Raw genomic sequence first — 69,396 nt, 5'->3', positions numbered from 1 at the left:
GATTGGAACCCCCGAGCCTAGCCCTCAGAGTCAATCCTTTTCCCGAGGTTACGAATCTATTTTTCCAACTTCCTTGCTTACATCGTTCCATTGACCAAAGGTTATTCACCTTGAAGACCTGATGTGGTTATGATTACGATTGGGTATAGGAGGCACTCGATCCTCTGGATTTTCAAGGGCCATCAAGGGCGCATCGCACCACGCGACGTGCGATGCTCTTCCAACCGCCGGACCCGACCTCCAACTAAGTCATTTCTAGGGTGAGTGGGTTGTTAAACAGAAAATATAACTCCCTAACGATGTTGTCAGCCGTCATGTCCCAGTTGAAGAATTTTAACCTGATTCCCTTGCAAAACTCGCGCACAAAACGAGCTGTCAAACAGGTTTCCCCGTATCTTAAGATCTACTAGACCATGTGCAAGTGTCATTCGCATGTAACATTTTCCCTTTTTGACCTTCAAAGTTCTCATTTAAATATTTGTTACTACCACCAAGCTCCGCACTGATGGCTGGGTAAAAGTCGCGCGCTTCAGCGTCATCTATTTTTTTGGCTAGTTGATTTGATAGGTGAGTTGTTACACACTCGTTTTGAGTTGAGATAGTTCTTTGACAAGGTATTAGAGTTTGTTGATCAAGTGGTTATAAGTTCAAATCTCACTACCTTCATTCTAATTAATAAAAATTAAGTACAATATAAAGTGAGTCTGTACAAGTTTCAAGTTTAAAGAACTTTTATTTTAGAAGTGTATTAAGAGTAATATAAAATTATCATTAAAATCTTATTTAATAACTTAAGGTTAAGAATTTCTTTTTATAACAACAATATCCATTTCTCATATTACTGTTCATGCAGTGGAGGACCGGTGGAGGTTTATTTAACTATCACAATGATGACTTAGAAATAATATAAACTACGGGTGGATTAAGTAAGGATAAATTAGGTATTCAACTCAGGAAAAAAAAAAAAGAAGAAGGAAGAAGAAGAATGTCGTGCCAACAGACAGAGAGGATGCGGCAAAAGCAATCCCCTTTCGTTTTTGGTGATGATGGGCGTATTTTTATTTTTATTTTCATTACCAGATATCTTCAGAGTTGTAGAATCTCAAAAACTGATGTGTGGACGCATATTCGTAAATGGACAAATAACAAAAGACAGAGATAATTGTTAGTGGGTGATATAGGAACAGTTTTTGCAGATATTTATTTTCTTAGGACAGCACTTTTTTTATTTTTTCACTCTGTTAATGATCTCATATTGTAAAAATTATCAGTTTTTTTATGTTCATTTTCTAAGTGGCTAACATAATATTAATAATACTATCGATTACCATAAAAAAAAATTATAAATAAGCTAGCATCATGCATGATGCCATAATGCAAGACATGGAAAAAGGATAACAAAGAGCCACAGAAAAGCATCAGCAAACAAACAAAACAAGCTTAGTACCTAAACATGTTAGGTACAAAGATATGCCAAGAACCATATGCTAGAAAATACATCAATCCTTAATCAGATCCATGTAATTTAATTTTAAAATCATTTCTAATTAGTTTACTCCAAACAAAATCCTGCTCACAATGTGGATCAAAAACAGAAATGGTTAATTGTTCTCCAAGAAGATATTCAATGATCAAAATTTGAATTTTTACTTAGAAATTTTATAAAATTCGAACCCTGAAATGGAAATTCAAGTATAAAAAAAGGCTTTACTTATTGAACAGTTCAAAAGTCGTCCAACCTTTCCATATATCAAGAAAAAATGAAAAAAAAAAAAAAAAAACAGAAGAAGAAGAAGAAAATCACAATACCAAAGTGTGCGTCACTTCAATTGAGAAGATTTGAACATATGTTGAAGCAATCACCGAGCTTGGACATACATGCCATGAGCATCTTTTTTTCCTAAACATGGAGTATGCTCACACAAGATTAATTTCTCTTAATTAAAAGTACAAATAACGTAAGCAATATTGTCCTCTAGTGGGGAGAAATTCCACTGATAAGATTCCAATATGAATTCTCAATGTCTCTCCAACTTCGTATGTCCCTCAGTGTGTTACTATAAATACATGTCATTCTAGAGCTCTAGCTCTCTCAAGAATCATCTTACCACATTAAATCATTCACTCTCTTCATATTGGTTAACTAGTTAATTTCATGGCTTCCTTGGCATTTTCCGCTAGTATTGGTCGCTCTATTTCACCATCAAATGCAATGGTTTCTGATAAATTTGAGAGCAGAAGAGAAGGGTTTTCCCTAGGCAAGGGTACTTTTGCAAGAAAACGTGACCCTCGGGACTCAATGGTCCCGAAAGTTGCAACCCAAGCACCAACTGTGTTTCCATCACTGGAGAAGGAACTTGCTGGTGACCGGAATCATGTTGCATGGACAAGTGTCCAGCAAGAAAGATACGAAGGAGAGCTTGATGTTCAAGGAGAAATTCCACTGTGGTTGGTATGTAAAATATTGCACTTAATTTTCCATGCGCTAGTAGAGATTAACTACTTGATTTGTACACCGCCTTATGAATTAAGGGATATACGATATTCATGTGTGGTTAGAGTATTCATCCAAAAAATAATAAAATAAATAAATTTAAGGGTATTCTTATAGTTTTTTTTTTCTTACAATTATCTAGGTTTACACTTCTTTTTTCCATCCTAATTTGTTTAGGTATCTTTTTTATATATATAATCTTTGATTTTATTAAAAAAACGTGGCTATTTAGGCAATAGCCATAAAAAAAGACAAGAAAACTTGCATTGAGAATTTTTTAAAGGAAAACAACACACATCAATAAGTCCTATATGGTTTGTTTAGGTATCTTTATGAACTTGATTCAGATGCGGATTAATTTAATTATGTTTTGAAGTTGCAGCAAGTTTGAAAGTTGATGAAAGTGTACATTGAAAGATCCAACAGAATTTCCATTTACTTTTTTATCCTTTCTTATTATGTCTTACATGTTTGTACTTTCAATTACATGACACGAAAACATTGAATGCTTTTGTTAGGTTGTGATTATTTTGTTCATTTTTCCGCATAGTTTGAAGAGCTGCATATAGTTTTATCATGTCAGGGGTCCAGGATTTGGGAGGAAAGAACAAAGAATATTCCTTGTTTTATTCGTTTCATAATAATTGTTTTATTTATATAGTATGGTTCTGAAATATTCCTTGTGCCATAATCAGATGTAAGATCTGGCTAGTACGCATCCATATAGCATATTTCATACTACTGTTTTAGAAAAAAATAAATAAATAGATTTTTTTTAGTTTAACGTGGGTGTCCGGGCCAGCTTGCGCGCACCTCGACTAATCCCACGGGCCCTGAAGTTAACGACCATGTAAGCCTCCAGTGGCCATCATATGAGCAACCACAGAGGAAGCAAGCCTCTTGGTTCCAAGTTTTTACCACTGGGCACCACCTAGATCGTTTAAATAAATAAATAAATTTTTGATTTAATTGGTGTTGGTTAATCACCTGACTTTGATTTCATGCAGAGTGGAACGTATCTTAGAAATGGTCCGGGCATGTGGCACGTAGGGGACTACAACTTCCGGCACCTTTTCGATGGCTATGCCACATTAGTCAGACTCCACTTTGAAAATGGTCGATTAATCGCCGCCCACCGCCAAATCGAATCGGAGGCTTACAAGGCGGCAAAGACGAATAACAAACTATGTTACCGTGAATTTTCTGAGGTCCCAAAGCCTGACAATTTCCTGTCCTACGTAGGGGAACTAGTTAACCTATTCTCCGGAGCGTCATTGACCGATAACGCTAACACTGGCGTGGTCAAGCTCGGTGATGGACGTGTTGTTTGCCTAACTGAAACACAGAAAGGGTCAATAGTTGTTGATCCAAACACCTTGGACACGTTAGGGAAATTTGAATATAGCGATTCACTAGGGGGTCTAATACATTCGGCACATCCAATAGTGACAGACACTGAGTTCTTAACCTTGTTGCCTGATTTGTTCAGGCCCGGATACTTGGTGGTGAGGATGGAGCCTGGAAGTAACGAGAGGAAAGTAATCGGACGGGTGGATTGTCGTGGAGGTCCTGCTCCGGGATGGGTCCACTCGTTTCCGGTTACTGAACACTATGTGATAGTGCCAGAAATGCCGTTGAGATACTGTGCACAAAATTTGCTAAGAGCTGAGCCCACACCTTTGTACAAGTTTGAGTGGCACCCGGATTCCAAAGGGTTTATGCATGTTATGTGTAAAGCTAGTGGCAAGATTGTAAGTCCACTTACATCATCGATCATCATTATTAATTATTAGGATGAGGACTAATTACATTGTAATTTAATTTATGGGTGGATTTGGTTTTGTTTGTTTCGAATTTTTTAAGGTGGCAAGTGTGGAAGTGCCTCTATTTGTAACATTCCATTTCATCAATGCTTATGAAGAGAAAGATGAAGATGGGAGGGTGACTGCCGTCATTGCCGATTGTTGTGAGCATAATTCGGACACGACAATCTTAGAGAAGCTAAGTCTACAAAATCTACGGTCTTTCATGGGTGAAGATGTCCTACCAGATGCTAGGTACGTAATTAATTAATCTCCCTTTTTTATCATTAAGTTCTTTGTCAATGATGTTTATTATGCTTAATTATTCTACACAAGACATGTTCGTCAAAATCAAAAACAACAATATCTTCATTTAGTTTGTCCTCTTCTGGATCATCCACTTGTGAATCTGTGATAGCTAACCAAGCTTATGTTGCTCCACAATTATGCCTTTTTTCAATGCTCTCAATTTGGAAGATCATCTCATGCATGACGTTTAGGAACTATAAACATTGTTTAAAAATCAAAATGCTGTTTTTGAATACTATATATATATATACACGTAGGGTCGGGAGGTTCATAATTCCTTTGGACGGGAGTCCATATGGGAAATTGGAGGCAGCACTGGACCCAGAAGAGCATGGGAAAGGAATGGACATGTGCAGCATTAACCCTGCATATTTGGGCAAAAAATACAGATATGCTTATGCTTGTGGAGCACAACGCCCTTGTAACTTCCCCAACACCCTCACTAAGGTAAAAGTCTTGACCAGTACTGATATTAATTAATTACTATGCATGCGTACAGTTTAGTTACCCAGCATATATATTGCCTTTGACTTTTCAGTTTCTACCAAATGGTTATTAAAAAATGCTTTTCAATTTCTTGTAAATGGTTATAGGGGACAATTTCTTTCAAAGTTTTAACGTTAATCTTCGTCATATTGTAGATTGACTTGCTCGAGAAGAAGGCAAAGAATTGGTATGAAGAGGGTGCTGTGCCCTCGGAACCATTTTTTGTGGCTCGCCCAGGTGCTACAGAAGAGGATGATGGTGAGTAAATGTTATTTAATTCCTTTTTTTCTTGATTATCAATCGTTTTAGTTACTATGAGTATGTACGTACTCTTTCTCAAAAGAGAGAGAGAGAGAGAGAGAGAGAGAGATCTGAAATATGAGTTCCATAATTGGCTAAACTAAACCATTCAAAACCCTAACTGAAAACTTGTTTTCTTTATGCCATATTAAGAAATGTATTGATTTTACAAGGAGTTAGACTCTTCTTCAGTCAAGCTACTTGCAATTGTTTTTCCTATAACCCTAATTACAATATTATTTATCACTTCTGAATTTGCCTTTTTTAAGTTGATTTTTGTTAACATAACAATCATCGATTGATAATTAATTAACTTTCCAATTACTTCACAACCGTATCTTCTTTTTAGGGGTGTTTAGAGTGTTTAAGAATGTAATACTCATTATTTTTCAAATTATTTTTCGTTTAGAAATACATTAAAATAATTTTATTTTGTTTTTTTAAATTTATTTTTGATATCAGCACTTTAAATGATCTAAAAATATTAAAAACTTTAATTTGAAATAAAAAAAATCAATTTTTTATAAAAAACATGTTAAACCGCAACCCCAAACAAGCATTTAATTACGAAGTACATACTAATTATATGTAAATGGGTCGCAGGTGTGGTGATCTCCATGATCAGTGAGAAAAATGGAGATGGATATGCACTGTTATTAGATGGATCAACATTTGAAGAGATTGCAAGAGGAAAGTTCCCTTACGGTCTACCATATGGATTACATGGATGCTGGGTGCCAAAGAAATAAAATCATTAATCAATTGGGGTTGTGTGATTTATCATGCCTCATGATTTATCACCAGTTCAACGCTGCTTAAGATTTGCACCAGCAGAATGTTAATACACATGCAAGGATTAATAGATAACTAACCCATGATCGAATATCGCTGGTTTGTGTTGCATATGGTGCTCCTTGTCTCTTGTTGTTGCAGTTGTGTTGTTGTTGTTGGTATTCGGGTGTGATTTTTTGTTGGCTTGTCCATCTTTTATAAATAACATGTATCTTGATTTGTCTGTAAAATTAAAATTACATCCCATGTTGAAATGTTACCTTAGCATAGCCAACAGTTCTTTTGTACAAACATATGCATCAGAGAATGCTTTCTCCGTAAGGAAATCTAGGAGTGAAAACAGTTCCTTTAAACATACTGCCAAATAGGAAGGAAAAGAGCATAGAATCACATTTAAATGGAGCCGAATTGAACAATTAGATAGAAAAGGATGAGAAGGAAATGGTTCTCTCTCAAGAAAGGGATGTTTTGGTACAATCCAGTGACAGGAATATCTGAGTTCAGAGGATTCATGTCAGGAAGTTAAAACATGGAACTAGCAAATCATCATGTATGAAACTAGTAGACATGACAAAGTTTTCTTAGTTTAGCCCTGGCACAAGTTGCTCAGCTCAAGCGTAGAAGGAACGGGCCTGATTCTAGAAACTGGGGTTTGACAAAACAGCTGTTATTGCCGGGTTCCCAAAACCAGGCTTACGGTCACATCACAGAATATGCTTTACATTGTTGTTGCAGAAAGATTGAGCGTGGGGAAACAAATGTGGGGCTACTGTTCTAATCAATTTGGTAATCAAATAATCTATAAGATGGAAATCAATGTATAAAACCTGCCACTCTCCTGCAACAGCTACAACCTTTCCATGGAGTTGGTGGGCAAAATAAGCCTTGTATCATGTGAGTGGACCAGATCCATAAAGGCTGTCCTGCACTATTAAGACTTCAAATAAAAAACTGAGAAAACAACCCAGTGAGGGATTTCATTACTTCTGGTCCGTGTAAACAGCATCGACATCATCAAGTTCAAGTAATTTAGACATGAGTACTTTGTTCAACTCTACTGCCTCATCATCTACCTGAAACCCATTCAAACACTAATATCACTTATTTAATTAAAAAAATGCAAGTGAAGATTAGGCTTGCATTGAACAGGCACAAAAAACGTTAAAACACAAATAAAGATAAGAATTCCATCGCTATGCTGCTAGCATGTTTCGCAATCTTTGGCACTTTGTGTGTGAAAAACACCATAAAAATAATCAAATGCTCATTAGGCAATTCATTGAACCATAAAGTAATGAAACGATACCAAGAACGGAAAATCAGAGAGGTGAAGAGACAGAAAAAACATTTCAACACTGTGGACATACCTCAATAGGTGTTATGGGAAGTAGCTCAGAGCCATTATCAGTCTCAAAACTTATTCCTTCATTGCGTAATTTTGACAATATTGCTGCATAGTTCTCTGCTGGACTGACAACTTTATAGTAGCTATCAAAAAGGAAAAACAGAAAATGATTAGGGCTTTGCATATCCTGAGAAACATAGTTTATTAAAAGAACTCATTAGCCTGGTGAACACCATCACAATCAGATTTTGTGTATACCAGATAAATGTAAAAGCCATCGAATGGTTTAACTTAATTGTGGCTTTTTGCAATGCATCTTGTATCTATTACAAAGAAATAAATAATTATTGGGTTCTCCTCACATAATATTTTATTTTCTGCTTCTAGAACAGGAATTTTGAACACACATCAAGCAAAGCATTTGTTTTCTTCTCTCTTTTTTTCTGTTTTTTTGTTCATAGACTTTCCAAACTGAAAATTAGAGGTTCATTTTAATAAATATACAGTTGAGGATGGACTTTCCTTGGTAGATCTAGGAATCTAGAAGAACTGCCCCCTTATGAAATCTTGGATAAGGAAGACCTTGGCTGGTGCTAGTTTAGCTTACATACATTTTATGCCAAACTTTTCATAAAGCTTCCTGCATGATGTCTTAACAGTTCCTTTCATTGCTAGCCTACGGCTTTTTTTCACCCAGCCACACATCTGTGAAGTGCAAAAGATGGCTCATCATAAGCTCAAAGCCATCACCATGCAAATACTTATTTGTAACTTGCCTTACATGGTATGATTTCATAGGTAGTGCTAGGAATCAAGAGGAAGCAAACTTTGTTTCCCTTGAAAGTCCATGAGGAGGAGCTTGATTGGTGTTCACTTAATTTGCATGCAAGTTTATGAAAAAATTTATAAAGTTTCCAACATGATGTCATCGTGCAACTAGATGTCACCATGAGTGTGAAAGGCTACTTCATCATATCATACATATCAGATGCTCAAAAATCCATTTTACTTACACAAGGACTTCTTACAACTTGTCTACAATGCACCAAGTGATCATCTACAGAATTAATAACTTGTTTCTTCTTTTTGTTAAAGGCTTTGAAATCAACACGTCATAGAATATTTGTACATTTGTATCAATAATCTAGAAATTGAAAGATTTGTGAAACTTGTATGATTTTTTAACATTTAATCTAACTCTGAAGCAATCATCTTTAAAGCTCTACATCAGAAAAGGGTCAACTAAGAACCACTACCGGAACAAGTTCCAGCACGAAGTATCAAACATCAAAGTCATTGAGGATGGGACAAGAATTTGTGAAAATAGAATTGAAGCGTGGCATCTACAGATTCAAAAGCATCTTTATATGAAATTGGAGGATGGGAGCATTACCTTTCTGACCTATCCTCATCAGAATCATCTTCATATGTTGGAGGTTCAATAACATCCTCAGCACCAGCATCTAATGCAATGCCAAGGAGCTGATCTCTATCAGCATCTGTGACTTTAATATTCACAACCCTGGCACGTCTAAACTTGAACAATACAGATCCTGGATCTGCCATCTTTCCTCCATAGTCCTTGACCACCTCTCTGATAACTGCCACGGATCTTTTTATTTTATCTGTCGAGACCTCCACTACAATACTAACTCCACCGAGACCATATACCTAATGTGGAAGGAGCAGTTTATTTGAAGAAAATCAGATTGAAATAACTAATAGGACCGGCTTAAAAGAATCCTCCTGCATGTTTTGAATCTTAGCAGCCCCTGATAAAAGGATTGATGATAATCATACCAACCTCATAAATTTTCTCAATGAAAGCCTCTTGTCCCTTCTCAGAAGCCCTCTTGATATTGCGCTCCAAAATTTCCTTGGGTACATCAAGCTCCTTGAATTTATCAATTAAAGCAGCCAGAGCTGTATTTGATTCTGGATTTGGACCGCCTTTCTTTACACTGCATCACTCAATAGATTACAATCCATTTCAAGAAACAGAATTAAAACTTCTTATTTTTTCATCACCCTGAAAGCAAGAAATGCAGTGGCTATAATTATAAGAATTGGGTCAAATCCAGATGATCACAAACCACAGAAAATGTTCTGAAGTGAAGTTTTATTCACAGCCTATTTAGAAGCAACCAACTTACGCAGATACAACTTCCTTCCCAATCCTACAATACAATTTTGCCTTCTTTGCATCTTGAGCTCCCTGCATTTGAGGCACATTCATAAACTTAAAGGTAGAATACAACAAAAATCCCCTTGTAACTTTGCATTTTCACCGGTTAATGATCCTTCCTAATTGATATTGCCGCATCCAATGATGAAGGAACAAAAACTTTACTAGCATATATCATTCATAGTCATACAGTGAAATTGGATTTTCGGAGGTTTAAACTTTAAAGTAACAATTAAAAAGAAAAGGATTGAGAATTTACAGATCAAACTAATACTATTAGAATCTGTTTTAGGCTTTTCATCAAACATGTGATATTCAATCAATTTAATAAGGCACTTGCTTTTGAAACCCTCTAAAACCCAACACGGAGAGAAAAGGAGGGACCTTTCTGCCAGCAATTTTACAAGAACGCCTGCCCATACAAACAGGAGGGAAAGTCCATATCTTTCTAACATTCTTGACTTGATAGCCACTACTATCCCTGTGTTTCTCTTCATATAGCAATAACAAACTAGAGGAATTGCTACTATTTGATGATAATAATGCATCCATGCTTCCAAGAAAAACACTCCCTGAATCACGCCAATAACAACAACCCTTTATTTAGAATCACTTAAAACATGAAATATGATTGAAATAAATGAGAAATATACTTATTTATTTGTTTAAATGGACTTACTTTGAATTGAAAGTGAATGTGTTGGGCATTTTAAAGAGATCCCATTTGAGAACCTGTGGAGAATCGCACCTACTCCTCTCATTTGATTTTGTTTTTATTGAAATACTACTTAGGTTGCAGCAACAAAATCTTGTCTTTGCAAAGATGCAATGCCCATGTGTCCCTTGAAATCCCAGAATTGTTTTAGCGCTTTATCGGTCTGTCCATCCATTAGTAAAGTAATTGGACTGGACCTGTATCCCCTGCTCAGGCTATGAGGCCCAGATTCTTTTGGGTCTAATATACCTACAGATTTATTCTTTTTCAATTTTGATGATGGGGGATCTGAAGCTGAGCATTCCAATTTCTAAAGCTCCAGATTTTAGTCCTTAATAATCATTAAAAAGGTATCTGATTGGTTTTGATATTAATTTTAGGTCAAATTTATTGTTCTCAAATTACAAGAAACTTTAAAAGGAGTGGCATAACTATGTTAACTTTTGCATTACAAAGAAACATTTCATTGTGTAAAATTTTCCTCTCTTTTTTTTGTCATCAATTTTTCTTACGGTGATTTCTAGCATGTTTGGAAATGCAGTGCAAACCATGTTCTTTCAAAATTTATTTTTTTTGTATAAAATGGATTTTTTATATATTTTTTTAGATCGTTTTGATGTGCTGATGTTAAAAATAATTTTTAAAAAATAAAAAATATATATTATTTTGATGTATTTCTAAACAAAAAACACTTTAAACCGTCATCACTACTATCATCACAAACAAGCTGTGACTTAATTAAAGGTCAATTGATTTATATTTGCCTAGAAAGACCACGATTGAGATTGAGAGAAAGAGAACGAGTGAAAAAGGTAGAAAAAATGAATTGCAACTTTGAAATTAGATCAAAAGGTTCACTTTGGGCCTTTTATTTTTTAAATTATAAACTTTCAATTTCTCAATATTTTAAAATTTTAATTATAGCCTAAAACTTTATTTTTTTAATTTTTAGTTCTTAATTTGAGATGGAAGAGAGAGAATGGCTAAATTCTGGTGATAGAGATGCAAATTCTTAGTTGACACCGATTATAGCCACAAAAAAATATTAATTTTGATGTCAAATTATTTAATTTGATGAAAGGAGTTTATCTTGAGTATTATTTCACCTAAAAATTGATTGATAAGGTGGATCTTACATCAAGAAGTTTTTGGGTTTCGAGTTGAATTTTTTTATTTTAGATTGGTTTTTAGGTTGTTTGAAGGCATAAAGGGGTTTATGCGGGTCTCTAGGTTGTTTTGTAGGTGCTTTTTTTGTAAAAAAAAAGGTTGAAAAATAAATTTTTAAAGTTGAAAACTCTCAACCCTAATTTTCCAGTGACCAATGATCGTCGAAATCTAAACAAAGTTACCACAATTTCAAACAATCTCTTAATTACGTTAGAGTGGAGAGGTAGCCATTATCTTTTCCAATAACAACTTAAGAGTATGTTTGGCTATGCGGTTGGGTCACGCTTTAGCTAAAATTTGAAAAAAAAAATTCAATTTTTTTATGTGTTTTTTTATTGTTTTCATGCATTGATGTCAAAAAAAAATTTTAAAAAATAAAAAATATATATTATTTTAATATATTTTTAAATAAAAAAAACACTTAAAAAAACAATCATACTAAAAACATATTCTAATGTGTATCAAAACTGGGAAAAATATTGTTTGCGTGCTTCACAGTGCCACATATCATTAGAAATGAACTTCAGTAGGTGCATGTATCACTCTCTGGATTCGTCCCATGCCTAATTTTGCGACCATCTTGAGGAAAAAAATATTCTCACAAGCTCACATTATTACCTAAAAATCTAAAAAATTAAGTGGCGTCGGTGTAAAGGTGTTTTACTTATCTCAATCCATAGTAAATTATATGTTGGGTTAGGTAAAATTATCTTTGTGTCCTTTTGGTCCAAAAAAAATCAAACCTCTTAGGTGAGGTGTTGATGTTTTTTTTTTTCCATGGTAAAAATATTTTTTTACCTTAAAAATCAATAAAATATAAAATTATTCACAAAAAACTTTCTTGATTTTGTATAAGTTTCTTAATAGTAAAAATATGCGTTTGCCCTCATAGTAAAAAAAAAAACTATTATGTTACTGGGTAAGGGTGTTTTAGGATTTTGATTTTTAATACATAGTGCAATTACTTCTTTAATTTAGGAATAGAAAAAACATAAGCTTAGCATTTGAGGGTATTTTTGTATTTTCATATGAGTATCTTGTTTAATTACTAGTGTAGTAGGGGGTATTTTGGTATTTTTACTTTTTTTGAATTTTTTAATGCTTAAATTTGCTGAAACGTGCTCGGCATGTCCCAACACTTGGGTGATGTCCGCACCATTTAGGCGGCGCGTGTAATTGGCCTTTCGCCGACCCCATAGATATGTCATTGTGTCCTCTTTCATTTGGAGTAGCGCGTGATAGTTTACAGTGGTTGGAATGTCATCAGTGGTCATTTGGATTTTGTTTCCTTTTTTCTCTCTCCTGATAAGTAATATACATCATTTTTCTCTTTGTTTCTTACTTTTCAATTTCAGTCCCCATTCTATTAATTTTTTATTTCATTCCTTTTCTATTTATAGAAGTTTTTTTCTTTTCAATTTAGTTTTTCAATTGCAATTTCTCATATGTTTGGTTTTTTATTCTTGATCCTTGGAACTTTTGTTGAAGTTTTTTTTTTCTTTCAATCAAATTTTCTGTTGTTTTTTTTTTCAGTTTGACCCTTATTATTTTGATTTTTTTCCTTTTATTAAAGCTATTTTTCAATTCAATTAAAAAATTTTATCCCTCTAATTAATGTTTTTTTCTCACCCTCATTTTTTTCGATCCTTTTGTGTAATTAATGTTTTTCTTGGTTTTATCTTTTGACATTTAATTTGTTGGGAATTCAGCTTCGTACAATTTTATTGTTCAACATTAATTTTTTTTAATATTGATTTTGTGATTATCTTCAAGGTTTTTTTATAGGTTTATCCTAGTCTCGTGATCGAAGTCAAGATTTTTTATATACCTTTTTGAATATATGTTTTTTTTAGTTGTTATGTTTTTATTTTATTTTTCAAGATATTATTCTAATTCATTTATAACTTTTTTATACAAATAAAGTTTATTTTTTAAAATAAAAAATATATTTTTTAAAATTATATTATTGATGTGTTCGGCGTTGCATAATATTTTTTATGGCATGAATTTATTCAATCAGTTTCATTTATGTTTATCTTTTAAATCATGAATTTTTTAGAATGTGGATTTATCTTTTATTTATTTAAATAAATAAATTCAGTGGATACATATCTCATATACGTATCTCATTTTATGTTATGGAATATCTTGATCTTATTTGAATAGGCTTTTTAATTTACATTTTGAATTTTTTATATAAAAAATACAATGAAGTAACCGGCATACCTGGTATTTTTATAAAAATAAAATTTATAACTCGTGACAAACACGGGTTAAATGGCTTAGTTGCGCCTAAAAAGAAACAAAAAAACAACAAAATTTCCCTGTTTGAACAAGAGTTTTCAAATGTTACTTTTTTGTTGCAGGATTTGATTCCTGCACTTGCATCATAGACCAAATCGAATGGTTTTCAGAATCATTGACTCTCAATCTGAGACACTTGACTACCCTATGGAACACAAAAGCCGACACTAGAGCAATTGAAAAGAGTGATAAACAAACACAGATGTGTAATGACCATATTTACTGTCTGAAATTATCTAGCAAAGAAGTTCGTAAACTCAGTGCAGAAACTACGTATTCATTGCCCTTGGAGCTTCAGTTCAACTGTTGCTTAGCTTCTCCTTGGCGTATAGCTCTACACATGAAAGAAGTGGATGTTATATACAAGTAAACCTGTTCATGGTTTACTTAAAAGAAAAGAATACCCAGATAGTGAAAAGAATACCCGGATAGTGATCAGACTGTAAATTTGACAGCGAAGAAGTCTCTGATGTACATTATTCCATTATCTAGATCAATTACAAAGTTCACAACCCTTCTATCCATAATTTCGACAATCCTCCACGCATTCAATAAACAAACTTCACAATACATATGTATGAAGCTCTATTACTCTGTTGATGAGCTTCACATAGTAAATAGAGATCAGCTAATTCTTCTTGTCTTTGTAGAGTTGAATGGAGTCATCCCAAGCCTTAAAAGTAATGATGATTGTAAGAGAATCACTTTGCAGGAATGCCCATGAGTCACACAGCAAATAAATTGAATCACGAGCAGCAGGAACTACCTTGAGATTTTTTTCCGTCTCATCTAGAACAGTTCTAGTTTCATAGAAAATGACCTCATAGAGGGCTGATGCATTGTCTTCCTTAGGCAGCGTGGTGAGCCAAAATCCATATCAATGTACCCCCAAAATTTGGTAGTTTGAAAAGAATACAAGCAGCCATTAATTCAGTTACGACAAGGCAGCATTGGGAAGGACACCAGTTTTTATGCGGAGTGTAAAACAACAGATCTTCTGCCTCTGATGATAAAGGATAAAGAGGTCCTTAAACTTATGGGATAAAAACTTGACACGCCGACATTAGTTCTTATCTTCCCAGATAGAGTAATGACGATCATCAACGTCTTAGTACTACCATCTGTATGCCCTGGACAACTTTCTAGCTCAACCTTGATTTCGCCTGTCAAATTTGACTTCACGGATTAATAGGAAACCAACTATTAATAACTAATGAAGCAGGGATAAATTTCATCAATGTAAACAAGGTACTATAGAAGACGAAATAAACACACTCTTGCAGGTTAAAGAATCTTTCTACCTCTGGAAATACAGAAACTTTTTTTTTCCTTCTCTGGTCTCCACAGAAACTAACAAGCAAGGAAAATTTGTTAACATTCAAACATAGAAATGCCGAACATAATGAAAATCGTTCAGCAATCAAAAGGAGCATGAAATTTACTATTTCACTGACCTGTATAATCCCAGGTATCCAGCATAAACATTTTTTGCCCTCTTTTTATCCATCATCGTTATCTCCAATGCAACTGACAAAACCTGCTAATGTTTTCCTGCATCCTCATTGGTATCCACATCTTCAATCCTTTATCAAGCACAATAGACCTCAATGACTTGCATTTCAAAACCATATCCACGTCATCCCCACAAATGTTGTAACAGGAAGCCAACACTAATGATTCCAAACACTCATGATAACCAAGGGCACGAATGCCAGTTCCAGTAATCATCTCACACCCAGTTAAATCAAGAGCTACCAAATTCCTACAATTCCCAGCTATTGCAACAAGTGTAATATCTGACACATTGATCAACCATGAAAGATTCATTCTTTTAAGACTAGCAATCGAGGCAACTGCCATACCTCCATTATCCGTCACTTTTGGCCCACATTCAGCCAAATTCAACTCCTCCAAACAACACATTCCCTGCAACAATGACACCCCGAAATCAGTAAGTCTATCACATTCTGCAAGAACCAACCTCTTTAATGTCCTTGAAGAAGACCCGGTTGCCAAAAAGGTCAAACCTTTATCAGTAACCAAAGAACAACCTTCTAAATTCAAAGCCCGAATCGAATTCATACACCCAATTGCTTCAAGTGATGAATCGTTTATCAAGCTACACCACCCCAAATCTAAAACACTCAAACTTTGTGCACACTTGACAAGACTAATAACCCCAACATTCCCAACCCTCCCTCTCCTTCTAAACAATACTTTACACAATTTGCAACAGCCATTCGCAATAGCTAAAACACCAACATCATCAAAATCTAATAAGTCATCAAACCCGTCAAGTTTTTGGCTTTCAATTGATTGTTGCTTGAGATTGAGAAACTCAAGTTTAGGACATGTATTGGCTATGAATTCAAGGTGGTTGTTGGTGATTCGTTTTGAAGACTCAAAAGTTAACAAATTTGGGAATCTGGGCAAGAATTTATGGAGTAGTTCGGGTTCAAAAACGCGAATTGATAAACGGGTTTGGCCTTCTACATTAAGCCATTGCTTGCATACTAGAGAGAATGATTGTCTGTCATTCTGATCAATAACCCAGTTGATAATTAAGGCTAACTCATCATCACCTAGTTTTGACATGGTTTTATTGAATGAGTTGAGATTTTAGAAGCTTGCCTGTCTGATCTGGTGTTGATGTACACACTCACTATTCGGGGTACCACAGAGAGTTGAGATTTTAGAAGCTTGCCTGTCTGATCTGGTGTTGATGTACACACTCCTTCTGTTGTGCTACAATTCTTGCGCGAGGTCCCTCGAGTTTCTTAAAACTACTTAGATTAATCCCTAAGCTTTAATCTTGGGCTCGACAGCCCTCATGCTTTCAATTCGTAATCATATTAGTCCCTGCATACTACTCCTACTTAATAATTAACACCTACAATGATAAATTTAAGAATATATAGTTACATACAAGAGAATATCGCAAAATTAGCCCACTAGAATAGACAATAGAGTGGTCAATCTCGTGCGTGGCTCAAGATCGAAGGGCAATGGTAAATGCGGGCATTAGCTCGAAGACCTCTGTATTTTTATTTATTATCAAAAACTTAGAAGAATTCAGTTTTTTTATTTAGAAAAAGATCCTTGTCCATCATTTTGTTATTCCAAGAAAAATCATTCAACCTTTTTCTAGAGGAAATAGTCTTTTTTTTACAATCCCTTTTTTATTTTCAGATTGAATAGGATAAAGCTATTTTTTTATATTTTGTCAGCATTTCTAGCTGAAGCATACAATGTACTTGTACATGGAGTTTCTCTTTTTGAGACTATTTAAAAGAAAACACAATCATTTTATAAAAATATAGTTATGCTTTCATAAATATTTCATTTTTTTTCCTAGACTAAGATGCATATCGATGTGCCTTTAATTAAAGTGTTTGCCATTGTGGTGTGAGCAAGAATGAAAATAATTATAAAATTTTATTTGAATTTTAAGTTTGGGATTGATTCAGGTTGATTCCATCTATGGTGTCATGGTAAAAAAACAGTTTTATTTTACTGAATCAATCAAAGTCAAGCTATAATTTAATAACTCATCAAGTTAATTTATTAGGTTTAATAAGTCATCAAGTTAATTTATTAGGTTATGTCAGATCTTATAACTATTAAAATAAAAAGGGATCACATAGATAATGTGTTTATAAGCAAGTCAAACCCAAAGAAAAATTGTTTATAAATGAGATCGAACTTAAATATAATTTACCAAAAAAGAAAACAAAAGAGCTAAGCATTTTATTATTTCATCTACTGTAACCCACCATGTATTCATAAGGTGCAATTTGTTTTTTATATTTTTTATTTGATCATTCTATATTGATTTTATTCAAGATTAACCTTTATAGCTTGTTTCAATAGGCTTATTTTTTGGTTTCCTGCATGGAAAAAAAATTAATTTAGTCCATTAAGATTTGATTAATTAGAAAATTATTATTCTTCATGTGTTTTTTTTTGCTTTTCTTTTTACAGTGCACAAACTAACGGTCTTTAAATTTAATTCCTAGACTTTGAGCCCATTTGTTTTTTCATTTCAAAAATATTTTTGAAAAAAAATTAAAAATTTTATATTTTTTTCTTTGTTCCAGATTAATTTTTTTTTGTGTTTTCTAATCATTTTGATGTGTTAATATAAAAAAATATTTTGATGCATTTATAAGCGAAAAAATATTTTAAAAAACAATCGCTATTATAATTCTAAACGGGCTCTTCAAATCCACTGAAATCGTTAGTCTTTTAGTCTTGTTTAGCGGCCAATTTAGGAATATTCCTTTAAACATGCTTGAGATATTTGAAAAAAAAAAACAGAATAACAGATAATTTTTATAGAAAAAAATTAACAAAAAAAGTAAAACCTTTTTTAAAATAGAAATTAGAGACTGGGTTGTAATTACATGCCTTTTCGGGCCATCAAATCATCAGCTTAAAGATTAGATTGGGTCGGAATTTTGTCCAAACCAACTCCATCTATAACTTAGATTTCTTGGTACCACAGCGGAAAGCCTAATTTCTACAACCACCACCCATCCCTCTTGATGCCTATATTTTGATGAAGATATTAGAACACAATTGAGTTTTTTTTTATTTTTTATGACGATTCAATTTTGACCACACCTACAATTTTAGCAGCTAATAATCGATGTAAACACCTATTGTACAAGGATCCAATTGTGAGCACAGACAAAGTTTAGGGACACAAAATATAGTTTCCCCCACATCACAGACGCCTGGTGAAAAACAACGGGCCGCCCAAAAAAGAAATTAATAATTTTCTGAGTGAATTTAGCATATCCAGGAATGACAGAGCAATTTGGACTTTGCATTGGCATTATTGGATTAGCAGTTGGCAGTTGGCACATTGCATGATCAAAAGCATGTGATGTTGTCTATGGCCACCATTCTCTCTCTTTTAAAAACACCGAAGTCAGCATCATCGTCACAGAACAGATTTTTTTTCTCTTTTTTTTTCTAACATGGATTCAGTTCCGAGGGGAATGAAACATTTTCATTCACTGAAAAAAATCAGAACAAGAATTCCCATGACAGTACGTATGATATACAGAAAATCAATGGAGAAATAATTCACAGAAAATGGAATTATTATTATTTTTGTTACTATTAACAAAGATTTTCCTGGTTAAAAATGCTTAAGTACCACCACTAAACTGTTTTTGTTGAATACTTTTTCTTTCTTTCATTGTCTGAACAATGGCCACCATATCATCCGCTGGTCATAATAAGAGCAGGGGTAAATAAAAAAATCAAAAAATCAATTAAACCGAGAAAATAAAAAAATAACTAAAAAAATGAACCGTAAAAAAAAACTGATTAAAATTTTAAAAAAACCGACCAGTTCGGTTTCGGTTTTATAAATCTGAAATCGAAAAAACTGAACCGAACCGAACCCAAACAAAAAAAAAACCGAAACCGAACCGAAAAACAAAACCAAACTGGTTTGAACCGTTTTTCTTCTAAAAAACCGAACTGAAACCGGTCGGTTGAGTTTCGATTTTTTTTTAAAATAAAATTTGATTTGATTACTTTTTTTATATAGAAAATGAACCGAATCGAACCAAATCCAACCAATAGAAAATAATCACCCATAAAAAAGAGAAGCAGCTTTATCACTTTAGCTAATTAAGGGTCCCAGTCATAATCATAAATTTAGCACTTTAGCTATTTTTAATCCAACTGTTTAGAACCATCTGCAGCGAAGATTCCTTGTAATTGCGTCTAACTCTAGTTGGTGAGTAGATGTGAGAATTTTAGTGAAAATTTCTTAAAACTATTTTTCTTTTGGTATATTGATTTTTTTTCCTCCATTGATACATTTATAACCAATCAACGTAAAAGCCATAGTTGCCATACTTGAACTTGTCTCGGCTTGGCCAACTTAAGACATGGACTGGTATGAATGGGATAAAAAAAATATCTAGATTAAAATATATATTAACTCGCAATTTAGTTAAAACTCTATTACAAAATAAAAAAATCAAAATTATATCGTTCTAATCTTTTAAAAAATAAAAATAAAAGGTTAATTTGGGCAAATCCAAATCATGTTCTAAATCAGGTTTTACAACTATAATTTATATATGCGTTGATAATCTATTTCGATTGTTATGATATATTTTTTTATTTAATTTTGTAAACTTTAACCTTGATAAAAATTAGTTAATTATGGTAGTATGTATTTAATAAATTTAATTTTGAATTTTCTTGAGAAGCGAATGGGGAAGAAATGTTTTGTAACATCAACATTAATTAAGACTCAATAGCCTATGTTCGAACTTCCGACATCATATTTATATTTTGATTATGAGCCTATTTATTTTTACGTTTCAAAAATGTTTTTAAAAAAATTAATTTTTTTAATTTTAAATTAATTTTTTAAGTGTTTTTATATCGTTTCATTATATTGATATTAAAAATAATTTTTTTAAAAATATATTATTTTAATAAAAAAACAATCCTTAATACATTTCCACCCTCCCTTCATCATTGCGTATCCTTGTAAATAAATTTTGTCGTTCACCGCTTGTTCTTGGTCAATCTCAGTATTAGCTGGGGGAATAATTAAGTAACAACCACCAATTAAATCAATAGCAACTTATGGTTGAAAAAGTAAATAAAGGTGGTGTCATTACCTCTATTATTTTAACTTAATATAATAGAATTGGGGACCAGTCTTATAGGTTTAAGGTTTGGGACTACATTGAGAATCTATTGATAGATTGGGGACTAATCTGAGGTTTGACCCTTTTCTTTTATTAATTTTCTCTACCGAGATCATTTAATTATAGGGCCGTGCCAGTGCCATATCCATAATTTCTTCGAAGTTCGGGGATTCAGTCAAATTAACCGTGTGAATAAGCCCCTGCCAGAAGCCCTCCTCTGCAATTACTGGTCACTGTAACTATGCTAATTAATTAATTAGTGAATATGACTACAGCTATATTATTAAATTACATAATGTTTAATTAAAGTGTCTGCCAACCTTTTTCAATGAAGAAAGAGAAACCTCTTGCGTGATGATCCTCCCCACCCGCTGTCCCCACCAATCAAGGATTAAAACACTTTAAATCCAACCTGATGCCTTGATATCCCAGCTTGCCTTGTTTTCACATTCTTTTCCGTGTTTCTGAACAAAGTTTGATGGCATGGCAACACGGCTTATGCGACGTAGCCCCCGCGCTATGATGTGGGCAGATACCATTTTTTCCGAGGAAAAATAAATAAATTGAACGAGTTAATATGTCAGATTTATAATTTGATTATAATTATAAAAAGAATAAGAATTAAAATACAAATTATTTTAGAAGATGATGTTTGGATATAGAACAATGTCGCACACACTAATAACTTCTTTTAATTAATACATAAATACTCCTGGTATGAATTTTAGGACATGGAAGTCGTTCCTTAAAAATAGAAAAAACCAAATTAATCCCGTTAAACCTTTTTAAGTAAATCTACTTTTAAGAGTAATATAGTGTTGCCTTTAAAAGGCCAAGAAACGAAATTATCATCCATTAATTGCACAATGACAAACGACTCATGTTAAAAAAGACTAGACTACTTCTAGAGCAAGTTCCTTTTTTTTTAATTAAAAAAAAATAAAAAAATAGTAATATGTGTCCACGTACACTTATTTTCTCATGGCTTTCATTTAAAAAATAATAATAATTATAATATATACTCGATGTGAGCTGTAATTGTCACAACCACTGCCACCTTCACACCATCATCATCAATTCATCATCATCATCCAAACTTAACACATCCAACCCAACGCCAGCACTTTTCCATGTCAAAATAAGTTTTTAAAAAATTGGAGTTAAATGTGTGGTTAGTTGGATTTAAATATGTTTTTGATAGAAATTATGGTTGAGGTTTATATATAGTAAAAAACATGTATAAAATATTTAGTAACTGTGTTTGGAAATGTGGTTGCGGTTGCTTTTCAAAGTATCTTTTATATAGAAATGTATCAAAATAATTTTTTTTATTTTTTAAAAATTATTTTTGATATCGACGGATCAAAAAAATATTAATTTGAAGTAAAGAAACAAAATAAAAAAATTCAAATTTTTTCAAAAGCGCTTTTGAAATGCAAAAACAAACAGAATTTTACGAAACTCAATTAAAAAAGCATGTAAAAACTCCTTCTCAAAAATTACGTTTCAATCTTAATTTTTTAGTGGACCCCGCAATACAAAACGCAGTTTGGTTTGTTACCAAACGCCTTGCTGCGTTTTCAGATCGTTTTGATGTGCTGATATCAAAAATAATTTTTAAAAAATAAAAAAACTTTATTTTAATATATTTTTAAATAAAAAATACTTTAAACCACCGTCACTGCCACAATCTCATTCAAATTCATGCTCTAGTCTCAAAATTAATCAAAATGTTTTCCATGTCATTAAAATTAAGAGATGGGAATATCTAAGACAAGATGTACTAGCAGTCGATGGAGGAGTTGGAGATTAAGAGGGTATTTGGCAATGTGGTAGTAGTTGCTTTTCAAATAATTTTTTGTGCCGAAATGCATGCCAGTGATTTTTTTATTTTTTAAAAATTATTTTTAACATCAGCACATCAAAACGATCCAAAACGTACAAACCATATTAAATTTTTTTAAAAAAATTAAATTAAATTTTTTGAAAACACGGTTTGCACCGCGTTCCAAAATATGTTCTAATGCTTCTACATATTATCATTATCACACCACACAGCTACTACTCTTAAAGCATCATTCAATTTGCCTTCACAACTTTGAACATTACAAGAATGTATTCCCCTTGACCAACATGTCAACTCCCTCTTCTTCTTCTTTGTGTGTAATAGTGATTTAGTTGTTAGATTTTAGTATTTGTTCGTGCAATAAGTTAGTTATCAACGAGAGTAAAACTAAATCAATTTAAAATAATATTATTTTTTATTTTATTTATAAAACCGGGTCTTCATTAGACTAACAGGGTCGCAGGTTATCTCACAGACTGACCAGGTCATTTCAATTTTCAAGATTGATTTTGTTTTAAACCTTACCTGGAACAGGACCGGGTCGGTCGAGTCTTGAGCCAAACTGCAGGCTGCCGTGTAACATCAGTGTTTAAAATATAAATTATTTTTAAGCAAGGCAAATGGTCCCATGTAGGTGAGGCATACAGTAAAACACTGCACCATATCAGTCGCGCAACAGCACTTTTTTTTTTTTTTTTTTAAAAAAAACTAAAATAAAAAAAACCAAACAAATAAATGCTTTTTCCATTTCTTACTCTTTTTTTTTTTTAATTGTATACGCTATAATAGTGGTAGTTTGTATATGAAGGGTCTCTCTCTCTCCCTCTCTCGAGAAAAAAAAAAAAAGAAGAAAAAATGGCTTCTCTCTTTAGAGACCTCTCATTAGGCCACTCGAAGAGAGAGTCACCACCGCTAAAACCACCGCTAAAACTACAGCAATTATCCATAATGCCCTCTAAACCAACTATCACCACCACTGATCTCGACTCGCCACTGGGTCAACTCGACACACAACTCACCGATCCCGACCTCCGATCCACCGCTTACGAGATCTTCGTCGCCGCTTGCCGTACTTCCTCGGGAAAGCCCTTAACCTACACCCCCAACCCGTCCAATTCTGACTCAACCACGAACCACTCGAACCACTCCCCTAACTCGCCTGCTTTACAACGCTCACTCACCTCTGCTGCTGCTAGCAAGATGAAGAAAGCTTTAGGGCTGAAGTCTCCTGGTTCGGGCTCTAAGAAGAGTCCCGGGTCGGGTTCGAGTTCTGGGTCGGGTCAGGGGAAGGCGAGGAGAGCTTTGACTGTTGGTGAGTTGATGCGGGCTCAAATGCGGGTCAGTGAGACTGTGGATTCTAGGATTAGAAGGGCTTTACTGAGGATTGCTGCTGGTCAGGTTGGCTTTATTTTATTTTGTTCAATCTTGATTTTCCTTTGATGGGTTTTTTCTGTTGTTTTTTTTTTTTTTTAAGTTTGATTTGGTGAAGTTTGATGCTTTGTTGGATAAATAATGTGGATCATGATTGGTTTTATGGTAAAGGGAAAAACTCTAAGCTCAAAACTATGGTTAGTTAAAAAATGAGAATTAATAATGTAGTTTTATTGTGATTTTTTTTTAACTAAAAAGAAAGGTAAGTTTTTCCCTTTTCTTTTATATATTTCTGCTGTTAATTTTTGAAAGTTTGGAGCTGAAGAGTTCTAGAATGTTTCAGTTGTCAATGTGCTACAATGGGATTATATGTCTAGAACAATAAAGATATTTTCTTTTCTTTGTATTGTTTTTCTGAATTTAATACTTTGATCGATATGAATTATTATCCAAGCGTGGTTTCCTTTGCTCATGGTGTGTATTTTATCTTTATTATTGTTAAAGCTGAAATACCATTTTACTAATTGCTGTAAACTCTTGGATAGTTATGCATTTGATCGCCTCTTTCTTTTATGCTTGTCTGTTGAGTCTTTTTATAGTTTGCTCAGCTGAGGTAGCACTCTCACGTTCATGGCTGTTTTGGACCCCTATTAATGTGCCTGTTACAGGTTGGAAGGCGAATTGAGTCAGTTGTTCTTCCGCTGGAGCTACTGCAGCAGCTCAAGCTTTCGGATTTTACTGATCAACAAGAATATGAAGTGTGGCAGAAGAGAACCATGAAAGTTCTTGAGGCTGGACTACTTCTGCATCCTCATGTGCCACTTGATAAGTCAAATCCTACTTCACAGCGGCTGCGGCAAATTATTCAAGGAGCTATGGATAGGCCTATAGAGACTGGAAAGAACAATGAGTCTATGCAAGTGCTTCGCAGTGCTGTTATGTCCTTAGCTAGTAGATCTGACGGGTCACTCTCAGAGATATGCCACTGGGCTGATGGGATTCCATTGAACCTTCGACTCTATGAAATGCTTTTACAAGCCTGCTTTGATGTTAATGATGAAACATCTGTAATTGATGAAATTGATGAACTTATGGAACACATAAAGAAGACTTGGACAATCCTTGGAATGAATCAAATGCTCCACAATCTTTGCTTCACATGGGTTTTATTTCACCGCTTTGTTGCAACTGGTCAAGCAGAAACGGATCTGCTGGATGCAGCTGATGGTCAGCTAGCAGAAGTTGCGAGAGATGCAAAGACAACGAAGGATCCACAATACTCCAAGATTTTGAGTTCTACATTGAGTTCAATTTTGGGATGGGCTGAGAAAAGGCTTCTTGCATATCACGACACTTTTGACAGCGGGAATGTTGAGACCATGCAGGGAATTGTTTCTCTGGGGGTGTCGGCAGCCAAGATCTTGGTTGAGGATATATCTAATGAGTATCGCAGAAAGAGAAAAGGTGAAGTGGATGTGGTTCGTGCCAGGATTGACACATATATCAGATCCTCACTGCGCACTGCTTTTGCTCAAGTAAGTCTTTGCAACCTATTCGATAGATTCAAGAGCCATAATTCTTCTCGCTGTCGTTGCTCTTATTTATAGTATGAGAACACTTGTTATTTCTATGCTTCATGAACCTATAGGAATGGGATTCAGAATGCAGTACAAGCTAAAGTGTTGCATGCTTTTCCGAGATGAGTGGATGCAATATTTCTTATATGTTTTACATGTATATAAGCAATGGTTATTCAAATAGGGTTAAGATAGCTGTCAAGAGGTCAACATAGTGCTACCTGTGATTAGCTCAGTTCAAGCTCAGATTAAGTGCAACCTTATAAATAAAACCAAGCTTCTAGTAATTTTTTGACTTTTGGCAAGCTGCTTTATGAACATTCTAATTGTATTGAGAGAGAGAGAGAGAGACCATTTTTTTTTGGCTGATTAGATGACTGTTTGATTTGGCATAAAATAGAGAATGGAGAAAGCAGACTCAAGCCGGAGAGCATCCAAAAACCAGCCAAATCCTCTTCCTGTTCTTGCCATCCTTGCAAAGGATGTTGGTGAGTTGGCAGTTAACGAGAAGCAAGTATTTAGTCCGATACTGAAAAGATGGCATCCTTTCTCAGCTGGTGTTGCTGTGGCCACGCTTCATGCTTGCTATGGAAATGAGATAAAACAATTCATATCTGGTATAACAGAATTAACACCAGATGCCGTACAAGTGCTTAGAGCTGCAGATAAGCTGGAGAAAGATCTTGTGCAGATTGCTGTAGAAGATTCAGTGGACAGCGATGATGGTGGGAAGGCAATAATCCGTGAAATGCCTCCTTATGAAGCTGAAGCTGCAATTGCTGATCTGGTAAAAGCATGGATCAAAGCAAGACTAGACAGGCTCAAGGAATGGGTCGACAGGAATTTGCAACAAGAGGTACTTGCTCTTTATTTTTAACTTGTTTGTACTGCTGTTTCTGTCTGGATTTTGCTATCATTACATCCACCACTGCACAACTTGTCAGATTTATTCTATTGAATTTGGTAGCTATGGCAACATTGACATGTTTCAGTTACTATTGGCTATCACAATGTTACAAGACTTCTTAAAAGTTAAATCCGTTATGTGATTGCAATCTTGTTCTGTAAAAAGAGCTGACCTCTGAAGGAGACATACCTCGAGGAGGCTAGAGTTGAATGTTGGCTATACTGCAACCAGATAGTGTATGATTGGACAGTTTGGCCATTGATGTGGTTCTGTTATGACATTTATGATAGTTTGCAAACTTGAGATAGATTTTGCAAGCGTTTTCCTATCCATTCATGCTATCATATGCACTGATCTGTTGAATTTCTCAGTAACTGTCACAGTCTTGATTGTCCTTTCTTTTCTTGATGCATTTTCATTTGTTTTTACCTTACCCTGAGTTAACCAGCTTGCTGCAATGTGTAGGTCTGGAATCCGCAGGCAAATCAAGAAGGATATGCTCCCTCTGCTGTTGAAGTTTTGCGGATTATTGATGAAACTTTGGATGCATATTTTCAGCTGCCAATACCAATGCATCCCGTGCTGCTACCTGATTTGATGACTGGCCTTGACAGATGTCTTCAGTATTATGCAACTAAGGCAAAATCTGGCTGCGGTAAATGTTTGCAAAGCTCAAATAATGTGCATGGCTTCATGTTTTTGAGTTTCTAACAACTGAAATCATTCAATCTGATATGTAGGATCACGGAATACATATGTTCCAACTATGCCAGCATTGACCAGATGTACTATGGAATCAAAGTTTGCATGGAAGAAGAAAGAGAAGTCAGCAAACACTCAAAAGAGGAATTCTCAGGTTGCAACAATGAATGGGGACAATTCTTTTGGAGTTCCTCAGTTATGTGTTCGTATAAATACTTTGCACAGAATCCGATCAGAGTTGGATGTTTTAGAGAAGAGAATAATAACCCATTTGAGGAACTCAGAATCTGCACACGCAGAAGACTTTTCAAATGGTTTGGCAAAGAAGTTTGAATTGACACCAGCTGCTTGTATAGAAGGAGTTCAAGCACTCAGCGAGGCAGTTGCTTACAAACTCGTTTTCCATGACTTGAGTCATGTTTTCTGGGATGGTTTGTATGTTGGAGAGCCATCATCTTCTAGGATTGAACCTTTTATCCAGGAGGTTGAGCGGAATTTGCTGATCATTTCAAACATTATACATGAAAGAGTTCGTCCACGTGTTGTTACTGACATAATGAGAGCTTCCTTTGATGGATTTTTGCTTGTTCTGCTTGCGGGAGGCCCTTCTCGTGCTTTCATGCGTCAGGACTCTCAGATAATAGAGGATGATTTCAAATCCCTTAAAGATCTATTTTGGGCCAACGGGGATGGCCTGCCTACTGAGTTGATAGATAAGTTTTCAACTACAGTCAGAAGTATCCTTCCCCTTTTCCGAACAGATACAGAGAGTCTCATTGAGCGTTACAGACGCGTGACGTTGGAGACATATGGCTCTTCTGCCAGGTCTAAACTTCCGTTACCTCCAACTTCAGGACAGTGGAATCCTACTGACCCAAACACACTTCTTCGTATGTTGTGTTATCGGAACGATGAAGCAGCATCGAGGTATCTTAAGAAGACTTACAATTTGCCCAAGAAACTGTAATACACTGAAGTGCTGCACACGGTAACAAGGCTGGTTCTACTTGTCTGCAGCCAAGATGAACCAAGCAAAATACTGCCTATGGCATGCTTGGATAAGCTGGGCCACCTTAGGAAGCTGCAGTAAACTTGTATAGTACACTGAAAGTGCCTCTGGCTCTTTACCAGGACCAGCAATCCCGAGTGAAGAAAATTGATAGGGCATGAGTCTTGCCATTGCCAAGCTTGTTTGTTGACTAAAGTGGTAGAAGATCCAACATTATTTATTTGATTATATTCACAGCTCTCCAGATTTCTGTCTATTCCCTACTGCATATTTTTTGTACCTTTCCGAGGTTCTTTTTTCTTTTCTCGATAAATTCCATGCTAGTGAGATGTATTTGTTTATTAAATGGTGCAGGCCTGGTATAGCATCATCATGTTGATTGTAGTGCTTGTATTTTTTTTTTCTATTAGCTTTGTATTATAAAGGCAGCCTTCTCTTGATTATTTGATTTGTTTCCCTGTTTCTGTTTGTTCTCCCCCTCTGATTCTTTCCTTTATATGGGACTCGTCTATATGTCAACTCTAACTGCGCATCCCAGCCTCCTTGATCCTCCAATTGGCTGGCCCTCATGACCCCCACTTGTTTTCTGCAGTGTAAGCTTCAGAAGTCACTTAAAACGGTCCCAATTGAGCGCTCGCAAGTTTTTACACTTGAAAAAGGGAATGTGGTAATGCTGAGCATGTGACCGCATGCATTTGTTCAGACCGAGAAGGAACGCCAATATGTCGAGACGAGTAACACAAAAACTACAGCAGAATTGAATCCTTGAATAGTAGCAGGAAAAATTAGGTTTAAACATAAGGTCATTAACATTTCTTTGAATACACCAATATACAACAAAAGCTGAGAGTTTTCCATAACAGCCCATCATTGATACAACTCAGATGAAAATTTCAATAGCAAAATGTGTTATCATCTAGGCATGGTATATATTTTCTGCTAACCAGAGACTTGTGGTGTAGTTCTACAACAACGTCAAACATGATTGTAACAAGATGTGATTCGATAACTGCAGACTCCTCTAAGCAATACTTCTAGCAAGTAGAGGAGCAGTGGTTTCTCTTGTGAAACATTGGCTATGCAGAACTTTAAACAAACATGTACATGCATGTAGCGAATCCCAAATTCACCATCAACATTTCTTCAATATGATGGTGATCATGTGGCTTGAATGCCTGGTCACCAGGGAGTGCATTAATAGCTTCAAGAACGTAAAAAACAAAGCATCATTGTTCCTCTAAGATGGCACGCCCAAGAGTTGTGGCAAGAGCCAGCCTAACAGAGTTTAGTGCCTCAGCTGGCAACTCAGCGGCGACAAAGCTTGGACGAACACTTGCCATGGACAATTCTTGCAGTTTATTCAACAAAATATTCGTTTGAGAGACATTTTCCCAGCAGAGCAGTGTCAACTACAACAAAGAATCATCAACTAGCAATTAGACTGGCAAGCATGACTGCTTAAATAATCATGCACATTAAAGCTAGATATTTTGTTTATTCATGCATTAGTTGTCAAAACAATAGCTTCCGGGTCAAATTTGAGGGCTCCTCCCCAATATTTAGTTGTAAAACCTCCTAGCTGAATTGCAGCCCAATCCAACTATCGGATTGAATGTTATACCCACTATCATAATGCTGCGTTTTTTACCAAACTATCCTGCATCAAAATTGCTGAGGCAGGTTATAGAGTTATCTGGTCAATTGGCGGAGATTAAGGAGAAAACTTTGGAGGATCGTAAGAAGAGTGATCGTGGATCCATAATTAGTTTTAAGAACCCTTCAAAGGTATGATTACAGGAGACAACCTCTTGATCAGGATATACAAGAGAAATTCAACAGCAGGAAAATGATGTTGAAGCTGAATTTTTTTTATGATTCTAGATCCTTTATGGATGAGAATCAACCATCAAAATTCAATGAAGATGAGGAGGATGATGTTGAATGAGAATATTACGATACATAAATATCAGTATGTGACAACCCTAAGTATACAAATAATGTTCATGTTTGTCAAATGGTATCAAAAGCCAACAATTTAAAATTTCAAATGGTATCAAAAGCCAACAATTTAAAATTTCATTTTAAACCTGCATGTATATATTAATGGTTGCTGAAAAATAAGTTCAATGGTATGTACATACTCAATCAATCATTGAGTTCTTACCAACCTCTCTATAGCCAAGTTGATCTAGTTGATGAGATCCATGCATGAGCAAATGTTTCACCTACAAGAGAAAAACATTTAGTTCTGCATTAAAACATCTGTCTCTTCATCACTATAAGATGCACTATACCAATCAACAAACAGAGGGAAAGACTGGACACTTTACCACAATCTCTAGCCAACCAACTGCTAGTGTCAGACGATATCACCTCCCAATATTTAGGATCATCCTCGATGGCCTGCATAAAGCAATCATAGAAGGTCCCACATTCATAAGAGAAAAAGGAAAGAGTTCACAAAGATCTTGACCCAGCATATAAAACATGTCATAAAAGTTGAACAAAATATCAATCTAAGAATTGATTCCCTATAACATGTCCAGCCAAATTTCATTACATATTAACATTTTAAGCTGGAAAAGCTTGCCAAACATCCAACATTCCCATAGGTAGCAGACATAAATTGATCACGGACGATAAAAGTTTATATACTAACAGGATTACATTTAGCGACATTGCCTGCCACTTTTTCCATCAATGACATTGCAAAAACACATATACAAAGCACAAGTTTAACATTATGCTAGCAATTTCACCACAAACTTAGCTAAGCAAAGAAAAAAATTAGGGCATTAAATAGAACTTTAATAAAATATATCCAGAATATAATCAAACCTGTAAGGTAACTAGTTTCCCTTGAAACTCCACAAGTTTCGAATGAACAGTCAGCTGATCACCTGATAATAGACTATCATAATCCTGGCACAACCAGCAGCAATAAGAGCAGAAAAAATAACAAAAGGGTTCAATCAAATACAACCCCAAAAAATCAAATGAAACAGAGCATAAATGATCATTACCGCCAACCAATCGACAAGGCGTCCGGTAACCAGCTCTGACATAATTTGTCTACATAAAACATTTCCATCAACTCCCATGCTGCCTTTAAACTCGTTGGTTCCTCAAATTTCTACAGAAAATGATTCACTTAATTAAACAATCAACCGCTAACTCTAAGCTACCAAAACAAACCAACTGAGCCAAAGAAAATTCACCTTCAAAACTTCTTTAGGGTCTTCAATTAAAGAACTATCATTTGACTTTGGATTCCCAAGTAGTGCATTTATGTCCTTGCTATACTCCATTACATACTCCCACCTAAAGAAATTAATTTACCACATTTTTAATAAATAAATAAAAATTCTCAGAGAAAAAAGAATTCAAAACTTGCCAGTCAAGGTCATATGGAGAGGGACTTGATTGTAATTTAGAAAAACTCGAAACTGCATTCTTGCGGCTTTGAAGGAGCGCGAAAGGCGCGACGGAGCCGTAGGCAATGCGGCGCCAATGCTCGGCGTCTCTGACATCGGCTGCTCCGCTGCCCTGATCCAATTCCACAATATTTTCCCAAAATTATCCATCCGAGTCGGAGTCGGAATCGGAAGGTAGATTACGGAGTAACGAGATGCGGAGATTGTTTCCTCGTGCCCAGGAGATTGAGACGCGAGAGATTGGAGGTTTTAGGCCGTGGTGAAGCGGGTACACCACGGAAATTTCGGTGTCTGGCACGAATGGGACTAAAGCGCCACCGCTGGCGAAAGTGGTGGAGTCCGCCGCGACGCCAGGCATTTCGACGGAGAAGGGTCTTTTTATGGAGAAGTAACGGTCTAGGGTTCTAAAGAGGTTTCGGAAGGAAAGCAGGACTCAGAGACTGTTAATTGACCGTTTTGATGGTTCTCATGTATAATGAAAACGCAGCGTTTTCATTTCTAACCGTATTTTTTTCTATACCCATTCTCAATTGAGTACGAAACCTATATATTTTACCAATTGAGTCCTAAAATAATACCCACATTTTTCAATACTACCCTTTCGGTTTTTTTTGTTAATATTCCCGTTTAATGCGTGCGTGTATATATCAAAGAAAAATTGATAAAAAAAAATTAATTAACATTTAAGAAAAGGGCTTGATTAAGAATATTTATAACTAAATTGATAAATTTTATAGGTTTGTGAGCTGGTTGAAAATGAATATATAAGTTAAAGCATTTTTCCTTCGAGTAATTCACTCCCTGTGGAGCTGCAGGTTATTAAAATAAATTATAAAAATCATTTTGAGGTATCATAAAATTATATAATTAATGGCATAAGAGATAGAAAATTTGATAAAATTAAGCCCCTCTGTGTATAAGAAAATATTACGAAAATCCACTTTTATACCCAAAAACATCCTTAACTACTATTATATAAATAAAAAAATAAATAAAAAACTTGTTAAATTAAACAATAAAATTAATGGGCATAATTTATTGTTTTAGTAGATAAATAACCGAGATATCTTTCCGAGTTAGACTCTAAACCACATAAGAAATCTATGTTTTTATAGCTTAAAAAAGTAAGAAAAAAAAATGCACGGCACATTGAAAGGCTGATCATGGCTGTTATTGAAAGGTGGGCTCAAGCCCTAGGTTACAAAGAGCACATTTTAGGGATTGATATCCCACATATATATCGTCAAGTTCTAATGGCAATATCAAGATTAAATATGTTAGCTTGCTAGTCAGTCCGTCAGCACCGCAGCAAGCCATATGATAAATGTGTCTCAGTCGAACATGACATGCCATGGCCTATCAAACAGCTTCTGATCACGTCGTGCATGGATTGCAAGATGAGAATCAGATTCGAGCCCAACCTTTTTTGAATCCTTCATCCAACCAAGCTACCGTTAAAACCATCAAGGATACGCCATAATTAACTCAGCCTTTAGGACTGAAACAGGAGCCGATACAAAGAGCAGAGATATGGTGGAAGGCACCACCAGTACTGTTATATATTTCGAAACCGTCCTAGTGCTGGAAAGGACCAACCAATACAGTACAAAACTTGTAGTCTGTTGATCAGTCTTTCACTAATGACATGTCCTGGTTACTGGCCATGATTTGAAGCTTTATTGCCTCAATGCAATGTTTTCTGTTGGAAGTGAGATCATCAAGCTCCCATCCATGGCACCCTTTTTGCCACAATGACACACACACACGATTTGTCTCTAAAAATATCTGTCAGAAGACTAGCTACTACTAGTCCATATAATATGACAAAAACTCCAGAGTTTCAGCAACTCCGTTCACAAAAAACCCTTTTCTGCACTCCTCGATCGCAATAAAGGGCATGTCCGTCTGTCTCCCTAAGAGCCCAGCAATCTTGACATTTTCCTAAGCAACGCCAATTATTAATTTTGTTCAAAGCATCTACCTCAAAACAGCCTACCTGAACAGACAGAATTTTAGCAAGATAAAAGTCTGTAGGAGAAGTTTACCAAAACTTTCAGCTGGGATTAATCCACTTGACAATCTCAGTTTAAAGATGTCAACACCTCCAAATGCATTCGAAAATCAAACTCTAAACAAATTAAATTTGTTGGATACTGATCTATTCAATGAGAAATACATCAACCCATCAATAGGTTTAACCCTTTTATCTATCCCTTCTATTCAATTTAGTAGCTATATATATAATGTTTAGACAATGCTTTCTAGGGACATTGCTTTCAAACTAGTAACTGGTATTATCTTTATTAACCCTTTTATCTATCCCTTGTCTACCACTAAAAGCTTTTTCAATTTCCATGGCCTTAACGTAAAGAGTGTCTCTCTTTTATCCCTCGTCTCCTCTTATCTTATTCAATCATCTATTTATCATCTCTGCCATCTCTTTCCTCTTTACTTGGAAGAGGATTAAATATGTATAATAGATGTGCTAGCTAGCTCCTAATTCTGCTGGACCTATTCGGGTGTTGTTCCATGAAGGATTTCTTTCAGTAATCAAAAAGAGCATCCACGAAGGATATATTGAGGAAACAAGAGACAAAGGGTACTAATGATTAGAAACAATAGCCAAGACCCAGAAGGAAAACAAAATCTAGAACCAGCTACCTCTACAATGTACACACATTCAATACAAGATGTTAATTACGACTATCAATATAAGATTTCTCGTAAAACGGAACTTAGAATTAATGAATAATCATCATAATCTAGAAAAAGTCAAGGTCACCGTACGTATCTTATCTTTGCCTTCTTCAATGACTTCCTGAATTATCTCTCAGAGGACTAAAAATGTTTTGGGGGCACTTTGATTCGCCATACGGGGCCCCTATACCATATTATCGATTGATTTTCACATTTTGTATTATTGTAATCTTGATTTCCATGTAGTTAGAGTAAATTAATGGATTAGCATATGTATTGTTGTCCTCTCCTTGACGGTAAAAGGTGGCAGTCAATTTCTTATACTATATTGCATTCAAACAAGTTAAAATGTAGTTATAGAGACAATATTGGTCACAACAACATTAACCTATGATGGTATTTACAAATCGAATGATCTTCCTTTAATGTAGGATCGATGAAGGTAAACCCTAGCTAGCTAATCAATGCCCATGAAGACATTTAGCCGACACAAATACCTACACCATCTTCAGCCATATCATCCTCCCCAACATAAGCTGCCAAATTCAGATACCTTTCTTCATCATTTCTGTCTCTCCACCTTGCTCGACAAATCACACAGCTAGCTGCCCTCCTCCCCTTACTCCTCTTCCACTTCATCAAGCATTCTGCATGAATAACATTCCTGCATGTTCCACAAGCCGCCAGCTTCTCTCCCTTCTCCATCTCTTCAAGACAAATCGGACACTTTGTCCCGTCTTCAACCTCAACACGAGGTCTCAAAACACCATGCCTTGTCTGAAAGAACAACTGATGGAATCTCTCACGAACGCTAAACCCGGCCAGCGCCTCTGGCAAGGTAGGAGTCCCAAGCAGGTGATTAAGCTGGCAAGTCCTAAGATTCCTCCTTCGAAGACATGCATCATCAAGAGAGACGCCCAATACACGAATCAAAACAAATAATATATGCTTGCATGGTGTTGTACGATCAGGGCATGAGCACGTAGGGGTAGCACTTAAGGTCACGGTGTAGACATTCCCTGTGGCACCCAAGATAAAAAAGTTGGCTTCTGATCGATGGAGAAGGCGAAGACGGTGACGGATGGCTCGAACAATGCGGTCTGCCACCGGTTGGCTTGGTTTAAGCCGTAGATGAAGACGGTTGCGGTGGCGGTAGTTGGAGTCAGGTGAGGATGTAGATGAACTATCAGAGCCAACAGATTCCATAAGAGAAATTAAGGGAAGGAAGATATTGGCGGGGTTGCAAATTAAAATGTGAAGGGAGGAAGGTGTTACTGTTTGTTAGGGGTTCAGGGTAATGTAAAGGAATTGTAATCAATATAATGTGGCTAAGATTCCTTGTCTAGATTTGGAGTGCAAGTGAGGGATAGCGGGAGCCTAGGAAGGAAAATAGTGAAAGCCAAGGAATTCCAAACTTTGACTTGCTCATATCGTGTTTCTCCATTTAACCCTCTCTCCCGCCCTCTCAAGGCACGTGATTCATATATATATATATATATATATATATATATATATATATATCTCACCTTCCAAATAAGCCTTAATTATATGCTTCCACTGCGTAAGAATTATTCTGATAAACAAACTCGCTTTTCACTTAAAATAAGATTTGATAGGGTACAATATGTTATATGAACCTCCGAATATATTGATGTTTATCTTTATATTAACTTAGGAGATATATTTTTAAAATTATTTTCAAACAATTTAACTTTTCAAATTTAACTCTAATTAATTAAAAAAATTAAATCAAATTGATTATGATGAAGCTGAGGTTAACCCGATGAGTCAAAATCAAATCAATTTTAGATTGATTTTTTTAATACTTTACCTGGTTTTTTTTTAATATAGGTATTCGAATCAGTTTATACGTACTTCGATTAATTTTATAAATTCTAAAATTAACAATTATATAAATTTTTAATAATTCTAAAATAAAACTCAAACTCACAACCTTTAAAAAATAAATTTAAAATCTAAGTTAAATCTTAAAATTACCCGATCTTTAATAATTGGATACGTGTGCATGAGTGGGAACTTTTTGCATGGCGAATTCATGCCGGTCGATTTTGAAAAAATAAAATGAGATAGGACGACGAGGATTGGTATTTGTCCAAACGCTGCGTTTCAGTACTGGGCCCTACAGGAGTGCAACTGGTTTAAAACGACGTTGTTTAGTCTTATATCAACTTTATTTTAGGTCTGTTTTATCTTCTTCAGTTGGTTTTTTTACCTCTGCACAGCATTCAATCTTTAGCTAGGAGAGTAGGCTAACTATGTGGGGTGTGTCGAAAAACCCATCTCAGCTTTCAAACAAGGTACTTGAAAACCTTTATCCTTCATAGTTTCCTTCCTTCATGTCTCCTCTTTTCAAATTCATGCTGGTTTAGTTTCAAATGCTTGAAAAGTTCATGTCTTCACGTTCTAAAGTTGTTTTCTTTGTAAGCTGAATTGTTCTCTTAGCTTTATCATCTGTAATTAATTATTGTTTTATAGAGCTAATACTCGTTTCTCTCAACTGGGTACCTTCTGCTTTCTTGAAAAAATCAAAATTTTATCAAAATTTGGCTAAATGATGGTGCTACGCTCACTTAAGTGGAAGCTTTTTTTTTTAGCAATTAACTAAATTCAATGGTGTATGATAGGATTGTTTTTTTTTCCTTTATTTTGGTTTGATTAATTGAATTTGCTAAATGTATATAATCAGAAGCAGGAAAAAGGAGGTTTAGCAGAGAGTTTTAGGCCAGAAAACTTCATTCCGGGCCTTATCATTGGTTTCATTTTTGGCTTGTTTTTGGATTTGTCGAACCCTTCAAAAAATCAAACCAAGAAGAAGAATTTTTTGCCTGGAAAGTCCCAGCAGCAAAGTCTGGAAGATGGTGACAAAGAGCTTAAAATGGTTTGTGTTCAAGTATCTATTGCTTTCTCCACTGTATCTGTTAGCTTATTTAAATAATTAATGGATGAAATTCTACTGCAACAGATGGTGTTTTGGTTTAAAGTCAATGCCAAGGAAGGCATTTAGGTGGCTCTACTTTGATTTCTTCAACATATTTAGGAAAATGTAGTTAGTGTTGGCTGAATCTGGTCGCCATTGCTATATGAATGTGGTTTTGAAAGTACTGGCGGCAACAATCACCATCAATGGTTGCATGCCTATTGACCTGGAAGTTGTGGAGTCAAAAGCCATTCAATTTGGTCAATCAAGCTCTTTGCAAATCGTTTTAATGTTTTTTTGTTCCTGCCAATTAATTTGGTCAGTTTAAAGCCATGGTCAAGAATTTGGGATTAAAAATTGATAGTGTTAAAAACAGACTACTTTATGTAGATAGCCTGAACCTGTTTCAAAATAGATTTAGATTGTTGTGAACCATAGCTTCAAGTCTCCAAATGTCAAGCTGATAAACCAGATGCTTGTCTTTTTTGCCTACCATAATGGTGTCCACCGTCCATAGCTTACATTAGTTTATATCTTATTGGTTCAATTTCTGCATGTAGTGGGAAGATGCAATTGATCATATAACTAGTTCTGGTTTATAGATTCAGTTTTTTTAATTTGTTCTGGATGTCAAATAGTTATTTGATGAACTGCGGAATTGCTAATGGCAGGTTTTTGTAGTCAGACAAGACCTGAAGATGGGTGCTGGAAAAATTGCATCTCAGTGTGCACGTAAGACACTTCAATTAAGATTCAGTTTATGAAGTTTTGACTTGTGGCTTTAGAATTCCCTTTGCTCTTTCCTGCAAATTGCTTTATCATTTATCTGATTGAAATGGTTTGTGTACTTGCAGATGCAGCCACTGGCATGTATGCAGAGCTGATTTATAGGTATGCAGGTTGTGATAATGAGGATCTGTGTAACTCTAATAAGTTGAGAGGTTTTTCATGTGTTCTTCCATGTGTATTCTATTATGCTGTTCTAGAGCATATAAGCACTTCTTCACCAAAAGTAGATAAATGAAGGCTTGAATGAACCGTTTAAAGGACTTGAAGAGCTTCAATTAAAATAGTTAATTAATTAGGCTTCATGCCCTTTCAATCCCAAAGGTCACCAAAAATATCTTTTAGGAGTATATAATCATGAAATAACTGCTTTCTGATCAACTCTGGTTAATAGATGCCCCGCCATGTATTTGTATTGACTATCCATTATTATTTGAAGTCACGCTGTTTCTGTATACTTTGCAGCCACCGGATTCTCTTGAGACAATGGGAGCAATCTGGACAGCCCAAAATAGTTGTTACATGCAAGAATCAACAAGAAATGTACGTAGGTGAATTTATTTGAATAATGCAATTGTTTCAGAGTTGCCGAACGTTCATTTATTATGCCAAAAAGCTCTTCGTTGTCTAACTCATGGAGCACCATTTCCCTCCTCATCAGGAACAAGATAAGAGAAGCAGCTGAGAACATTGGCCTTCCAACTTTTGCTGTTGCTGATGCTGGAAGAACACAGGTAAACTTATGCATGACATGGTTTGTGATTAAGATTCATCTTAAAGTAGCCTGGATACAATTAATAATAGCAAAGAAGCAGCAAATAAAACTTACACTTAAGAATTTGATTCTCTTGATCTAGGTAAATTATAGCCTTTATTTATCAAGCTTTGAAGAAATTATACTTGAATTGACACAATTCAAGAACTTGATCTTGCAGCCACATGATTGTTTGATGTAATTTGAGAACAAAGAGCTTGGTTTCTAGTGGTAAACTTGGAAATATGTTTCAACTTTAGTGCATAGTGCTTGTCTCTCTAATATTTTGCAACAAATTTAAGTCTGCGATTTGATTTTGATGGAGTTAACTTGCGTAATTTAACTTCCAAGTCCCTTTGTTTTGCACAGGTTTCAGCTGGGTCGAAGACTGTTCTTGCTGTTGGACCTGGTATGATTTTCTTTTTGCTGCTAAACTTGTTTAGCTGTTACCTTTCTGTCACTTGGTATCGTAGATTTAGTACCTGCATTCTCAACTAATTAAGAGATTCAAATTCCAAAATGTCTTATGTAAGATTTTAAAACAAGTTGCTTTCCTTTCACTTGTTATCATAGACCGACTGCCTATATACTCAAACCAATTGACTAAAAGGATTTCCAAAATTTCTTACAGAAGATTAGATTGTAAAACAAGACCTGTGATCAAGAACTCCCAATCTGAGTTGTTGCTCAATCATTTGACTTTTTTCTTCTTGGTTCTATGAACATCCACCAAAATATAGAAAGAAGAAACATCCAAGTCACAAAATAGCTGACCCTACTTAGTTTGGGCAAAGCTGGTTCCACCCAACAAAATGACAGTGACTATGTTTTTATTCCTGAGCAGGGCCAAAAGAATCAGTTGATTCAGTTACAGGAAAACTGCGGCTCCTCTAATGTCATGGAAATAAAAGAGTGCCTCTCTGGTCAAATCTCTGAGGTGAACTGACCCATTGCCTTTGCAACTAATTCTTTCTCATTTCATATTCTCGAAGGAGAGAATTTTTCCTCGTTGATTGCCTGTGGAAATGTTCAAGGTGGAATTAGACCATGCTGCAAGCAGTTGCCTATTGAGATGTCTTTTTCCAGCCTTTTTCAACAGGAGGAAAAATGCTTATACTAGAATATATTGTTCCAGAAGCAGGTGGTTTCTAGATCGACCGATTGTTTGCTGGGAGAAATTGAGGAATGGAAAGCTGATCTGTTATCTTTTTGTTTCCTTTGTATGTATATAAATGGTAGGTGTAAACTTCATGGCCACCTCTGTACTCCTAATCATTGCAACTGATAACTTTTTGTTAGTCGTTCCCCATTGCTTTATAACCAAATAATCCAGAGTTACCGGGACTTAAACTTACTTCATTGAAAGGAGCTATCTATTCATATTATGCATGAATATGAGCCAATCAACTTTCTACCTTCGGGTAGGTGATAGCAGAGCAATTACTAACACTCTAGGCTGTGTATGCATATAGGAGTGTCTAGTTGTTACGGCAATGGTTCTGCCACCACCAACTCAAGATGCAATGCCGTTGAAGCCGACTTGATGTTTGTAAACAAAGTAGGTGAAGTGGCTGCAGTCCATTATAGCATTTTTAATTGTTTATTTTAAAACATGGATTAAATTTATCTTATTTTAATTTCATTTTGCAGTCCATGTACCATTCTCTGTTTACCTACACCAATTACTTAAAAACTAAAATGTGTGGGGGGGAGAATATTGTGCAACTAGCACTTTTCGGGTAAAACATTGTGGATGACCTTGTTTTTTTAAAAAAAATTTATTTTGATTCTTAAAGTTTTATTTTGAGTGATTTTATGCTGATTGAAGGTTAATTAATTTTGATTTTTTAGACAATGGTGGAATTGAAAGAACAAGGCCAAAATTAAAAGGGCACCAAACATCGATGGCATGCCAAAATATTCAGGAAAGATACACTTTTGTCCTTTAAGTTTAAAAATAACACAAATTACATGATTTTGGTGCCTTAATTTTTTTCAAATTTAATTTTGGTACAAAAGTTTATTTATTTTTAATTTTTTAGTCCCTAATTAAGAGATGAGAGAGAGGTCACCGAATTCCGGTAGCAGGGAGAGAAAAATATTGTTGACACCGATTTAGACCACCAAAAGGACTGGTTTTTATGTCAAATGGTTTTATTTGATGAAGAAATTTTATTTTGTGTTTTTTTACCTTTAAAGTTTTTAAAATATATATATAAGCTCGTGTGGTTTTTTGTTTCGAGTTGATTTCGGTTTTTAGGATGGTTTTTGGTTTTTTTGAGGTCATGAAAAGGTTTATCACGGTTTCTAAGAAGTTTTGAGTCAAAAATAGATTTTTGAATAAAAATACATTAGACTCGATTTTCGACCACCCCAGCAGCCAGAATCTAGACGAATCAAACGATATGTCAAACCTAATAGGGAAATGGGCCAAGTGAGCCTTGATGAAATATGGATAAAAAATAAGGGTTTAGCCACGCGGCCCTTGATGAAATGGGCCAAGCAAGCTGACCTGGCTTGCCAAGCTAACAATGCCTGACTCTTGCTTCTTTTTTTTTTTTTTTTATCTATTTTCTATTTTTTAAAAAATTAATGGATTTTTCTTATATGTTTTTTCTCTCTAAATTTTTAACTTGTCTCTATTTCTATCATCATTTGCTTGAATAAAAAATATTATTTTAATAAATAAATTTAGCAAACATAACTGGATAAATATTCTGATTTGCAAGATTAAATATCTTGATCTACATCTGTTTCTCAATTTTTCTATTTTTATTTTTAGTTATCATTTATGTTTTTTTATTTATTAACATATATAGTTCTCGATTTATTTGACTATATATTTGTATAAAAATTTTTATTTTCACTTAAAGATTTTCTAACTATAAACACATATTAAAAAAACTTGTGTATAAGTTTTTTAAAAAAAATATATAACCTGTGACGAATTGCAAGTTAAGTATCTAGATCTAGTATTTGTTGTTGCATTAACAAGATTTTTTTTTTGTTTTCTATTTTTTTTAATTTTGAGAATAAATGGCAATTTCAGATTACTCTAAAATCACAATATTTTTTTCAATAAAATGCATTAATTTGGATATAAATGATTTGTGGCAAAAAAATATTGAGTGATTGGTGACCCAATAACACCTGGTCATAAAAAAAAATCATTATTTTCCTTAGAAAAATCACAATATTTTCTTGTGAATGCTAAATATGTGAAACGACATGGTTCTCGCTCCTCAGACACAAAGAGACTGAAAAAGAAAACTAAAACCCCACTTTAAACCCCAAAACTGAAATCCCTATTGAATTTCCAAAAACCCTAAACCCAAGTACTCACAACATTTCTTGTCTTCTAAAAAATGGCGTCTCGCTACAGGTCTCTCTCAAAACCAACTTTCTCTCTTCTCAAATCCACCACCAACAAACCCACCCTTCAACCCAAATCCACACCTTCTCTTCTCCCTGCGCGCCCTTCTCTCACATTTTCAAGGTAAGCAATCCCTTTAAAAACACCTTTTCAATTTTGTTCAAGAAGTTCAAATCTTGACTATTGTGCCTTGCAATTTAGGTCTTTTTCTCAAATGGATTTTCTTTAAATCAGCAAGATTTTAAACTGAATGTTGGGGATTGCAATTTAGGTTATTTTCTGAAATGGGCTCTCTATAAATTTGAAAATTTCTTAAATTGTGACAGCTGGGTTTTGAATTTCAGGCCAGTTCCTCAATTGGGTGCTATTCAATCTCTGCTTCCATTTCACTCGGCTGTCTCTTCAGCTAGGCTCACGTCATGCCTCAGCATTGATTCAAGGAGCTCGCGGTCGTTGTCTCAGGGTATGCTCTGCAGTGCGAACCCTGGAGTTTGATATTCTCCGAATGTTTTAGTTTTAGTTTCTGTAAGCAACTTTTTTACTCTACAATTAGTTCATGTCTCTATTTTGAATAGGGTTGCCTGGTTTTGTTTGTTTGTTTGTTTTATCTTATTTTCATTTCTTTTAAAATGTTATTTGGCTTCTGGATTTTGTTATTAACCATACCATTCCAAAGCGAAAAACTCAATAAATGCTATTTCTCTAGTGCGTCAACTGGTAACTCTGCACAATTGGTTGTTTGTAGCTCATCAACCGAGTACATTTTGTGGACGTTTTTTTTTTTTTTGAATTGAGGTTTCCAATTTCATGCAGTAAATGTTACCTCTTGCTGATCTCATGAAAAATTGAAGATCAAATTTTTTTTGTCATAGCAAAGAAATTTCCCAACATATATACGTGATACATTTTGTAAGTATCATTTTTCCATGTCCTTGTAACTCCCCTTTCTTTCTGTGTTGTATATGTAAAGTCCTCGGACAGTGTAGATTTTTTATGCTTGTGATGTTGTGGTGTTAGAGGTTTTCATTAGGCACAACAATATAAGCAAGTTCACCAACAGTACGAGGCATTTGTTGTGGGATAGGGTTGTTTCTTTAACCTCCCTGTGGAGCAAAGCATCCCTGCTGTTGTTGGTGCGAATAAGATTGCAATTCCAATTCCCTTTTCTACTTTTTCTTTCTTCTTGAGGACAATGTCTTATATCCTCCTTGCTGTGTCTATTTATGCTTCCCATGAATTATATTTCCTCTTTTGTCCCCTAAAAAAATTCCCCAAGGGTGTAGCCTGAAAGCATTCTATAGTGTACTTTCCTGTCATTTTTTTCCTTGTGAAAAGATTAAATTTTTCTTGGTGAAACATGAAAGTAAATAGCCATTTGGAATGTCAAGGCCAAAAAGGTTGACAGATTGTGCTTCTTTTCTGAGATAATTTCCTGTCATTTTTTTCTCTCAATGATTTTAGATAGGATTAATATTTTTGTAGTTTAACTTTCCTTAGAAACTATGAAATGATCGCGAGTCTCCATGATTAGTGGCAGAGGCACAAAGAACCAGTAACTTATATTAGGGTCAAAACAAACCATAGGTGTGGTACCTAGATTTTGAGCTATAAGTGTTCCAAGATTGTATTACCAGTTGTCACTATAAGAAGCTTTACATTTCTGTAAAATAGAAATATTGGCATTTTATTTTTAATTTGGAGAATACAGCGTATTGAAGCTTTATCTAGCTCTCTCTTCATATGCTATTTCAAGTATTTCAGTGAAGGTTTAAATTTTAAGTGTTTTTTGTTAAAATAATCAGCACCACCACTGAGCCTTGAGGTTGATAATATTACACTTGAAATTCAAAATTTCCAACCCATGTGCATTCTTAGCTCAAATGGATTTGTTCGACTGTTCAGTCCACGTGTCTCTCTGGTAATTACTATTTCTTTTAGCTCATTGTTAATTATATGTTTACTATTTAGGTATGCTATTCTTCCCATTTTCTAAAAAGTCTCAGTCAACGAAGGATATTATAATGTTGCACAGGTGTGAATTGTCCTGTCCTATGGAATGCAACTACCTCACTCTTTCCATGTTTATTATGATGAATGACTGCATTATAGAATGTTTCTTTGTTAATTGTTGTATGTTGAATGAATTCCATGAGGTTGTTCAACTCACCAACTCTTTAATTAATATGTTTGCCAGTGCTTGCTAATGCTAATAGGTTTGCTTTGCCATTTTATTCAGAACTAGGTCTCAGCGTGCCTCGATAAGGATATGAATTGCAAGAAGATAATAGCTGATGGATTGAAGTCATTGCTTCTTCTGGCTATTTCCTTTTCAATGTCTAAACACTCAATCTGAAGGGGTCATAGGTGCAAGATTTTGAAATTTTTGTTGGATTTCATATCTCTTCTCATGGATTGAAGGCTAATTTGATACGGTTGTTATATTTAAGGAATAAACTTATCTTGCCATTTACTCGTGTTGTAATTTGCTCACTTCCGAATTGTTGATCGTTTTTTCATGAGCATTTCTAGTATTGACCATTTAAATTGCGATCTGTTTCATGCGCTCTTTTATATATATATACTCTCCTCTCTATTTGACGGCAAATTGCATGACCTTACTGAGTTCCGACTTGCAATTTCCAACCTGTTATTGTACTTGTTCTAGCTATCATGGCGAAGGGAAACCCATGCCCATACATGCATGAATAATCTGAAAACCAGACAGTTACTTAGGTGAGTATGTCACTAGCAATACTACCAAGTTCTCAGAGATCCCCTATCCTTATCAATATATTAAGCAACGTGAAATGCACGTGAGAAAGTGGGGAGGTTGATGAGATATTGTCCTAATGTCTCCCATTTCTTTGAAAATAGCCTTGGCCCTGCTGCTTATGTCTCCCTGATATTAAGACACTTGCATGTGGAGCTTTAGCTGGACCTTTCTCTTCCTCACGAAGTCCTTTGTATCTGCTCTTTCCTTTCCTGTTCACTCTCACATGCATGCTACAGAACCATACTTTTATGCGTGCTGCATAACCTTCCCATATGAGAGATTGTTCTCCAAACTTTTTCATCATAGCATAGAACTAAATTTCCAAATTCATTCGCATACATAGTGAGGACTATTTATCTCTCCAGAGTTTCTACCTCTCATATGAGGAAACTCCATATATATCTGAATAATCTTCATTCAAGCATGGTTATTCCTTCACGAATGAATTCTGCTATGACTTGATGAGCACAAATGATGAAAACCACTAAGGATACGTGATGTTTGCACAAATTGGTGAGTTGTTGATTCACATGTTAGGGCAACTGAGGAATACTATATCATGTTAAAAGGCATGCCAAGTCATTGTCAGAAATTGTTATACAAAGGAGACAGACCCTTTAACAATGAACATGAAAACAACCCCCATGCATGGTAGCCCATCTATTCAAAGGTTCTGATGTGGAACCTTTCTTGATTGTCATTTAAGAGTGTGAAGATGCTTTTCATTCCATTGAGTAACTTCGAAGACATTTCAAACTTATTTTTTTCATTGACATAGTACTTATCAAACACATCTAGCTAGCTAATAAATCAATCTTCTCTACTTCTTTTAAGAGAATAATTGGAGTCTTAGCTCAGGTATTAAATGGGTTTCTTCCCGCATTATTACCCTATTGAATGATAAGTTTTTAGATAGCGTTTTCCTTGTACCTATTATTTTTATTTTGAAAACATATAAATTCACTTAAAAAAAACAAATTGTGATTGGTATTGTAGTCCAAGGTGTTTTTTAAAAGTGCTTTTTATTTGTAAATACAATAAAATATCTTTTTTTTAATTTTTAATATAAACACATTAAAATTATTAAAAAACACTAAAAAAACATCAATTTAATATATATTTTTATGAAAACGTATTTTTAAAAAACATCCAAAAATAAAAGCTATCATAATCTCAAACACTACCTTTCTCTCTCAAACCAAACACATTTTTATCCAACAATATTAACCAAACACAGCTTTAGTCTCATAAAAAAAAACTATCTTAAGAGAAGTTTTATCCCACATCAGAATCATTTGTGGATTTTTGGTTCTTTATTCAAATTTAATAGCATCGTTACATTAATGGCGACTAAATAATATATTCAAGAACGTAAATTAGAAATTTTTCAGCAATACTCTGCTATGACAGACTTTTTACAGTATAATCATTTCTTTTCTCTCACCCGGAAGGAATAAGAATCAGCATCCTCACATGAGAATGCTCAGAAGCCTTGACTAAAATACAACTTCATTCTTATTATTAAACAACAAGATTACCTGTGATGAACGGCGTTTATTCATTAAAAACATTACTAAACCTGCTCCACCTGCTAAATAATCATGCATTTGTTATCCATGAATCACCCTCCTCTGCAAAGTGCACGTGCTTTCTGTAAGGGAACATCTCATATTAAAACACCATGAAATAGGCTGTCCCTGCAGCGAAGTATATAAGCATTACAAAGCTTTATGTGTTGAGCCTTGGACCATCAATTTACTCCAATGGAAGACGAGCATAGCAGTACTGGGTACTGATAAACGCATGTAAATTGTACTTGATATGATCCGTTAAGTTTCTATATATGTAATCAAATAAAATTCCAAGCTTTAATAGTCAAGGCTTCCTCTTACAACAATCTGATAACCTTGTATTGCAAGGCAACCCAATAAAGATGGTAATTTATACATATAATTTGGCAGCTTTTAGAATAACACCGGCTGTGAGGATGCACAGAGTGGTCTCTGTGTGTTTGGATTTGTGAAGGCATCATAAACTACTGACTACAGCATGTGAGCACCGCAAACATTGCTTCCCTTGAAACAGTAATATATTAGTCTTTTCCCAATTTTAATTTCGTTCTTTGGAAAACAAGACAAATTGTTCATTAAAAGAAGTAAACTAAAGTGGAAATGGTAGCTAGCGCCGTGGTGAAATAATTAATTTTACTAATAGTTATCTGATCGAAGACAACATATCATCTTAGCAACAGCTCTATGGATCAGTGCTGCCTAGGATCGTGCATATAATACTGGAGCCTCATCAAGTAATTAATTTCACTAACCCCTTAATTTATACTCTTTTTCTCTGTATTTCTTGGCATCATATGTAGCTTTATTCTTTGCATCACAATCTTCATTCACATGTACAATATTTGTTCTTGTGAATAGCATCCTGCACCAAAGCATACAGAAAACTCGAGGAATTCTCAGAAAAAAATTATGAGTTTGAATTTTTTTTTCCTTCTTGGAATAAGAATCCCTTTTTCCTCCATAACCCAAATCTGACCCAGCTAATATCAAACAAGTTAGTCGCTTGCACGTTCAGGATAATCCAGTGATCCATTAGAGACACAGTTCAAACTCTGGATGTGGGGGCAAACCATGGCGGGCTCACCTTCAAAGAAGATGTAATAAAGTTAGCTTCTTCTAGCTAGGATTATAAAAGTCAAACAAAATTTCATAGTGCTAGAAAATGAGGTTTTTGATGACGCTGCTAAATGAATGGGTCCTGAAAGGTGCGTACTGGTGGTTTTAATTTTCTCGAAGTTCTAAGTTGTGGAAACTCATGCAAAAAAATATTAATAAATCGCCAACTGGATTTCAAGTTTCCAAAAACGGTGTGAAAAATCTGTTAACGAATCTGCCTTGCTTTCTAACATTCTCTGGAATTGGCTAATCCCCAACCCACTGGCTATACCGAGCTAGATTTTTCACTGAAATTCATGTTCAATATATTGATAGTAATAATATTGCTAGGACATATATAACGGTTTAACACAAGAAATATGAGATTCAAAACCAGACTAGAACTGGATTTTTTTAGTTAAATTATACTAGATATTAACTCAATAAATTAAACCCAGTTAAATTGATTAAACCCCGTTGAATTATAAATCATGTCAACATCAAGAGACTTATTTTAAAAACAAAAAATATTATTTTATTAAAAATAGTTAATTCAAGTTAGCATTATGATCCGTGAATTAACTCTTTATCCTCGTAACTGAGGTCCTATCTTAAATCAGTTACCGATAATTCTCACAACCATCACAAATAGTCACTTGACGAATTTTACTTGATTTCATCCCAAGATTGCACATACTCTATATTATTCATGCTTGCATACATGCATATTTCTCTTGATTAATTCGCTCTTTTTTTTAAGAGACTCATTCTTTTATATATATATCGTGGAAATATATATATATAAAATAGTGTAATTAATAAAAAAGGAGCACTACATTAATATATATTGTGTTCAAAGTAAAAAGGCTAGGTTGGAGACCTACCACCCAGAGAGATGTTAAGATGTCAATCAAAAGTGAAAAGGTCAAATGATAACTCGAGTTGTCACATGGTTTGCAAGTTTTCTTAAATAGCACACAAATTTGAGTTTCTTTAGCCCATTCAGCTTCAATCGCAAACCTTACCTTACCTCGCCCCACATCTCCACTCTTTATTCGACTGGTTCATATGATAAAGTTGCACATACATCGTTGAAACATCTAGGCACGAGTTTCTTTAATGGTGGTTGCCCTTGTATCGTAAAACATGAAATGTCACGCCAGGTTGAGCAGCAGAGAGGAGGAGCCTTTCCGAGGGTCAACATCTCTCTTGTCTTTGGCATGCTCACTTGCCCCATGGAGGAAGGAGATGTCAAAAGATGTGCTTGTTCAAGAATTTCTTGCATTAAAGGGTTGAAAAAATGAGGTAGCTATAGCTAGCTAGCTAGCAAGCTCCTAAACGACACATTACCAACAAAGAGAACATCCATGTCAAGGAGGTCATAATCTCAGAAAAATTGTTCGAGAGAAGACGATCAATTGTTTCATATGACATGCCATTGTAACAACCTGATTTACCTTTCTTTAAGGGAACAATTAAGGATGTTCACGTTCACCACGCAATGTGGCACCATTTATGGGTGTCCATATCTTGAATAATTAATTCCAAAAAAAAAAAAAAACATTTGAATTTACGAACACTCCATTCTTTGATTGTTTGCTTTTACATACCCACTCTTTCTTCTTCTTCTTTTGGAGGGCTAAAGGTTAATTATTCTGTCCTGACTTAGTGTAAGTGTGGTGATTAATTATCAATTGTAAGGAGCAAGTCAAAGCAAGAACACATTAATGACCAAATTGAATACCTTATAGTGGTAATCTCTTCTTCTTTTTTTAATTTTTTCACATGGAAGGAAAATTCGAGTCCAGGACTTCTAATTTTTAAAAAAAAAATAAAAAGGGGATGGTTGAGAAAAAAAGGGGTTTTTTAGATGGAATAAGAATTGGATAATTAAAAATTATAGCAGGAAATTCTCTTATGATGAATTGAAATTATAACGTTGGATAAAAAGGAAAAATCTAAGTAACGATCGAGTTTAATTAAAAAAGAAATTACTTGAATTATGGAAAAATTGAGTTTCCAAAGAGTTTTGTCAATTTTAGCAAAGAAAAGGAAAAACTCAACAAAATATAATTAACTAAAGAAATTGAAGGGAAAAAAAAAAGAGTTAGGGAAAATTAGCCCCTACCAAATAAGAAAAAAAATAACGAAATTCACTAATGAATTTCGCCACTAATTAAACTCTCAAGACCCCACCTGATCATAAACTGCGCCCCTACTGCTAGATCATCCGCCTAAAATCGGGTCCCACATGTTGGTGAATCAAGTAATCGTCACCACCGTTGGATACATCAAACACCATATTCTGATGGTGATGAAGATATTGGTGGTGCTGGTGTTGCTGCTGAGCCCTTACCATCTCCTTCTGTCGCCTTAGCTCAAGCACCTTACGGTGCGAATTTGAGTGTTTCGTAAGCATAAACGTTGGGCTAGCTGCTGGCCGGTACTCAGGTACAAGCCGCCCCGATTTGTACCTTACACCACACGCATTGCAAAGCGTCTTAGGCCCCATGGGTCCAGTCCGCCACTGCGGCGTCTTATCCGTCGCACAATGCAGGCACTTGCGACCGTCACCACCTTCAACATCACCGTCTCTTTTCTTCAGCCCCACCGCACCCTTAATTGTCTTTTTCCCAGAATTGGGATGTTGGGTCGAGCCAGGAATAATCTCAGGCTCGGATGATGAAGTCGTACGCGAGAGTACGAGAAGCCGTGAGGCCCAATTGCCTGGTGCTGCCCGAGACCGTTTGCTCCGAGCCTTAGCCGGGACTGCCATTTCAGGATTGAACATTGTGTTGTTGTTACAAATATTGGAGACATTGCCATTGTTATTGTCATCACTTTGGAAGTGTCGAGTCTCGGATGATTCGTCAGGCCGAGCTTTCATGCCGGAAATAAGCTGAAGCCTTTGCAAGTCTTCGCTGGAAAAGGATTCCTCCACAAAATTCGACAGCCATTCTAGCTCCGCCAAATCATCATACTGAACATAAGAATAGAAACCATAATTAGCAAATTAATGGGATTCTTTTACCCTCCTCTTGCACAATTCCTTCAATAAAACAAAAGGGAAGAAGAAAAAAGGAGAGTCAATGTCGTCATGCATGAAAGTAAGGAATTACCGGCACGCAAAGCTCGCTGCCAAGATGAACGTCATGATGAGAGAAATTATTGGTGTAGTGGGACCCAATATCGCCGTTAAAGCCAGAAGGCTCACAGCCCGAGAAAGAGGAGGAATTGCAGCTATCAACGAAAGTCACAGTGGAAGAGTCCGTGGAGTTGGTGGTGGGAGTGACGATATTGTTATTACTAGGGTCAGTTACCATGGCATCCTCATCTTCATTGGAGAAGTCCAAAAGGTCTTCAACAATGAAATGGTCACCACCACCAATGGACTTATTAGAGTCCAGAGAGTGGTGTTTTTCATTACTTGTGAATTGTGAGCTGCAAAACCCAGTTGTCCCATACAATTCCGGTGCTTCCATGGTCTAATATTCTGGCTCTTCCTTTGTCGTTTAAGACAGATTAAAGAGGGTCAGGAATTAAGGTTAAGAGCTAGAGTGTTGTGGTTGTGCAAGGGAAATGGAAACGTTAATTTGTGTTGTGTAGAGAGACAGAGAGAGTTGTTGTTGTGGTGGTTTTTGATGAGAGAGAGGGGGTTTATTTGCGTTTGAAGGGGACAGCTAAAATGGAGGACTGAGGATTTTGACGAGGACAAAATCAAAGATTTTGGTTGCGGAGGAGGGGAGGAAAAAGTGAAAAATAAGTGGTAATAAAAAATTATAAAGAAAAGGACTTTAATTTAGTTAGAGGAAAATCTTCCATGAATTTACTTTAGTGTCCTTTTGCTTTTTGATACCTTTATTTCTAGTTAATTTACCAGTTGTCTCCCTTTTAATTTTGCAAATTAAACCCTATTCAAAGCATACAAAGTTTATAAACAAATTCATTACCGTACAGCTTATCAACGATTATTAATTATTTTAGCTTTATATAATATTTAAAGATTGATTTTGAGGATTATTGAATATTTATGAATAAATTATTTTTAGAAATTCAGACAAATAATCATGCATGTAAAATCCCAATGCATGTTTGCATTTTCGAACAAGAAATACTCATGATTGAATTTTAAAATAAATAAAAAAAAGCATATATAAATTGATTTATTGATTTTGTGGTGAGAGAAAAAGTCAATCTTAGCCATTGCATGGCCCACGTAAGATGATGATGCTGATATCAACCGCACGTGCATAGGGATGATGATCAAGTAGTGGTACGCTACTAGTACAACACTTATCACAAGGCATACCGCAATGAATCATCATGCACCGTTGCTTAGAATACCAGCTAGCTACTGCCATGGCACTCCCTCCGACAATTATGTCAAACACTTCAAAGGGTATCACTGTAAAGTATTAAAAAGATAGAGGGTGTAAACTGGTGGTTAAGAAATTAAATAATTACAATTAGAGTTATTTGGTGTTCGAGAGTGTGATAATTGTTGTTTTTTAAAGTATTTTTTACTTTGAAATATATCAAAATATTTTTTTTTTCAGCACATGAAAGCGATTCAAAAACGTAAAAAATTAATTTTAAATAAAAAAATTAAAATTTTCATAAAACGTTATTTGGAATGCAATTCCAAACAATGTCTCGGTATATGTTTGGTGTTGTGATGCATGATGCTTTTTAAAAATACTTTTCACTTGAAAATTCACTAAATTTTATTTTTTATTTTTACATCAACTCATTAAAATTATTTAAAAAACATAAAAAAAATTATTAATTTAATATTTGTGACAAGATAAACAAATTTTTAAAACAACTAAAAAATAGGTGAAAATTCAGTACCATACGGTCATTAATCAAGTGTTTGAAATTCCACCGCTTAAGAACCAATCAGCAGGTTTGTCGCTTAAGCTTGAGCAGCAGCCTCCAAGTTTATCATTTTTAATTCAAACCCCGTTTCTAAGCACAGTGATTACAGCTAAACTTGTTGAGGATGGGCGGTCATGATCTCCCAACGTGTATCCCTCTTTAGAAACCCTTGCCAAATCGGTTTTCAAGCACTCGGGCTATTTTAAAAGAAAATTATTTTTATTTTATTTTAAATTAATTTTTTATTATTATTTTTTAATCATTTTAATATATTGATATTAAAAAATAAAAAATATATATTATTTTAATATATTTTTTAAAAATATTATTTTAAAAAATAATCATAATCACATTTATAAGTACCCAATAACAAGTATACGAACGAGTCTATAGTTAATAGACATGGGCTTGCATTATTAACGTTGTAATTTCATTTTGCACACGTTCTTAATTTGTTTCTTTGTTGTCTAAACATAACGAAAAACGTTGCTATTTATTAGAAAGTTTCTAGAACAGAAAAAGGGTAAAATTGAGACCCGTCGTTATGGGTAGATCATGTAAGATTTTTTCTAACGTAATTTGGCCCCCTTTTCTTCCTCAGAAAATTACATGGATTTTCATGTTTATCACTTAATATATTAGTGATATATTAAATATTCCTACTTTTTTTTAAAGAAGAAATTGTTTCAAGTTCTTGGAATTGTTTTAAAGAAAATTTCGTTAATTAATAAAAAGAAAAGACATATCTTTGATTAACAGCAGATATGACGCGACTGGAGCCTAATATGTCGTTTTTCAAACCATTAACTGCTCCCATCTCTAGGGTTATCCCCATTAGGGAGGTATGTAGAGCCTTCAAGTAGAAACTTTTGTAATTATTCATTTGGACTTTGAAATATTATAACCTCATTAATAAAAATATTTTCCAAAATAATTTTGAAATAAAAAAAGGTGAAAGCAAAACACACTGATGAAGGCTGCTTCTGTACCACGTGGCAAACATCGAGGAGTGTGGGCAAGATAATAGTGGATGTCACCAATCCCAACAGGAGCTGCTTCTAACTATGGATAAGGTTTAGAGCTCCTATTTAATGCTATATATATGTTGAAATATTTTTCTTTTTATATTTATATTTTTACTTTTTTATGCTTGGATTTAAAGGAAAGCCTGAAAAAGAGAGAGAGAACCAGGGCCGTTGCTTGGCGTGGAGGGTTTCATGTATCAGAGTTTTTTATTTTTATTTTTATTTTTATTTTTATTTTTTCTCATTTACTTTCATTATATTGCTGTATTTTATAAGTATTTATTGCATGTATTGGGTCCAACATGCACGTGATAGAGGTAGAGGGAGGTGTCAGGAACCATGTGAGTGCTTGGCTCCTGTCAAAACTCAAAAGCCAAAACTGACGGTGGTCAATGACACGTGTCGGTCATCCGCGGTATCTTCCCTTTGTTTTGATGGATGCTTCGACCATGCCCATGCAAGGTTCTTTTAATAGTTTTACGGTAACGTGATTGCACGTGCCGGACGGTCACGTGAGTTGAGGGTAATACACGTGTGTTGCTTCCTTCTTGTCACCTGTCACGTGGGAAGGGCTGGGTCTTCGTAATTTGATTTTCACTAGGATAATTTAAGCATGCCTAATCATAATTATTTGAATGATAAAACTCCATTCCTCCAATCATGTTTTTTGAAACCTAATATATACATTAGTGTTTAATTAATATTTCAAGACAAAAGAATTGAAAACAAAAAGGATATATTTATTATGGTTTTTGCTTTATAGAAATTTACTCTAAATTTACTCTAAAACATATTTGTTTTATGTTCATATATGTCTTTATTAATCCAATTAAATATGTTTTTTTTTCCTGCTTATCCCTCTTGCTACGAAACATTAACCAAATGCAATCTATTTTGATTAGGAAAGCATTTATTTAAGCTTTAATTAATTGGAAGATCACTTCATGCAACGACGTGCATGTGAGTGTCTATATATATATATATATATATAAAGAAAAGATTAAGAAGAATAAAGTAGCATGAAGTTAAAATTCAAATCTTCCTATATATATTATTCAGTCCCTTGTGACTGCTAAGATCGATCCTTCCAAGCTCCATTTTCATGAAGCATGTAAGAAATTAATTTAATCTAGTCCGAATTGTGGTTGTTGAATTACTATATTTTTAATTTCCTTTATATTTAATCAATATAATATATACAAACACATGCGCCCGCACCATGTTATATAGAGTGGCTTATCTAGGGAGATGCTTGGTTTAGTTGGACTTTATTCAAAACTATAAGTTGGCTATGATAAATAATCAAGGTATTCAGTAGCTAGTTTGGATCATCTACAGTTGTATATAATCTTTCTAATTAATTAATTATTATTTTTTGAAGCTGGAGCTAGCTAATAGGCTCGCTAAGTTTAAAACTAGCTATACATCTAGCTCATTACTTTACAATTGTACGTCCGATGGAGTTGCTCTCCCATTAATCTTATAATAAAATGTTTTACCTAGAGATAAAATCAGAACAAAACCTTCTTAATTTGAAATAGCAGTTTAGAAAAACAACAAATTAATGAAAAGATGAAGAAAAGGGGAGGGGGGGGGGGATTACGGACCTAATTTGTTGTGCAAGCAACGAACATTTATTTGAAATCTGTCAAGCCTCCATAGGCACAGTTGTGGTGGATAATCATGGAATGGAGAGAGCCTAGGTAAAGGTGAAAATCTGAGAAAAGTTGTGTGATCACTTGCATTATTAATCGCAAATTCCCACCTTTCTAAAGTTTCGAAGTAAAGTGCCATGGCAGCTCGATAAGCACCACTATTAGGCCACAATCTTTATCAATACGTCACTTTCCCTAATACCAAGTAATAATTAACAATAATTAAACTTAGAGAATCTAATTTTTCTATCTGCAATACCCAGAAAAAAGAATGATGGTTTCTTGTAGGATTTCTCTCTTTATCACGTAAGAAAGAAGAAAAGGGAATAATAGGCTAATTAAAAGTGTGTTTGGTATTGTGGTAACTGTTGTGGTTGTGATTTGAAAAACATTATTTTATAAAAAGTACTTTTAGTTGAGGTTGGTTTGAAAAAATAGATGTTTAGTTAAAACTGTGGTTGAAATTGATGTCGAACAAAAGGTAGTTTAATGTGTTTGGTTAATAATACTTTTCAAATTCAGGTTATAAAATAATTTTAAATATATATATATATATAGTTTTTAATTTACATATTATATATTTAACTACTGCTATTACATTATGAAATGAATAATACTTAATATAAAATATTTTTTATTGTTCTATTAAACTATCTACAATTCCATCACGTATGAAATACATCCGACAAGGACTACAGTTGCATTGGTTTCGTTAGTACGCAACAACATCAGGTAAAATATTATCAGAAATAAAATTGGGATTGCGATTAAATTCTACAAATATCACATCATCAAGCGATCTCCTTCTAATTTATATAGTGTTATTGAATAATGTGAAACACTAATTTTTCAAATAAAACACAATTAAAAATAATTTTTTTTTACTGGATCGGACCTAGTTCAATGTATTTTTATAGCTTTGAACCGGGTCCGATCTCCACTGTTCACGTGAACAGTGGAGGAACTCTCCACAGGAGAAGAACGCAAGCAAGAGCAGGAGACGAATGCAGAAGAAGCAGATAAAAGCAGTATTTTACTGCTTCCAACAAATCGTGGTCCTGCCGCATATAAGGGGTGGGACCCATGTTTTTTGATTTTTTAACTATTTGTAACCAAACGATCATTTAGTGTGTTTTTGAAAAAACACAAACGCTAACGCGTTGTCAAACAGGCTCTAAATTTCAATAACACCCGCCACAAATTCATATTCCTCGTGAGAAAATAAATTAAATTGTTTCGTACTTTTTTTAGCAGAGAGAATTGTTACGTGCTTGTGGCCATGGAGATTATAGAGCAATTGGTATATCTTTTACTTTTAAATAATAATTTCATTACATATATATCAAGAACTTAGGGAAATTAATTAAAAACAAATCTAGGACCTGAAGAAGGAGTCCTGATGGTTTCCTGTAGAGTTTCTCTCTTTACGGCATGAAAAAAAAAGGTGGAAAGGAAATAGAATTATTTACAAAATCCCACAAGTAATAATTATGATATTAACATTTCACATAATAAAATCATTACTTGTGGAAATTAACCTTATCCCTTTGCAAACCAAAGGGTTTTTTCCTTTTTTTCTGGCATGCTGACTTGACTTTTCCGAGAGTATTTTGAAATACAAGTGATCGAAGTCATAAAATGTTGTACGCTAAGCTAATTCACAAACCTTTTTATCCATGGAAGCAACCTCAATTCTCCCTCTCCTCAAGAGCCAATAGTTCTATATGGGTTTGGACCATTTTTATCTAAGGCAGCCCGATTATATATTATTAGTAATATAATCTCAAATTAAGGTTTATTTTTTATAATTAGCTAGGAAGAAATTCAAAACGGAAACTTATGAAAAGAGAACATGGTTCCTATGTTATATCAGTTTTAAAAACATTCCAAATTTTATTTTATATCTTTTTAATTAAATCTATTTTATCTTTTCTACATCTGTGTTTTTTTTATCTCGAAACATTAATCAAGCACGATAATAATTTAATATTAATATTAAATAAGATTTCATATATATTAATAAATCATGCCTAATTTATATAAGTTATTTAAGGTCAAATGAATCTCTTAACAACCAAAAATAATAAGTGTAAAGAATTATTGAAAGAGGGAAGTTGATCTCATGATGGTACCTTCTAGTTGAATTTTTTTTTTTTTTTTTCCTTTCCTTATAACCGCTCTTCCATGATGTTTTCCATAAGCCATGAACGAGTATTCGCATAAGGGCAAGAGCCTTAGAACCAAAAGTTCGGTCAAATGTTGTGGGAGTGGGTCCGGGATAGCCCGACAGGCTTCTATTTCAAGCCCACGCGCTTTTCTTTTTCGCTTTTAGCGAGCCACAGTTTTATTGAAGGAAAAGGCACGGTGCCCATATACCAACCCAGGAACCACATTTTCTAGATTATTGTAATTGATTTTCAGCTCAATTGAAGCAATTGTTCAGTTGCTTATAAGCAGGATCGTTAAACCCGGCCTATCACGGAAAATCAACCCAGTAATCCGTTGATTTAGGACATGGTTTAAGTTGCGTTTCGTGTTAAATCAAGAAAGAGTTGAGCTGGTTAAACTTGGTTGACCTGATAACTCAACCCATAACCCGGTTAAAAATTAAGTGAGTCATGGTTTAATTTTTTAAAATAAAATTGTTTTTATTTGAATTAATCAGATTTACGTATTAAACTTGGAAATCAGGTCATTTATCTATATTGGTTTTATAATTATGCTTGCAAGCTGCAACTCTAGAATAGGAGCAGCCTGATGCCACCTCTACCTTTTCATCCTAACCTTCATGTTTAATCGAATTTGAGGAAGAATAGATGAAGTTGGGCTTCAGTGGATGGATTTTGAGTTCAAATGGGCTTTGGGCGGAGTAGGTCTACTGTTTCACGTTGGGCCAATTTAGCCATGTGGGCAAAAGAAATATTTTCAGACACCCAAAGTGGAGAGAAATTGAATCTAGAGGCAGGTATTCGATATTGAATATTTAATTATTATTTTTTATGATATATCTATTGTTTATTGTTTTTTCCTAAACCAGTTAAAATACCATGTTATAAACTTTAATATAAGACGGATATTGGATATTTTTATTTACGTTAATATTGGGGGGAAAAAGGTCATCAATCCGTGTCAGGGTTCCTAGAATTTTATAATAGTGTATTAGTTGAATTATGTGTCATTTAGATCCTTATCATTTTTCAATTAGGTCATTTTTTAATAAAATTATTAAATCATATATTATGTAATTTATAGTATTTTTCTTAAAAATTGAGAACAATTAAACATTTGAATTGGATGAATGAAGCATTTTGTAAGAGATTAGATTTGCTATTATTAAGCTTAGATTGCATGGTTAACCTATTTGCAATAAAGCTCTTACTAACCTAAATCTTTATTATTTTAAAACTTAATATCCTATATTGTTGTTATTTTTAAAAAATTAACTTGCCACTTATTGTACACCAAATAAAATTAGCCTAAACTAATTATCTAATTTCTTTTATAAAAAAATAATATATTCTATATTTTATAAAAATTAGAATTGACAGTTTTCTTACATGACCCAATAATAACTTATATAATTAAAGTATTAAATTATCCCTATTTCTGCCATTACTTTAGTTTATTACTAGGTTATAAGCCTTATTTAATTGCGGGTTGTATACAAAAAATTAAACTTGATAAAAAAATATTTGAACTATAAAGAATTATATAGCATTATCATCAAGAGCTTGTTTATTTATATGATACACCGCACACTGCACTATACAAAAAGCATAAAATACATGCTTCTAACCCATGGATCAAACTTAAAACTTATAAACCTGATTTTTTATTTAGCTCATGTATAAAATTAAATTGTGTGGAAATTAATTAAATGTAATTCAGTCGACTTAGCTACTTCAAAAATAACCAGGCTGATTATTAAAAAAAATTGAAAACAAAATTGACAAAGAAAAATACCTCATGATTCAATTTTTTTATCTAACCCAAGTTTAAAATTAAATCGAGTAAGAGTTTTTTCAATGTAATTCAATCAATTTTATCTGTTTTAAAGCAACTTGATTAACTAGTAATAAAAGTTTGAGGATGAAATTGATAGAATAAAAAATCTTCCAGTTTTACTTCTTATCTAACTTAGATTTAAAATTAAAAAATACACTGATTGATTGACTTGATTTGATCCGGTTAATTTTAACAATTAAAAAACAACCAAGAAAACCATTAAAAATATAGATTTAATTGAGAAAAAAATGAAATTGAAATGAAAAGAAAAGGAAAAAGGGAAATGAAAAGGAAAAAAAATGAAAAAGAAGAAAAAATGAATTTTGATGTAATTTGTTTTTGCAGTGAAGGAAGGAACAAGATATAAATAAAAGAGTTAAAAAAATAAAAACAAGCATTTATATTTTATAAAATGTAACGAAATTGAAGAATAATAAAATTAACCCGGATTTTCACAACTCTCTAACAACACAATAGCAGGCGAAGGTGGTGCTGCCAACAACAATTAATCCTCTGCTTCTCCATCGATCTTCAATCAAATCCAATCACAGGCACCCTTCCTCTGTGTCACAATACAGTACAAGGGAGACAACAAAGCTTTTGATCTACTGATAGAAGAAATAGAATCGAAGAGCAGTGATGAATCCAAATCCGCTATCGGAGCCATATTACCTCCTCCATTTCCTCACTTTCTTCTCTTACCTCATCACTCGCACCTCCGCCACCTCTCTCCTCTCTCCTCACCTCATTCACCGCCTCTTTTATCGAGTACTCTACACCATCTCCCTATCCCACTCCTATTAATTTTTATTTTTTACTATATTGCAGCTTTTGGCTGAGTGAAATTAACTGTTTTTATTTATTTATTTATTTGTGTGTGTAGGAGATTCAAGCGGTTTTGGCGTTTGCCTTGTTAGCTACCTATAAGGTAATCGAATGAAATTACTTCTCATTTTTATTATTATCAATATTTTTTATCAAGTAAAAAGATCTTGTGATTTGGTTGCCTAAATTGTAGGTTTTTTAATTTTGTGCAACAACAGATTGTGAGAGATGAAACATGGGAAGCTTTTATTTCCAATATGCTATTTTTCGCTAAGGTTATCTCTCCTCTTAGTCTGCAATTTTACCAACTTCAAGCTATGAAATTAACGTTTCTTTTTGTTGATTAGCAAACATGATTGCAATGGTACATGCTTATTCAATATGGGAAATCACTCTTGTTAACTGCGCTTGTGTCGTTGGAATGTCGAGTTTTCATTGATTGTGCAAAGGGAATTTGCGCAGTTGTTAACCAGTTGAGAGTTGTTTTGATAGATGTCATTGTAAACGATGTATGCTTGGCATATCGAAGTCTTTGTTGGGTTAGTTCTATAATGCCTTTTCTGAATTGCAATTGTCGCCCCATTCTGCAATTGTGACTGAGTAGACCCTCTATCTGATGAAAATGTACCTATAATTTAGCTGCACTTGACTGAATATGGGTTGCATCCTGTCGAATACAACCAGATATGATAAAATTATGATATTGATATCCAGCTTTGGAAAAGGCATGGTTTAGGCTGAGTCACTGTAGACTTGTACTATGTTATGGTCTGCTTTGTTTCTTATCCCTCTCCTCTGGGTTACTTTCTCATTCTGTTCTGACTTGAATTACGTGCTATTTTTTCAGATTTTTCTTGTTGCCATTTCCTTGATAATGGATTACCATTTGGCTCTCTGGTACATGGTGGTGTTTTCAGGTTTGTTTCTTTTTCTATATTATGACATCTGTTAGGAGAGTTTTACTGGAAATTAGAAGATGTGGGTTTATGAATTATATTGTCCTGGTAATATGATTTACTTTCTTATGTTTAAATGTCATGCTTTTGGCTTTCTAGTCCTACCAAGTAAATTTTGTCTACAAACCTTAAAATTATATCCCTCTTGATTGCTTTTGTTTACTTCTTCCATGAAGATACTTATTCAATCTTGGTAGAAAAGGATTCCAAATTTGAATATCTTACAACTAAATGTGTAGATATTGACTTCAATGATTTTGCGGTGAAAAAATAACTTTTCTTGTACTTTACTCATTTTGCAGTGATATATCTTATAACACAACCACCTGCTTTTGAAGGACTAGGTATGGACTGAATTTTGATTGCCCTCATTGATCCCATGCATTTCATGGAGTACAGACAGGACTTGCTATGTTAGGATCTCAGACTGCTTTTCTATTTTTTTTTCTTTTATCTGATTTGATTTCCAGGCACGTCGAGTAAATTAACACCACTGCAGTTAGAGACCTTGCTGACAGAAGGGAACACATCAAGATTCTGGTTGGTTAGTTCTCACACTTTTCTCAGAATTTTAATCTTAAAAAATGTCCAGTATGTTGACTTCCTTCAGGGCAATATATGCAAATGTTTAGCACCTCACTTTTCATGACATGTTGAGCATTGGAACGTGTGCATTATTTCACGAATCGAAGTCGTTGAGCATTAAAAGACATGCTCCTTGAACCAGTTCTAGTTTAGGGAGAACAATCCAGGATCTCATCTCATCCATGATGACTAATTTGTTGAATGAGCTGCAGCTCTATATTCTTCTGTGGATATTAAAACCACATCAGGGAGGTGGAAATCGGTTATAAATTACAAATTTTAATGACTAAAGACATTCTGGCTTATGTTTGTTCTTGCCAACATGACAGTTCACCAATGCCAATCCCTTGATTACAACTTTCACCTTTTTTCTCTCCTTTACTTTCTATTGGCTGCACTACAGGTTAACTTGCCTTAGATGAAGCTGAGAAAGCTTTCCAGGGAGATTAATATGTATCATTTCTCACAAATATTGAACTTGCCTATTTAAGACTTGTGCAAAACAATGATTTTTCCTGTAGCGATTTTGGTGATTTTTTTGATTCTTGCATTTTGGATTATGGGAAAACCTTGCTTCTGGCAGGTAGAATTCCGTGCTTTGTGCTCCTCTGCTTGCATACATGCTAGTCGGTGCTTTCCAGAGCTCTCAATTACGTAAGTTTCCCATATTCAGTTACCGTTGTTGCTTGGATATTTGGAGAGCAGAAGAGAAGTTTCCTTTGTTTTTCATTTTATCACTCATGTCATCTATCAATTGCGTGTGCATGTGTGCATATGTCTGTTTCATGCTCTTGTGTTCCTATAACAGATACTCGAACAAGAACTTATCATTTGGAATAGTTGATCTTGGACTCTTCCCAAATGCTGCAGAAAAATTTGGAATATCTCTAAGTGGTAAATAATATGGTTATAAGCCATCCTAGGTGATTTTTCCAATTCTTCTGTTTAATTGTTCTTGAGGACGCTAGTCCTGAAAGGGTGGCCTTGATGTAGGTGGCATGGACCAACTTCCTACGTATATTTTGTTTGAGAATGCAACTGAGGTTACACGCTTTCCAGAGTGGGATTATGAAGCAAAAGCTTCTCATCCTCCTGTAACTAAGGTATTCCTGTCAACATAAATTTCTTAGTTTTCTTTTGTGTTGAATTATTTTCTATTCTATTGGCAAGCATCCTTTCATCTATGTGAACAGAAGAGGCAATTGATAACACCAATATGGTTTTATCATTAACCTTGAGCCAGCCTTGTGAAAGAATACATTTAGTTAATTCTTGTAGAATGCTTTGGTTTTTCCAACCTAGGATAAAGCATTTAATTTCAAATATCATGTTGCATGAGTCTCATATGCTTGATGATAAGATGGATAAATCACATTAGTTTCTTGCTCCTACTAATAATTTACATCATACATGGACTGACTACGAGTGATGCTGCATATGTTGCTCATTGTGAATATATTTTGTGCAATGTGAATCGAATATCTAAGAATTTCTATTCATTCCTGGGCTATCTACTTTGCAGAGAGTTCTTTCACGACACTTTGAACTTGATCGGCACCTTCTGGGATATGTAAATTCCTGAGCTATTTACTTGTCAATTTACAAGCTCCAATTCGTCAGTCATTTCAGAATACATCAGGGGGTAAAAGTCATCTCGATCACTTTTCTGTTCCTTTTGACAAAGAAAATTGACCAGGAATGTGTAAAGCTGTCAATTTACACAATTTAACACGGTTTTTACACCGTTCACTCTCTTGATATAGTCATTTAGCTCTACAAGAGGTTTATGAAGAAAGACTTTTAAAAGCATATTTTTAAAATTCAACCTGGAGCAAGACCCGAGATTAAAAGGATAAATTTGTTTTAAAATTGACCAGGAATGTGTAAAGTTGTCAATTTACACAATTTAACACGGTTTTTACACCGGTCACTTTCTTTTGATATAGTCATATAGCTCTGCAAGATGTTAATGAAGACTTTCAAAAGCATATTTTTAGGAAGCGTTTGGGAACGCGGTTCAACCCGTGTTCCTAAAAAATTTGAATTTTTTTTTTTTTTGCTAAAATTTAATATGGTTTGTACGTTTTGGATGGTTTTGATGTGCTGATGTTAAAAATGATTTTTAAAAAATAAAAAAAATCATTGGCATGCATTTTGGCACGAAAAATTATTTGAAAAACACCTGCAATCATACTGCCAAACACGCTCTTAAAATCCAACCAGGTAAGGCCCGGTAATGAATCAGGAGAGTCAACATATATTTTTTTTTAAATAATCAAAATGATGATGTTTTGATCTTTTTTGTGTAAAAAAAAAAAACTGGGTTCTAGGTTGATTTGTTGTGTTGGATCATGTTTTATAACTATGGTTAAAAGTGAAGGGTCCTAGCTTCATCATCATTTTGACATGTTTCCTATTCATCTATCAACCCATCGCTGTATGAAACCATTGGTAAATGAGATTTTCTCCCTTCTCGCACATAATGAGCTATTTAATTTTGGCTGAAGCGAAAGTTCTTTCTGATTACACATTACATGAAAGTCATGCAAAGAAGTGAAGGATCGTCTTGTCTTGCAAAGTAGCTTCGCATAAAAACACTCAACCTGCCATGCATTGCAACAAGCTGACTTGTTGATCCTGGTCATCCTTCCTGGCGTTGTCGTTTCCCAAGGATGTTGTAGCCTGATCGTTAGAGCTTGCAAACCTAACCTGAAGATTCTGGTTTTAATCTTATTAGAATGGGATTTGCGGTTTTTATCAAGATGTGATAAAGCTACCCAGCCCATTCAGCTGATCCTAAATAGAAAATGCTTCTTGCTCAGTCGACCAAGCCACCACTCGTCATGAAACAATTTCTGCAGAATGTATTTTTTTCGATGAACAAGTTATAAACCGTCAAAACTACTACTATTGAAAAAGAAGGAAGCAACAGCCTGCTCGTTAATTCTTCCCAAGTATTTTGCATGATTAATGATCCAAATTATTCCACTAAAGATCCAATATTTTGTAAGAAATTTGTGATGGGCCTCCATATGGTTTTTATTCTAAAGATTAGTAAGTTTTCATTGTGTTTAACAGGCCCTCTGCCCGAAGCCAACAAGGAGGGCGTGATCATGGAGAGGTCTCTGGCAGGGCTGAGCTAGGTTTAGTGGATTGGGAAACTTGATTTATTGGGCTAATAAACTGCATCATTATCAACTCATGGAGCAAACCATTAGTACACCTAACAAACCCCTCAACTAGGCCATGAGTGAGTTAACACACCGAGTTAATTTCAATTCAATTTAAAACTTGTCTTTGAATCAAATTTTAAATAATTTATTTCTCATATAAACTTGTTTTTGGTTTTCAGTGAGGTAACGAGAGCCACGGCGTGTGCTCACACCCATGACCAGGCGATTAAAGAGAACCGCCCGGCACAGAATGGGCCCGCCAGAGGCTAAAATTAAATACACTTGTTGGGAGAACCGAGATTTCCGTCGCAATAAAGTGGCGCCGCCGAATATTCTCCTCTAGAATTAAATAGTTTTCCGAAGGACAGGAAAAGAAATTAGGATTTGAAGGTGACAGTACAGTCGCAAATCATTATCAACCAAGGATGGATGGGGTCCAGTCCTTCTCTATTTCCTCGCCGCTTTGTGGGCCCCCACCATTTCCTTGTCGGCCCACGCTCAGGCCGTCCCACTCACCCTCGCTTTTTTCCTCACTCCCCATTAACTTGTGCTTGGCGTGCCTTTTGTTTAAGGGCCAGTAGTCACCTTTGCCTTTGGAATTGGAATTTTGAGGCAAAAAAAAAGGGATAGAAAATGGCTGGGGGAGTGGTCATGCTTGCTCTTTTTTATGTACACTCCTGCTACATTGGATTTTACTACTCCTTCCTTTGCCTTGGATGTGCAAGCCTAGCTCTTGGGACATTCGTTCTTGGAAAAAAAAAGAATGGAATATTTTTAAATTATTTAAATCTCCAATGATGTGTCAAACAAGCACGTTCTCACATTCATCTATGGTTTCTTGATCATTAGTTCTTAGATTTAATAACTTAAACATAATATTATTCTTAAAATTTGCTGCTGCTTTCCATTTATGTTCTCGTTCTTCTACGTCAAGTTCTTGAACATTATGTTACATTGCTGTAAATGTAGAATCTCAATGAGATAGAAATTGTTTTTTAAAATATTTTTTTAATTTGAAATATATTAAAATAATATATATATTTTTAAAATTTATTCTTAACATTAATATATGTATAAAAATATTAAAAAATAATAATTAAAAATTAAAAAACAAGTTCAAATCCAACTCTCCCACCACCACATCCCCGTAAGCAAGCGAGTAAAGTTACATAACAACAAGGAAAGAGGATTTACCGAAAGTAACATGAACAAGAGACAAAAAAGTCAATTACCTAAGAGTTCGATAAAAGAACACAAGCATTCGTTGTCTATGTGGCGATTATTTCGTTTTAACTCATTTTAAAAAAATAAAAATAGTTGGTATAGAGATTTGAAGATCAAGGCTGGCTTGGTAGTTAAATAGGATTTGTCCCCACAAGAGTTGAAATAGCAAGTAGGTTGATGACGAGTAAGATTTTCATAAAAATAAAATTAATGAATTTATTTTGGGACAGCATATTGGTTATAAAATAAAATATTATCTCACACCCGGGTAAGAAATAAGAGAAAAAAATTAAAAATTAAAAGAAAATATATTACAAATTCCTAGGTAAAAAAAAAAAAAAACATGGGAACACACAAACACAAGATTTGTACAATCGCTATTACTTTTTTACCACTATCACTTTTGTTTACCTCTTTTCACAACAAATAGTAAAAGCGAGGAAAGGACAGGGGACAGAGCGACGTCGTGTCACAGCAAAGGAGGACTGGAGCTAAAAGAAAGTCCGTCACGTTGACGAAACACGAAGTCTTTTATTACAAGCAAGCGAGACACGCCGAAAGATGGCGACACGCGTTCTGTTCCTAGTGGTCCCCATTTCCACTTCTGGTGGTTTTGTGAAACACACCAGTGGTCCTTTTTTTTTTATTTATTTATTACCAATCTCACTTCATCATGACCAAATATTTTGGAGCAACCACATTTGCTCCTATCATTTCCTCAACTTAATTTATATCCCATGCTTGAAGAAGAATTGAGGTTTTTTTTTAAATAAAATTAAAAAAGGAGAAATAAATTTTGGTGTATTTATTTATGGGTGATGTATTTGGACAAATTAAATTGGCACGTGTATGTTGAAATTATTGGTACGTGTGTGTTGAAATTATTGGTAAGTAGTTGCTTTGTTAGAATTTTTTGGCTTGTATGTATCTATCTGTAGACTATAATAGTAAGTCAAATATTCCAATGTCAAAATTGCAAATGTAACATAATGTTCTCATATCTTGAGATGAGATTCAATGTTCCAAATTTTTACCATGTTTTTCTTTGTTTGAATATAGACAATTGGATTTGAAAAATAAGTATTTTGAAATTTCTGTTGGTATTTTCTTTGTTAGAAAACTAGATTATGTATACAATGAGCGTATATATAAAACATATTTCATGGTGTGAAGAGAATAACTAGTGATATCTTATTATTTACTTATTGAATTCATGTTTAAGAAAAATAGGTATAAATAATAAAGAGAAATTACATAAAAATATTCTTATTATTTTTCGAGTACTGAATTTTATTTTCTTTATTCCCTTCATGTTCGTATATTTTTTCAATGTGAATCCAGAAAATAACCACCCGAGCACCACTAATTAGTCTATAAACACAATAAAATTAATTCACAGTAATACATGTTGTCCTGTCCACATATATACTGGTCATTTGTTGAGCAGCTGGATTGCATTCACACGGACACAGCAATTCCAGGAGAAATCCGTCAGTTTACAAGGCAGATTTGGTGGAGAAACAAGAAAAATTCAGAGTCTTGCACTCCGTTCTCTAAAGAAGAAAACAGTGCTTACGTTGAATGGATCATCACAAAGAACAGTATCAGGCAAGCAATAAACTTTGGAGGAGTGCTAAAATTTGAATTCTTCATCGCAGGAGCATGCACTAAACGAGGTTCAAGAATCATGTGTATGGCAGCAAAAACATTAATTAAAAAGAATGAAAGTCAAATATTGTAATTGCTGCTGAGCGAATCCAAGGCAATCCTTGAATCACAGTTCAAACGGGTTAATAGCATTTTTTGTTCATTGGAGGTGTGACACGTTAAGGTTTATATTATTTATCTAGTCCATTTTGTTGTTAAATTATTATAGTTTGGATAAATATTGTTTTCCATTTGTTTTAATTGCCGGAAATTATTAAAAAAAACTATATTTTATTATTCTTTAAGTACTGTAGTTTCTCATATATGATGTTAATGAAAATTCAATTCATTTTTAGAATTAAATAATTTTAATATATTTTGAAGTTAGAAATTATTTTATTTATTTTCAGAACAATGGAAGTTCAATAAGTTATAAGAAATAGAAAATAAGCTAGAATAATCTTAAAATTTTAAGGATCCTGGAAGGGTCATATAAATTTACATAGATCATTTTACAATTAATTTATTTTAAACTTGATTGGATATTATACATTGAACCATGTAAATATCTTTTTAATCATACTAGACGGAGACCGAGTAGATTATATGTAGTTTTTTAATCTTTTTATATTAGTTTCTAAGTTTTTTAAATTTTACTAATACCAAGTGTTAAATAAAAATTAAAAAAATAATTTTTTGATTTTTTTAAAAAATTATTTATGAAAATAGATTGAATTTTCATTATTGCGAGTGTTTTTAAAATTATATTTTATTTTAAAAAATATAAAAAAAATACTTATATATATATATTTTTAAAAATACACTACACTACAATACAATACCAAACATACACTTTTTTAGCTACAAAATTTAAATATATAGCTTCAAGTGCATGCGATTTAAATTTTAACTTAAGAAATAATGAAAAAAATCCAAAGAATTATTTTTTGGAGAAAAAGTGAAAAGATCTACAAAATAAAAATCCTATATTAAAAAAAAAAAAAAAAACGATACTCGCAGAAGTGAGGTGGCTGCTGGCGAGGAGCACGTTGTAAAGTTAAAGAGAGAGTCATCACGCGTGCGGGGGCCACACGTGTGGACCCCCACAACATAGATATGGTCTGCTGGCGTCAAGTACAGGCTACAACCAACGTGGACATATGTCATAACTTCATAGGCTGACAGTACAAAAACTATACACATGAAAGAGACAGCTAAAACCAGTCCCTGCTAATTTATCGGAATTACGTAATAGTCTCCAATCTTTAAAAAATTTCAAATTTCTCTCCAACCTATCTTTAACGAGCATAAATCAATAACAATTCACTTGCCAAGCCACAGGGGATGAATGTGTTACAACCTGGAAAGGTCAGGGAGATAAATGAAAAACATTGAAGGTTGTAGACTGATTTGTTAGTTTCAATATAGATTAGACACTAATTTTAAATCTATCTCAAATTGAAAATTAAAAAATTTCCAACATAACATATCTTCTCATGAATGGCACATATTTCCATGGTCCTGGCGGGAGTGGCGGGGCATGTTCCCACTTTTACCAGCCCTCGCCCACCGTCACAGCCGTTGACAAATTGTTAATTGAAAATAAATAAATAAATAATTAGACACAAATTAACTTTCTTCCTTTTAGAGATAGACAATTGATGTTGTAGTTTGATGTCCACCCTTATCTTTTAAACTCTGGATTATGACCGGTAAGTATCTAATCACGCCATTAACCACATTGTTTTAAAATTAGATCTAACCCTACTAGTTGACTCGGGATTATGGTGGTTTGGAGCTTCAACGGAGCTTAATTTCAATAAAAATAGGAAGATAATTGATTTGATGTAAGTCGATAAAAAAAATTAAGGTTAATCTAGTAAGATTTCCCTGATATTTTTTAATTTTTTTTCTTCTCAAAACTAGATTATTTTGATTTTTAAAGAAAATTCATTCAATCCAGATGAATCTGAGTTAATTTATCTAATTGGTGATGTAAAACTTG

General features: G+C 34.3%; 9 protein-coding genes and 1 non-coding gene across 15 annotated transcripts; 5 read left to right on the top strand and 5 right to left on the bottom strand.

The window, feature by feature from the left end:
- The first annotated feature begins 2,064 nt into the window (after window positions 1-2,064).
- Window positions 2,065-6,419, top strand: LOC7470743 (carotenoid cleavage dioxygenase 8 homolog B, chloroplastic). Its single transcript, XM_002309507.3, has 6 exons — window positions 2,065-2,452; window positions 3,502-4,245; window positions 4,358-4,551; window positions 4,863-5,052; window positions 5,247-5,349; window positions 5,995-6,419. Exons 1-6 carry the CDS (start codon window positions 2,156-2,158, stop codon window positions 6,138-6,140), a joined length of 1,674 nt encoding a protein of 557 aa, XP_002309543.1. The 5' UTR covers window positions 2,065-2,155; the 3' UTR covers window positions 6,141-6,419.
- Window positions 6,420-6,581: 162 nt separating this feature from the next.
- LOC7470742 (probable transcriptional regulatory protein At2g25830) lies at window positions 6,582-10,580 on the bottom strand. The gene is made up of 7 exons (XM_002308566.4): window positions 10,393-10,580; window positions 10,098-10,285; window positions 9,682-9,743; window positions 9,333-9,489; window positions 8,922-9,199; window positions 7,551-7,671; window positions 6,582-7,256 (listed from the first exon to the last, which is right to left on the bottom strand). Exons 1-7 carry the CDS (start codon window positions 10,472-10,474, stop codon window positions 7,164-7,166), a joined length of 981 nt encoding a protein of 326 aa, XP_002308602.2. The 5' UTR covers window positions 10,475-10,580; the 3' UTR covers window positions 6,582-7,163.
- A 3,505-nt stretch (window positions 10,581-14,085) lies between these two features.
- LOC7462300 (F-box/LRR-repeat protein 4) lies at window positions 14,086-16,634 on the bottom strand. Of its 4 annotated transcripts, XM_024603078.2 has the most exons (3): window positions 15,354-16,634; window positions 15,201-15,249; window positions 14,347-15,062 (listed from the first exon to the last, which is right to left on the bottom strand). In XM_024603078.2, exon 1 carries the CDS (start codon window positions 16,492-16,494, stop codon window positions 15,412-15,414), a length of 1,083 nt encoding a protein of 360 aa, XP_024458846.2. In that variant the 5' UTR covers window positions 16,495-16,634; the 3' UTR covers window positions 14,347-15,062; window positions 15,201-15,249; window positions 15,354-15,411. The 4 variants fall into 4 exon arrangements, with proteins under 4 accessions (XP_052310053.1, XP_024458846.2, XP_024458847.2 ...); XM_052454093.1 differs by lacking the exons at window positions 14,347-15,062; window positions 15,201-15,249 and adding an exon at window positions 14,086-14,233; XM_024603079.2 differs by lacking the exon at window positions 15,201-15,249 and having other exon boundaries at window positions 14,347-15,075.
- Window positions 16,635-23,235: 6,601 nt separating this feature from the next.
- Window positions 23,236-28,440, top strand: LOC7470741 (protein unc-13 homolog). Its single transcript, XM_002309506.4, has 5 exons — window positions 23,236-23,829; window positions 24,471-25,337; window positions 25,780-26,235; window positions 26,752-26,941; window positions 27,027-28,440. Exons 1-5 carry the CDS (start codon window positions 23,287-23,289, stop codon window positions 27,953-27,955), a joined length of 2,985 nt encoding a protein of 994 aa, XP_002309542.3. The 5' UTR covers window positions 23,236-23,286; the 3' UTR covers window positions 27,956-28,440.
- Window positions 28,441-28,782: 342 nt separating this feature from the next.
- LOC18100661 (uncharacterized) lies at window positions 28,783-31,885 on the bottom strand. Its single transcript, XR_008059561.1, has 6 exons — window positions 31,216-31,885; window positions 31,021-31,130; window positions 30,836-30,919; window positions 30,328-30,400; window positions 30,166-30,222; window positions 28,783-29,406 (listed from the first exon to the last, which is right to left on the bottom strand). It is a non-coding gene; the product is annotated as an uncharacterized LOC18100661 (transcript).
- A 2,547-nt stretch (window positions 31,886-34,432) lies between these two features.
- LOC7462299 (uncharacterized) lies at window positions 34,433-35,430 on the bottom strand. Its single transcript, XM_002308563.4, has one exon. It carries the CDS (start codon window positions 35,332-35,334, stop codon window positions 34,609-34,611), a length of 726 nt encoding a protein of 241 aa, XP_002308599.1. The 5' UTR covers window positions 35,335-35,430; the 3' UTR covers window positions 34,433-34,608.
- Window positions 35,431-36,329: 899 nt separating this feature from the next.
- Window positions 36,330-39,965, top strand: LOC7462298 (uncharacterized). Of its 2 annotated transcripts, XM_024603147.2 has the most exons (9): window positions 36,377-36,446; window positions 36,836-37,027; window positions 37,738-37,798; window positions 37,921-37,957; window positions 38,318-38,395; window positions 38,514-38,586; window positions 38,976-39,015; window positions 39,451-39,543; window positions 39,742-39,965. In XM_024603147.2, exons 1-8 carry the CDS (start codon window positions 36,405-36,407, stop codon window positions 39,498-39,500), a joined length of 573 nt encoding a protein of 190 aa, XP_024458915.1. In that variant the 5' UTR covers window positions 36,377-36,404; the 3' UTR covers window positions 39,501-39,543; window positions 39,742-39,965. The 2 variants fall into 2 exon arrangements, with proteins under 2 accessions (XP_002309541.1, XP_024458915.1); XM_002309505.4 differs by having other exon boundaries at window positions 36,330-36,446; window positions 39,451-39,965.
- Window positions 39,966-41,845: 1,880 nt separating this feature from the next.
- Window positions 41,846-44,523, top strand: LOC7470739 (protein NONRESPONDING TO OXYLIPINS 2, mitochondrial). 2 transcript variants are annotated; one of them, XM_002309504.4, is made up of 3 exons: window positions 41,846-42,102; window positions 42,324-42,504; window positions 44,216-44,523. In XM_002309504.4, the coding sequence occupies exons 1-2, from the start codon at window positions 41,972-41,974 to the stop codon at window positions 42,472-42,474; spliced, it is 282 nt and encodes a 93-aa protein (XP_002309540.1). In that variant the 5' UTR covers window positions 41,846-41,971; the 3' UTR covers window positions 42,475-42,504; window positions 44,216-44,523. The 2 variants fall into 2 exon arrangements, with proteins under 2 accessions (XP_002309540.1, XP_006382046.1); XM_006381984.3 differs by having other exon boundaries at window positions 41,847-42,102; window positions 42,324-42,442.
- Window positions 44,524-49,429: 4,906 nt separating this feature from the next.
- On the bottom strand, window positions 49,430-51,157 carry LOC7462297 (GATA transcription factor 12). Its single transcript, XM_024604780.2, has 2 exons — window positions 50,538-51,157; window positions 49,430-50,398 (listed from the first exon to the last, which is right to left on the bottom strand). Exons 1-2 carry the CDS (start codon window positions 50,898-50,900, stop codon window positions 49,640-49,642), a joined length of 1,122 nt encoding a protein of 373 aa, XP_024460548.1. The 5' UTR covers window positions 50,901-51,157; the 3' UTR covers window positions 49,430-49,639.
- An 8,252-nt stretch (window positions 51,158-59,409) lies between these two features.
- Window positions 59,410-63,172, top strand: LOC7462296 (uncharacterized). The gene is made up of 10 exons (XM_002309503.4): window positions 59,410-59,749; window positions 59,865-59,909; window positions 60,025-60,081; window positions 60,654-60,723; window positions 61,065-61,106; window positions 61,233-61,306; window positions 61,931-62,001; window positions 62,156-62,241; window positions 62,341-62,450; window positions 62,870-63,172. The coding sequence occupies exons 1-10, from the start codon at window positions 59,621-59,623 to the stop codon at window positions 62,927-62,929; spliced, it is 744 nt and encodes a 247-aa protein (XP_002309539.1). The 5' UTR covers window positions 59,410-59,620; the 3' UTR covers window positions 62,930-63,172.
- Window positions 63,173-69,396: the final 6,224 nt, after the last annotated feature.

Source organism: Populus trichocarpa, chromosome 6 (genome assembly GCF_000002775.5).
Source record: "Populus trichocarpa isolate Nisqually-1 chromosome 6, P.trichocarpa_v4.1, whole genome shotgun sequence".
Classification (NCBI taxonomy): Eukaryota; Viridiplantae; Streptophyta; class Magnoliopsida; order Malpighiales; family Salicaceae; genus Populus; species Populus trichocarpa.
This window is presented reverse-complemented; position numbering and strand designations above follow the sequence as displayed.

Bases quoted from the DNA above. Each gene is read 5' to 3' on its own strand.
- LOC7470742 (XM_002308566.4), bottom strand. From the start codon at position 10,474: ATGAGAGGAGTAGGTGCGATTCTCCACAGGTTCTCAAATGGGATCTCT. The intron at 10,286-10,392 runs GTAAGTCCATTT...GGCGTGATTCAG, and splicing joins ACATTCACTTTCAATTCAAA to GGAGTGTTTTTCTTGGAAGC. The intron at 9,490-9,681 runs GTAAGTTGGTTG...TGAGTGATGCAG, and splicing joins GGGAAGGAAGTTGTATCTGC to TGTAAAGAAAGGCGGTCCAA.
- LOC7462296 (XM_002309503.4), top strand. From the start codon at position 59,621: ATGAATCCAAATCCGCTATCGGAGCCATATTACCTCCTCCATTTCCTC. The intron at 59,910-60,024 runs GTAATCGAATGA...GTGCAACAACAG, and splicing joins CCTTGTTAGCTACCTATAAG to ATTGTGAGAGATGAAACATG. The intron at 62,002-62,155 runs GTAAGTTTCCCA...TTCCTATAACAG, and splicing joins TTTCCAGAGCTCTCAATTAC to ATACTCGAACAAGAACTTAT.
- LOC7470743 (XM_002309507.3), top strand. From the start codon at position 2,156: ATGGCTTCCTTGGCATTTTCCGCTAGTATTGGTCGCTCTATTTCACCA. The intron at 2,453-3,501 runs GTATGTAAAATA...GATTTCATGCAG, and splicing joins GAGAAATTCCACTGTGGTTG to AGTGGAACGTATCTTAGAAA. The intron at 5,053-5,246 runs GTAAAAGTCTTG...GTCATATTGTAG, and splicing joins TCCCCAACACCCTCACTAAG to ATTGACTTGCTCGAGAAGAA.
- LOC7462300 (XM_052454093.1), bottom strand. From the start codon at position 16,494: ATGTCAAAACTAGGTGATGATGAGTTAGCCTTAATTATCAACTGGGTT.
- LOC7462298 (XM_002309505.4), top strand. From the start codon at position 36,405: ATGTGGGGTGTGTCGAAAAACCCATCTCAGCTTTCAAACAAG. The intron at 37,028-37,737 runs GTTTGTGTTCAA...TGCTAATGGCAG, and splicing joins GTGACAAAGAGCTTAAAATG to GTTTTTGTAGTCAGACAAGA. The intron at 38,587-38,975 runs GTAAACTTATGC...TGTTTTGCACAG, and splicing joins CTGATGCTGGAAGAACACAG to GTTTCAGCTGGGTCGAAGAC.
- LOC7470739 (XM_002309504.4), top strand. From the start codon at position 41,972: ATGGCGTCTCGCTACAGGTCTCTCTCAAAACCAACTTTCTCTCTTCTC. The intron at 42,103-42,323 runs GTAAGCAATCCC...TTTGAATTTCAG, and splicing joins CCTTCTCTCACATTTTCAAG to GCCAGTTCCTCAATTGGGTG.
- LOC7462299 (XM_002308563.4), bottom strand. From the start codon at position 35,334: ATGGAATCTGTTGGCTCTGATAGTTCATCTACATCCTCACCTGACTCC.
- LOC7462297 (XM_024604780.2), bottom strand. From the start codon at position 50,900: ATGGAAGCACCGGAATTGTATGGGACAACTGGGTTTTGCAGCTCACAA. The intron at 50,399-50,537 runs GTAATTCCTTAC...TCTTATGTTCAG, and splicing joins GCAGCGAGCTTTGCGTGCCG to TATGATGATTTGGCGGAGCT.
- LOC7470741 (XM_002309506.4), top strand. From the start codon at position 23,287: ATGGCTTCTCTCTTTAGAGACCTCTCATTAGGCCACTCGAAGAGAGAG. The intron at 23,830-24,470 runs GTTGGCTTTATT...TGCCTGTTACAG, and splicing joins TGAGGATTGCTGCTGGTCAG to GTTGGAAGGCGAATTGAGTC. The intron at 26,236-26,751 runs GTACTTGCTCTT...TGCAATGTGTAG, and splicing joins ACAGGAATTTGCAACAAGAG to GTCTGGAATCCGCAGGCAAA.